At 49.6% G+C, this 57,500-nt stretch overlaps 3 protein-coding genes across 6 annotated transcripts in view; 2 read left to right on the top strand and 1 right to left on the bottom strand.

The window, feature by feature from the left end:
* The window catches only part of efr3bb (EFR3 homolog Bb (S. cerevisiae)), a 24,628-nt gene extending 16,376 nt beyond the window's left edge, over positions 1 to 8,252 (top strand). For all 4 annotated transcript variants that reach the window (XM_076016790.1, XM_076016788.1, XM_076016791.1 and 1 more), the window contains 16 exons: positions 520 to 598; positions 821 to 956; positions 1,079 to 1,240; positions 2,134 to 2,245; positions 2,401 to 2,452; positions 3,287 to 3,459; positions 3,545 to 3,620; positions 3,715 to 3,876; positions 4,253 to 4,384; positions 4,497 to 4,564; positions 4,666 to 4,793; positions 5,202 to 5,293; positions 5,408 to 5,456; positions 5,565 to 5,671; positions 5,758 to 5,807; positions 5,892 to 8,252. In XM_076016790.1, the coding sequence (XP_075872905.1) occupies positions 520 to 598; positions 821 to 956; positions 1,079 to 1,240; positions 2,134 to 2,245; positions 2,401 to 2,452; positions 3,287 to 3,459; positions 3,545 to 3,620; positions 3,715 to 3,876; positions 4,253 to 4,384; positions 4,497 to 4,564; positions 4,666 to 4,793; positions 5,202 to 5,293; positions 5,408 to 5,456; positions 5,565 to 5,671; positions 5,758 to 5,807; positions 5,892 to 5,997 (1,684 nt within the window). In that variant the 3' untranslated portion in view covers positions 5,998 to 8,252. The remainder of the gene's footprint in view (positions 1 to 519; positions 599 to 820; positions 957 to 1,078; positions 1,241 to 2,133; positions 2,246 to 2,400; positions 2,453 to 3,286; positions 3,460 to 3,544; positions 3,621 to 3,714; positions 3,877 to 4,252; positions 4,385 to 4,496; positions 4,565 to 4,665; positions 4,794 to 5,201; positions 5,294 to 5,407; positions 5,457 to 5,564; positions 5,672 to 5,757; positions 5,808 to 5,891) is intronic.
* An 887-nt stretch (positions 8,253 to 9,139) lies between these two features.
* LOC142882243 (pro-opiomelanocortin B-like) lies at positions 9,140 to 11,377 on the bottom strand. The gene is made up of 2 exons (XM_076016852.1): positions 11,215 to 11,377; positions 9,140 to 10,098 (listed from the first exon to the last, which is right to left on the bottom strand). Exons 1-2 carry the CDS (start codon positions 11,332 to 11,334, stop codon positions 9,499 to 9,501), a joined length of 720 nt encoding a protein of 239 aa, XP_075872967.1. The 5' UTR covers positions 11,335 to 11,377; the 3' UTR covers positions 9,140 to 9,498.
* Positions 11,378 to 21,130: 9,753 nt separating this feature from the next.
* On the top strand, positions 21,131 to 56,906 carry LOC142882210 (tyrosine-protein phosphatase non-receptor type 14-like). Its single transcript, XM_076016798.1, has 20 exons — positions 21,131 to 21,572; positions 31,499 to 31,928; positions 34,220 to 34,395; positions 42,394 to 42,491; positions 43,577 to 43,644; positions 44,189 to 44,259; positions 44,570 to 44,657; positions 44,756 to 44,844; positions 44,934 to 45,021; positions 45,172 to 45,254; positions 45,447 to 45,495; positions 46,314 to 46,392; positions 47,388 to 47,842; positions 48,365 to 49,675; positions 51,136 to 51,276; positions 52,990 to 53,208; positions 54,474 to 54,602; positions 54,814 to 55,048; positions 55,410 to 55,573; positions 55,671 to 56,906. Exons 2-20 carry the CDS (start codon positions 31,755 to 31,757, stop codon positions 55,797 to 55,799), a joined length of 3,846 nt encoding a protein of 1,281 aa, XP_075872913.1. The 5' UTR covers positions 21,131 to 21,572; positions 31,499 to 31,754; the 3' UTR covers positions 55,800 to 56,906.
* The last annotated feature ends 594 nt before the right edge of the window (positions 56,907 to 57,500 follow it).

Raw genomic sequence — 57,500 nt, forward strand, 5'->3', positions numbered from 1 at the left:
TCGCCCTCAGCCAGGTGCTCCATTCGCGGCCTGCCCGCTTTCAGTTGCGCCGTCGGTCCCTTGAATTATTCATGTTGGGCTGTAAACACGGCAAATAAAAACTGCATGCATCGATTTCCGCTGCGGAGCTTCCTGCCTCCATCTCAGCCACGTGAGCAGCGAGCAGCGAGCAGGCAGACCGCTGGAGTCTAGACGGCTGTAAATTTAGCTCTCAGCCTCTTCTGTGCCTCTGTGTCCCTGGCTGCGCAGTATAACTCCACCCTAACCGGAATAAAAAAAAAAAAAAAAAAAAGCATCTAAGGACAAGTGCTTTTGTTTTGATTGCTTTTTAAATATTTCATTTTTAATTTTACTATTTATTCTGTCCATATTTTTGTTTTCATCTATAATTCCTGATGCTGCAATGTGCAGTCTCCCCCCCCCCCCCCCACCCCCCAGGGCGCGACTAATAAAGGTTTCTTCCTCTTCTTCTCTTTTTTTCTTCTTCTTCTTCTCTCCTCGTGTCTCCGCCCCCGCCAGGCACTTAGACAACCACTCTCTATGGGAGGGCAAGACCTTTGCTGTGCGCTGCTTCAAAATCATCATGTACTCCATCCAGGTTAGTGCCCACGCGTCCTCGCCGCCTGTTTCTGTAGGTGTGGCTGAGACGTTTTTGTGTCATGCACACACACACACACACACACACACACACACACACACACACACACACACACACAGAAAAGCATGAATGCTTTATGCCTGAGGTCTCCAGTCTTTGTGTTGGTTTGTTTTCAGCTGCCACTCACTCAGCCTTCTTCTTCCCTTTGTTGTGCTCGTCCAGTCGCAGCACTCTCACCTGGTCATCCAGCAGCTCCTCGGCCATCTGGACGCCAATAGCAAGAACACGGCCAAAGTGCGCGCGGGCATCGTGGAGGTGCTGCTGGAGGCGGCGGCCATCGCATCCAGCGGTTCTGTAGGTGAGAGAGCGGGGACGCCAGCCGTCGGCTGCGAAGCCACAGCAGACTGAAGCAATAAATAAATAAATAAATAAATAAATAAATCCATAAACTTGATTTCCTTTGGCTGTGTGTCTCTGCAGGCCCCACCGTGCTGGAGGTGTTCAACACGCTGCTGCGACAGCTCCGTCTCAGCGGCGACTACGAGCTGACTGGCTCGTACGACGGCAGCACCAACATCGGCACCAAGATCATCAAAGCCCACGAGGAGCGGCAGCTGCAGGAGGCCGTCATCAGGACCATCGGTGGGGTTGCCACGTCCTTCTCACACACACACATACACACACACACACAAACACACACACACACACACACGCACACTTTGTCTGTTCTTTTCTTTCCTCTTCTCATTCATATCTAATATATCTAATATATCTAATCCTACCTAATCAATCATATGAATCTAAATCAACACACCACGGTTCCTTTCATATCATGAAACTGAAATGTCCCCCAACACTTCTGCTGCTCAGTCCTGCTGTGGGGGAATCTTTTGTTTTATTTTATGGCCTCTGATGATGAATGCTTCTAAAAGTATCAGCACTTTTTGTTGTGATATTTTGTCAGGAGTTGTATGGATGTCGCAAAAACTTTACAACTTCCCTCTAGATCAGGCCTGGGCAAACTACGGCCAGGGGGCCATATGCGGCCCGTTAAACTTTTTAACCCGGCCCACCGAACTTGAAGAAATTCTATTAATAGTAAGTAGGTCATAAAATAGCTGCATTTCAACCATTTTTTCAGTGTTTTAAGAGTCATTCCATATTAAAGCACTTTTTTTTTCTTCTACGATGTTGGTCACCAAAACCTCCGTACATCTGCTGCTGCTCCGGTCCCCTCTGTCAGATTTTACAACCCATTATGGCCCCACCAGTTGAAAGGTTTGCCCAGGGAAGTTTGAGTGGAGTCGGGTGATTTTTCATGGGTCCTGCAGCCTCAGTTTGATTGCAGTGGATGAAAAGATGCTGCGAAAACTCTTCTTCTCTCATCTTTCACGAGGGTCATATTCCACACGCTTCCAGATGCTTCCAGACGTTTCTCATGGGAAACTGAATTTCTGCATTTTTAACTGTGTCTCTGCTCTCTGTGGGTTTTTTTTTATAGCGCTAACCCCTCGGCTCTTTTTCTTCTCCTTCAGGTTCTTTTGCCAACACTTTGCCAACATACCAGAAGTCGGAGGTCATGCTCTTCATTATGGGCAAGATCCCAGTGCCTGGGGTCCACCCAGCGCTGCCCTCTGCAGGCTCGGGGTAAATGTCTTTCAGATGGCTGTGACTCCCAGCTGCTACTGCAGTGCAACAGGAGCGGTTGACTTATAAATAAGACGGCGGCTGGTGAAAAGTGTTATTTTGTGTGTTTATGGAAATTCTTTCTTTGACTTGTGTCCTCTTGGCTCCGCCCCCAGGCCTGAGGGAACCAGGATGATTCAGGTTATGCTGCTCAAGTCTTTGGTGCAGGTAGGCATTCAGGATTATAAGTAATTTGTTGAGTGGATTAATGCAGACGAGTGTGAGGAAGTGGTTTTGAAAGGAATGTTGACTTTGCTCTCTGGGAGAATGTTGTCATTTCAGATAAGAAAGAAAAGTGTCTGGCAGCACACTGCCAAAGTCTCTGGATTATTTCGTCATTGAATTCCTTTCCAGCTCGACTCATGTTATCTGAGCTGTGCTGGCGAAGGTCTGAGTTTGCTGCATGTTCACGTTAGAGATGAGAAACAGAGACGTTCTACCAGTAAATCCACTAAAACGACCAGTATAAATCACTGGGTTGTAACTTTCATTTATTTATAGCTTCAACGTTCAAAGTGGATAAACACACAGTCGCTCACACATTGTTGTGGGTTGCATTAAATCAGTAAGTGTTAGTTAATCTGTAAGAATTTTCAACCCACCCACCACCGCCTGAAGACTCCTACCAAAGCTTTCAAATTCCTCAGCACTCACTTTGTTCATCAAGTTGTTTTGCTCTCTGGCTCCGTCCTTCACCTCCAACCTTCAGGCAGTTTCTTTTGTTTTATTTATCTTTATTTTGAACATGTAATCAACAATAAAATAGTCAAATTAAATGACAAAAAAACCCAAAGACAAGCAAACAGTGAAAGAAACAAACAGACAAGAGAACAGCACAAGATAAATAGTGTTTCTCATGTTCCATAAATATAATAAATGTAATAAAACCTTTGTATAGATAATAAAATGTAAGTATAAATGCAATGTATGATATAATCTATGCATATGTTTCTTCTCTTTCTGTCTTTCCTTCGTCTGTGACCCCCTGAATGTTCCCTCCAGGTGACGGCAGGTTTCCAGACCACCAACATGCTGACGGCGCTGCCCAGCTCCTTCCTGGAGCCGCTGCTGTCCTTCTCTCTGAACGAGGATCCGGAGGTGCGGCTGCTGGTCCTCCAGATCCTCCTGAGCCTCATCGACCGGCACGACAACGCTGCCAAGTTCTCGAACATAAGGTCAGTTGGGAAACTAAGTATGAATATCACAACCGCATCGACTTTCACGCTTTCACGTCACTCATTCTCTCGTGTCTCCGCGCAGCATCATCTCTGACATCTCCGTGCTGAAGCTCAAAGTGGACAAGTGTTCCAGACAGGACAACCTCTTCATGAAAAAGGTCTGTTCTCGGTACATCCCCTCCGATTGGCTGTCGCAGGTCTACTTTTGTATGGACCACCCCTCACTCCTTCTCCTCCCTCCTCCCACTGCAGCACGGACAGCAGCTCTACAGACACATCTACCTGGGCTGCAAGGACCTGAGCAGCGGGCGGCAGCACTACGAGACCCTCTTCACCCTGCTGGGCCTCCTCAGCGTGGAGCTGGCCAACGAGGAGGTGGTGGTGGACCTCATCCGCCTGGCGCTGGCCTTGCAGGTACGAGGGGAGGGAAGTGGCGTGGCGTTTGTTTGCTGTCAAGGATGGTTGTTATATTTTTCTCTTTGATGACCTCCTTCATCCAAACATAACGCGGCATTTTCACTTGAAGTGAACTGGTCACATGACCCTGTACGTCACGTCCGCTGACGTGTAAATGCAAGAAAAGTGTTTCCATGACACTTTTGCGATATACCTCTATATGGATACGTCTGAAAAACCACCTCATGAGAGCATCAAAACCTTTTAGAGAGGTTTTTACAAGTTTAGCTCTTTCCATGATCAGTCATTGTATTGCCATATTTAGGTTTTGCACAATTCAAGAGGTAATGGGAACGCATCTACTGAGTCTGACCCTCCTCTCTCCTCACTCCAGGACCTGGCTCTGTCCACCGACGAGCCTCTGCCCTCGTTCAACCGCTGTGCCGTTCACGCCCTGGCCGCCGCCTACCTCAACCTCATCTGCCAGCTCACCACCGTTCCCGCCTTCTGCCAGCACATACACGAGGTCTGGCTCCGAGCTTCGCCCCCGTGACTCTGCCTGAATGCTGTCAAACTTCTCAGTGTGGTTTTTATTTTGGTTGTTTTGATGGAACGTCGTTCCCCTCTCTGGCCCCCAGGTAATTGAGGCGAGGCAGAAAGAAAGTCCCTTCCTGCTGCCGGAGGCCGTCTTCGTCAACAGCCCCAAGTACGCAACGTTGATTTCACATGCAGAAAACATGCAAATGCATCATGGGAGTTTCCAGTATGAGCCAATTATTCTTATTTATTTTTTTTGTGTGTGTGCAGGCTGCCCTCGTCTGTGGAAAAGGTGGAAGGAGAAGTTCTGTTTTTGCAGTCAAAGATCACCGAGGTCCTCGGAGGCAGCGGTTACAACACGGAGAGACTTGCCACTCCTTATGTTCCGCAGTACACCGGTAACGACCTGGAACCGCTTTAGGTCACAGACAATGTTTGCGAAATGCAGCCAAGGAAACTCTTGAGCCAAAAAAATTAGACTGTCGATAATTTAGGTCTTGCTGGTTGTCAGTAGTGCAGCCATGCGCAATTAATCTGAAAAAAAAGAACATTTAAAACATCTGCTGAAAACAGCATTTTTGACCCTCAGTTTGCAGCCTTCTGCTTGGTTTTGCCCTTCTTGTGCTTAGACGGATAATAGCTTTAGACATCAGCAAGGCCTAGAGGCTCTGAGAGGAGGAGGGCAGCCAGAAACTCCTGTTAGCTAATTAGTCTCTGGATAATATGAAGCCTCAGCGAGACTTTCCCTCTGACTTGACGGACATTTTTCTGGATAAAAACACAGATTTGGGTTTCCTCTTTTCCAGATGAGGACCGTCTGTCCAAGAGGAAGAGCATCGGGGAAACCATCTCGCTGCAGGTGGAGGTGGAGTCGCGGAACAGTCCAGAGAGGGAGGAGGTAAAGACGGAGCCACGGGGTCAATTTGATCTTCTGCTCGACAACGTTCATTCAACCCATTTTTGTACAGATATTTACATCCCGAGAATTAAGTTTTCCTGTTGTGCTCTTCAGAGGACACCGGCAGAGGAGATCACCTTTGAAACCCTTAAAAATGCCATAGGTACGACAGATTTATTTTTTAAATTATTAATAATATTGTAGCTCAGTCGATATGACGATACAGATGCTTGAGTTTCCTGTGTTCCTCTTGGCTTGTGTCTCCCTCTAGTTGACAGTGTTGGTATGGAGGAGCAGGAGCGGGAACGCAGGAGGCAAGTGGTGGAGAAGTTCCAGAAGGCCCCCTTTGAGGAAATAGCTGCCCACTGCGGTGCCAGGGTACAGCAATCGCATTTCCCTTCAACGGTTGTGTGTTGTTTCCCCAAATGTTTTGTTTTCTGACGATGCTATTTTGTCCCTTTCAGGCCACCCTACTGCAGAGCAAACTCAATCAGATCTTTGAGATCACAATCAGGTTTGTTTTGATCGCACTTCATTGGGAAGCGGCCGCGGTTATGGTTTGTTTAACGACGCTGACAGTGACTCCGCCTCCTTCCAGACCCCCACCGAGCCCGTCTGGAACCATCTCGTCGGGCTACGGCCAGAACCAGAGTCGATCGGTGCCCATCTACGAGATGAAGTTCCCAGATCTTTGCGTCTACTAGAGGAGCCACCGGGACGTCAGACAGCCAGTTAGCTCTGGGTTGGGTGGAGGTGGAGGCCGAGGTGGAGGTGGAGGTTGGGTCGGGGAGGGCAGGAAGTGGATTTTGTTGTGGTTGGGGCTGCAGCTGCGAGCGATCTCAGCTGAGAAAACCAACCCGATCTAACACAAACTACACCTGTGATTGTTTCAAAGCCAGTAAAAGAACAAGAGACTTGAGTTAAGCCCACTTCCGGGTTTCCAGCGGCCAAAACAAGCGGGATAATGACCCAAGAGTTTATTTTACCCCCCAAAATCCTCACCCATGCCTGTAGGTTATTATTCAGTGGCCGAGTGTAAAGTGGGGGAAAGGCCAGGCGAGTGTTGGCTCCAGCTCCTTCCATTAAAAAACAAACTGCACATTTTCACTCACTTCCTTTGGGTGCCATACAATCCCCCAACAATCATTCCATTTTGTGTTCCGTACCCTGTGTGCGTGCTTTTAATTTAAGTCCATTATTCCTGTGGTTGACTGACAAATGAATAGATGTATAAATATATATACATATATATTTGAATTTATTCCTCACCGTCATTCCCTGTAATTAGCTGTTGAACACATCGTCTTCAGTGTTTTTAGTCCTCTTTTTTTTTTTTTTTTAAAGTCGCTTCTTTAGTGTTTGCCAAAAGTGCTTTTTCTTTCACAACGGGCATTTATTTACGTCACTTGGTGTAGATGTTTTTTTTTTTAATTTTTGGTTTTGTTACTTATGGAAGATCATTTTTAACTCACCCCAACCTCCCCACCCCTCCGCTGAGTGAGTGTGCCTTACAGGTGACTCCAGTTGAACCGCGGCCCCTCCAGGCTGCGAGCACACACACACACACACTACACTCCCTACACTAGTCCTTGACTGTGACATTTACCAGATCAAATATTTTATTTTGTCATTTTCTTATAAATGTGTATATATGGTATATAAACTAAGAGATTCTATGAGTCCTCCAGCGGATGCACAGCGGTCGGGGGTGGGGGGGCTGGGGGCGTTTTTCGACGTCTGTATATAAGCTGCGTAGGCCGAGTCTGGACCGCCACTGCACTGATGGACCCCGACGATGAGAGGAACCTGGATGGTGTTCTAGATTGGCTCGTTGAGGGACATTTTAGCTGGATAACAAGCAACGTATAAGGAAAGAAACCTTCAGACGTCCAAAGAGCCCACGTAGAGAAAACAGTTAGCTATTAGCAGTTAGCTCTCACTCTCATCTTCCCGCCACTGGTTCCTTCACCTCTGATGTCACTGCATCATCAGAGTCGACGTCTTGGCAGATTCTACTGGTAGTTTTTTGAGGCCACACCCAAAACACCGCCGTCGGTCTCAATCAGTCCGACTCTCTTGAATTGAAAGCCATTTGCGAGCGTGTGCAACACACACACACACACACACACACACACACACACACACACAGACAGACACACACAGGTATAAAGTATGATGGCAATAATTAGACAAGCCTGCCCGACCATTGGTAGCAGCACATCTCGTTTTCGCTCCGCCTCGTCTCCGTGTCGCTGTGGTGTGATCGGTCGGTCTCGTGAAGTCGCCGTGGGGGGGTGTGTGTGTGTGTGGGGGGGGTGGGGGGGCCTCTTCTTCGTCTTCTTCTTCTTCTTCTTTTTCTTCTTCTTGTGTCTGACTCGGCTGCATCCAGCGTCAAATGTGACGCGGCCGCCTCTTGCGAACGTGACATCAGACAACCTTTTTCCTCGGTGGTCGCGCGTTAACACTTCCTGTCGTCGATGAAATGCTTCTTTTTACAGTGTTGTCGCTCTTTTGCTTGTTGAGTGTGTGAGTGTGTGTGAGTGTACATGTTACGTCCCACGACTGTCTCTTTGTGTGTGTGTGTGTGTGTTTCACTGCAGCCTCTCTTCAGAACTCTACAGACTCTTGGGTTTACAGTCCAGGTCCGGTGTGAAGTCGTTGCAAAACTTTTTTATTTTTCTTTGCGGGGGGGAGGGGTGGTCATAGTTTAAAGCTTGGCTTTTTTACTTTGGTCGTTGCGTGTGCGGTGAGTCGATCGATCGATCGGTGGATTGACCGTCCGTGCCGTAGCTCATGTCTCATCCTGTGAACTTTGCACTTTATAGACGGGAAATCCTAGTGACTAAGGCAGCTTTTTTTTGTGTGTTGACAAAAATGCCTTATGAGTGTCAAACCTGAATTTGCATGCCAGTAGTGATGTTGCTGTGTTGTACAATAAATTGGTCCGTAACCAAAAGAAGCAGGTGTGTTTGCTCCTTCATTTGTGGCGGCTGTAATATTTTAAAATTCTGTATTCAGACAAAAAAACCCTAAAAAACATCCACTTTTATCGGCTCTGATGCTGTTCCTTCAGCCAAGTCTGCGGCTTTGAACCAACAACTTGGAAAACCTGTCCACGTGCCGTTTGACTCAATTACACAGCACATTTCCTTTCGCGCTGAGGCCCGCACAGTAAAGTTCAGGTTCATTCGCCGAGTTCAAACGGTGCATCAGAGCGGGAGGCCGCATGGGAATGAGGTGATGCTGGGAACGTCTCGTCCTGCATGTTTGACAAACTGCTGGGAGCCGTTGGCGGGAGTAGAAGTGGGGGGGCCCCTGTGAAAAGCTCACGTGGGTAGCAGTTACCTGCACAGAAAAGCCTTGTTTATGTCCGAGCGTAAATGGCGCCAGAGTGGTTCCACATGGCAGGAAGGAAACAGTAACTCGGCACATGTTAGAAAACAAGAGTCTCCAGCAGTGACGTCAGAGCCCCAGGAGGGGGGGCCACAAGGCCCAGGCGAAAATTCACTCCAGCTGACTTGAGATCGAACGGCAAGAAGAGTCGAAAATGCAAGGAAAGAAAATCTCACTGGAGTTTTAATATTAGTTTTGATAGTTTTGATATCGCCGTGCTTTAGTTATAATAATAATAATTAGTTATTGCAGTAGTTTAATTAGTTATAATAATAATAATAATAATAATGATAATAATAATAATAATAATAATAATAATAATAATAATAATTATTATTATTATTATTACATAATAAAATATGTAAGCAATCAATATACTGTTGTAAAATTCATCTCCTTGTGGCGGCCTTCGGTACAGCACGTCCGCGTTTGTCAGTTTATGCATGAACATCATCACGTGAAAGTAACTTGAATACTTTATTAATTTATGAAAAGAACAAGACATTAACATATACTTCAATAAACATTTGGTTTTCCTTTTTTTTTTTTAAAGTTTTATTCATAAAACAGATGTGTTGTTTTAAATAATAATAATAATAATAATAATAATAATGATCCCATTATTTTACATGAGATATAGTTGTCATCTGGAAAAGACAAGCAAACAACATGCTAAACATACTAACAAGCTTCTGTTTTTGTGTATTTTTTAAACTAAAGGCCTGTGGATTCTAACATGCAGTGGCTACCAGACTCTCTTAAAGCCCTCTGCCCTCTCCCTCCACCTCCACCTCCCCCTCCACCGCCCTCAGTCAGCCCATTATCCTCTCCGCCTCCTTGCCCATAATGTTCCTGAACAGCTTGGCCAGCTGTCTCAGCGGCAGCCCCTTCATCATGTTGCCGTTGCGCTTGGAGACGGTCGGGCTGCCCCACCGGAAGTGATTCATCCGATAGTTGGCCGCGTCCTTCCGCTCCTGCACGCTCAGCTCCGTGTGCGTCTTGGAGCCGCCCTTCCCTTTCGACGACCCCGGGTTCTGGTTCTGTTGCCCGGTGCTCCTCCTGGCTTTCACCTCGTTGCTGCTGCGCTGGCGGCGAGCCCTCAGCGGCGAGCGGCCCTCGGCCGAGCCGCCCCCCTCCAGGGAGGAGAGCACCTTGACCGGCCGGCGCTTGCGGCCGCTGGGTTTGCCCCAGCGGAAGTGCTCCATGGAGTAGGAGCGGCGCTGGTCCAGGTGGGCCTTCAGCTCCGACTCTGATATCTGGTTCTCGTCGCCCAGCAGGTGGGGCAGCAGAGCGCCCAGTAAGAGGTTGTCGCCGTCGCTGGTGTCATCGACCTTCAGGGCCTCCAGGTCCTCCAGGTCCTTCAGGTCCGGTGATTGGCTCTGCATGGAAGCCTTGCAGAGGCGAATGCAGTCCTGTGAACAGGTTCAAGAGGCATTGGGGGTGAGTCATACTCTGGCTGACTCTTCCTCTGTGCTGCTCGGGTGCAGATTTATTGCAGCCGCCATGGCACTGCCATCGTCTGCTGCGGCAAACGACAAAAGGTCCCGGTGGTAATTATGCAAGACGACGGCTGTATTGTACAGAACTGATTCACCCAAACGGCTCTGACGCAGCCGATTCACAAAAACAACATTTGTGCATCAAAAAAACACAAAAGAAACAAACACAAAGCCTGATAAACTGATAGGATCTGCACGCTGACATCTCACACGTCCGCATTGCGAGCTCCGTTCTAAAGCCCCCTGTCCCATTTTTCGTTTTCAGTTGCATCATGCAACCAATCAGTTTCCTCGTCGCGGTGACAGAAGCCGGAAACGACCGCCAAGGAGAAGAAGAAGAAGAAGCGACGCGAGCGCAGCTGCCGCTTGAAGCGCTCAGCGTTTTCAGAGCGGAATAAAATGTTTCCAGCAAAATCTCCGAGTGGGATTTTGGCGAAACCGCAGCGGTTTGGTCTGACCACGACTGTGTGTGTGTGTGTGTGTGTGTGTGTGTGTGTGTGTGTGTGTGATGTCACGGAAGACTTTCCCCAGGCGACGGAAGGAGGTGCTCCGATTTGTGACGCACCAACGCGGAGGCCCTGGAGCTGTGCAGCTCTCCGGCTCGACCAATCCGATTGGTCGGCCTTGGGTTGCTGCCGTGGGGCCCTGCAAGGCCTCTTTACAGACAGGTTTCCAGTTTGCTAAGCAGACATCATTGTGAAACTAAGTGGGCAGCTGTGTTCCACCTGCCAGGTCAGATCAGGGCGTGTTTGCATCAATTTGTCTGCGTGGCAGAAGCTTAAAAAAAAAAAAAAAAAAACATCAATTCTGGAGGCAAAAATCAAGACCAGACTTGAATTCCACAAAGACGTCCAGGATTTATGTCTTTGATTTAAATGTTTTTTTCCCTCTGTTTTGTTTTTTTTGGGGGGGATCATAAAACCTTTCTAACTGACATCGACCTGCAGACAAGTTGCCCGTCTGTGCTTGTGTTGTTTTTTTCTTTAAGAAAATCTCCAACAAGCGAGGGTGACGGCGGCGACCTCTCACCAGCATCCTCTCCTTGCCGCTCAGGTCGCTGCAGACGGGGCTTTCCCAGCACGCTGAGGCCACGCTGGGGGCGCACACACAGGTCAGCGCCAGGACCAGGAGCCCGGAGAGCCGGACCATCGTCAGCACCTGCTGGGGAGGAAGAATAAACCCAGGGGAGGATGAGACTCTGGGCTGCAGAGGAAAGCAGCGCCGAGGTGGGTCTGGTATCACGTTTAATAAACAACATAATGGAACATAAGCCTACAACATAAAAGTAAAGACAAGAAGTGGCTGTCTGATTTGAACAACACCTCATAAAATGCACCAAAATATATGGCAGGAGAAGAGGGGTGGACTTGTGACGACGCCTACTTGTCGTCACCCTCCTCACTCGCTCTGTCTGCTCTTCGCGGTTCCGCTCAGTTGCGTCTTTTCTCTTCCGCCGCCTTCGGTCGTTTTTAGATATTTTGCGCGGCAGATGGTCCGCGTTATTACGACCAGCACGGTAATCCTTTCAGTTAAAAGTGCACGTGGAAAAAGTTAAGCAATACGTCGGTATCGGAGGTGAGTGGTCATTTGTAATTCCTTTGTAAAGGAATTATTTATGGGAAGACATATAAGCCCTGAACATAATTGTCATCATCTGTGGATGTAAAAGAGAAACAGAACATACACTCGCATTGGAGGGAAGAGGGGGAATGTCATTTGGACTCTAGTATAAACTCTTCAGGCCATTTCTAAAACCCTGGTGAGCTTCTCGCACATCTGATTTGCATTTAGTCAGAGAATGGCAGGCTGCAGCGGCTGGTGCTGCTGCTCGGCATTAGCAGCAACCTGAGGAGGACAAGGTGATGATGATGATGATGATGATGATGATGACAAATGAGCGACTGAGGGATTGAATGCAGGTGGAGATGATGGACTGTTTAGTCTCGGCTCCGTCGGGGGAAAACTTATTGGCTCCGTACATACAAAGGTTGCAGCGTGAACCAGATGACGTTACCTGAGACAACACTTTCAGAGGGGTCTCAGTATGCCAAATTATGCAGATAATAATAATAATAATAATAATAATAATAATAATAATAATAATAATAATAATAATAATGATAGTAATAATTGTAATATTAAGGATGAAATATCTCCCCTGACAATTCACCAGAAATGAAAAAGGCCATACTCTGTGTTGTGGAAAATGCATAGTTATTTCAATTGGCCCTTTGTGATGTCACAAAGGGCCAAACTTCCATCTCACTGAGCCCCCCCCCCACAGGTTTGTGACCACGCCCCCTCAGCCAGGCCATCTTCGGGGTTTTTTCGCCCCCCCCCCCCTGCCAACACGCGCAAGGAAAAACGCAGCAGGAGGGTGTAAACAGAGGGCTAAATATATGCCCCCCCGACCACACACACACGCACACACACGTAACACCCGGGTGTTGCATTGTATTACTCACACAGATTCGAACTGGAACTGTATTTTTTTTTTTTTTTTTTTTTTTGCTTTCACGCAATCACTCTAAACATAGTGTTCAGTGTTTCTTGCAGGACAAAGACACAACCAATGCGTTTTCTTTCTTCACAGCCGTCCAAAGACTGGCAACACAGTGGAGAGGTCAGTCAATTATTGACCCCTCGCAGCCGTGAATACCGCCTGTTTTTTTTCCTCATCAGTTTTCCGCCAACTTAAGGAACTGGAAGGACAAAAGGTGAAGCATTCAGTGGCTCGGTGAATGAGGAGCAGGAGGGTCACATTCAAAGGAAACTCATTTGTGCAGGAAGAATAAAAAAAAAAGAAAGAGAAAAAAATAAGAGTCCTCTGTCAGTGGGTGGAGAACGTTGGAAGGACTCTTGCGACGACGTCACAACTCGGACTTCCCTGGTCGCTTCGTCTCCTCCATTTTGTCACGGAAAACGTTTTTTCCTCAGAGTGACGCCTTTGAACACCCGGAGGAAAGTTCAGGAAGTCCGAGACTCGCCGCTGGTTCGATTCCCCCTGGCACGCGGCTGAATTTGACACGGCCAACACATTGTTGGTAGAATTCATGCCGCAATGTTGTGTGGCTTTTTTTGAATCCTCTGAATCCTCACACCTCACCCTCCTCCGCTGCTGCGAGGAGCGAGTGACTCCTTGGTGGCCCATCGTCTCTCTAACTCGGCCGGAGCGGAGCTCGATCTATGACTCACTCCGCCGAGCACAGATACAAGAGGTTGGGGAGGGGGGGGAAGGGGGGCGGAAGGAGGGGGAAAAAAAAAAAAGAGAAAAAAAGGCTGGAAATCATAATAGATTGGAACCATGTGTCAATTTACACACACGGCCAAGATAGTGGTTTGGTATGTGTAATAGGTTTGTTGTTTGGAGATGGATATGAGCGTCGAAAGCGGTTGCAAAAAAATAAATAAATAAAATAACCCACGGAGATGAAGACTTGCAAGAAATGCAGCAGCGTGAACAAACACAACATAAGGATTAAATACGAATCCACGTGAAAAAAAGAAACATCCGAAAACCAGATGAGGCTGGTTGGCGACGTGCAGCTTTGATAATCCCCAACCAAAAGCAAGAAGCCAGCAGCGTTCAGCACACACACACACACACACGCACACACACGCACACACACACACAGACATAGACAAACACACGCACACAAAAACAAGTTCCCGACTTTTTTTTTTTTGTGAAATACCTTTTTCCCCCAAATAATTTGCTCTGCTTTTCTTCGCTTCCTTCCTCGTGCTCGTCTGCAGATCTTCTCCGAGTGATGACTCTCAGTCAACTGTGATCCCTCTCCTCCTCCTCCTCCTCCTCTTCCTCCTCTCCTCTGCTCTGCTCCTCTGCTCTCCGATCCACTTGTGTGTGTCGGTGAGGGCACTGCTCGCCTCCTTTGCTTCCTCGGAGGAGGAGGACGGCTCCTTTTTATAGCCGGTGCGTAGCCGCCAGCCTGGAGGCCTCGGGGTGTGATTGCGAGCGAGAGGTTCTGCCGCTCTGCTGGCTCTCTCAATGAGGTCCACCCACAACTTCACCTTCTTCTTCTTCTTCTTTTTCTTTCTTCCTTAATGAATGGCCCCGCTTGGCGTCACCGACACCAACAGGTGATTTCCTTCCTCTTCTTCGTCTCTTTTTGTTTGCTCGCAGACAATTAGCCGACGACTTCCTCCTCCCACGCCGCTCTTTGGAATGTCTCGTCGTCCGTGCCGGGAAGTTTTATTGGGAAAACGTTCCAGTGACCGGACGCCAACGCCGACGACTGTTGTTTATTAGTGCACCTCAGTCAACGCCCCCTCAGCCTCTCCAATCCCCAAAAGGTCAGCGGCTGATTGCCGGAGATGGACCCTTTGACAAAAGGGGCCGGAGGGCCCCGGAGCGAAGCGCGCTAATGAATTCTGATGGACGGGATCGATTTTCTGGAGAGCGCAGCGCAGCTCATGCTTTTCAGCGTGGAAACTCCATTAAAGGGAGGCCTGACTCACCGGCCGCACGTCATGCATTCACCTTGGCCACCGTGAATGGAGAGGCGGCGGCACCTGAGGGAGCGGAGGAGGAGAGCCAAGACTGAATGCGCGTCCCTGGAGGTCAGCCGAGTTGAAGCGTCCTGCCTCACCTGGGCGGCAGCTGGATTCCGAGCTGGGGGAATCTGGGCCGCCTCACCTCACACCGGACCGCGGCAGGAGACGTTTTCACTGCCGCTCGTGTTCCTTTGGAGATGAAAGGGGCGTCCGTGACCTCTAGAGAGACATAAAGAAGAGTCGGCCTCCGCTATACGTCTGCGTAAGATGGATTGAATGTTTGCAGAGAAAGCAAACCAAAGGAAGAAATAAAAAAACACACAAGTGCGCCGGAGAATATTCCCAGAGGGCAACATTTTTTCACTTTCACTCCGGGTTCTTTGGGTAGAGATTAGTTAACCCGTGAGAGCCATGAAGGAGAGAACGTGTTGAAAATATGTACAGGATCTGTCGACAGTATTTCTGATCTGATCTTCCGATCTTTCCCTCCCAGTTCGCTCTCATGCAATGAGAAACAAAATCAATCAGTGAGCGGCTTCTTCCCGGAAAAGTCAGGCTGCCTCCCAACCTCGTGTCTGTGGTCCGGTTCCGATTAACGTTGTTCTCGAACTAAACCTAAATTCTGCTGCGGTGAACATTTCAAACATGAATCACCAACCAGTTTTCATCACCACCTCATAAAAACGGTCTTTCCCGGCGGCCTGCAGGAGTTTCGCAGGTCAAAGTGCGGCCTCCTGCCGCACGAAGGCACAGCTGTGGTCCAATTTTGGCTGTGAACACCACTGCACCGCAGTATTTTCCTGGGGGTGAGGTTTTCGATCCAATGTGGTCACTAATGAAGCCAAGATTTAGATTTTTTTTTTTTTTTTGGGGGGGGGGAAATCTCGACAAGAAGCGTATCGTGGCAGTGTGGAATAAAACTGCCTTTTATGGGCTTCCAACGGGCTGATTTTGAGCTCAAATCCTCGAGCCGATCGTGATCCCCGACGATCCGAACACGAGCGTCCTGTCGCAAATGAAACCCGCCTGACTGCAATTAAGATCGGCGCTGCGGTGCATTCAAGGATACCACCACACAATCAACAGGAAATCATACGAAGGGACGTTTGGACAAAGGACCGTCACGATCTTCCAATTCCCACTCAATCATCTGCCCCTTTGTGCTGCACTGGTTTCCTGCTCCTTGACGATCAAGACGTCATCAGGGCCCCCTGGAGGATCATCAGGAGCTCCTGAGGGACCATCAGAGCCTCCTGGGGGAGTTCAGTATCATCACCTGTGAAATCTCAGCGGTCACCGGCGCAAAGTGCGGCAGGTGCGCGGTGTTGTGTTCGGGGCGAATCATTTGCTCTGTGATTCAGAGGGAGCAGTGGAGCGTCGCAGCGGAAAAACAATGGTCATTGTTTTTCCGCTCGGGCCTCGTTGACGTCAGAGGTCAGTGACGGCGATGCCACTGTATCAGGCAATAAGGTGGCCGCTGAGCCAATAAGTGCACTGTGGTTACAATTGCCAAAACATGAAGTGGGACGGTGGAGGAGATGAGGCAAGGAGTTCCAACAACAACAACAAAAAACTAAAACAGAGCCAAAACAGACACCATGTCTTCAAAACCGTCCCAGATGCTGAGAAGCGAGGCGCAGCAGGAGGTCGCGGGGAGGCGTGTGAGCGCACCCAGAGCTGCTCTGGACGATGGATGTCGTCGGACGATCAGGAGGATCAGGAGGATCAGGGGGCTCGGCGGGCGCTGGATTGCTCGAGGGGTCCAGAAAGAGATTTGGAGGGGGGAGGGGGGGGGGGGGAATAAAAAAAAGAAAGACAACAATGTCCCACACAAAGGCAATAAGTCTGGCGAGATCCCGAAAGACACTTATCAGTTTCCCATCAGTGCAATAATCCTTTCCAGTCACACGGCTCTGGCCAGAGGAAACTGCTTGTCCCCGCTGTTATTTTAATTTTGATACCCCGAGGCTCCGGTCGGGAGATTTTTCTTTAGATATTTATTATCATTATTAATATTATTGTCTTTTTAAGCCTGCGCGAGTGTGTGAGAACTCGCGGGCGGTTCAGGAAAACACCGCCTGCTCCTCTTCCTCTTCCTGAGGGCCTCTCGGCTCTTTTTCACGCTTTCATTCTGAATCTGAAGAAGCAAACAGAGATATGCAGGTACGATTTTCTCAGCGAAATTGGGTTTCGCCGTGAAAACACACTTGGGTGGGATGTTCAGTCCCACGCCTGACGTCGTGACCCGATTTTATTTTGAATTTTTTTTTTTTTTTTTGCGCAGCAATTTAACAACGACATCTGGTTCTTCCTCTGATAGCGCAATGTTTCCCTCGGTGGAAACGCTCTTTAACTCCCCGCTGCTTTAATAAGCACAGCAGAGAGGATGGAGTCACTTGAGATGCGGACGCATGATGGATTTGTCCAATAAGGCGGCTCGGAGCGGCGCGGGGGACCACCCAGAGGGCGTCGCTGGCCTGGCGCAGGCAGTGGGAGAGGGGACGTTCCCGACTCCATAAATCACCCGTGGCTCGTGCATGCGGAGCGCGGAGCGCTCGCATCCTTGCGTCCTCGCGATGAGTAAAGGCTGCTGAGACTGATGGGTGCGCGGAGGCTTTGTTGTTTTTGGCCTTTTCTCTGTTTTTCTTGCTTCGAATTTGGGGGGAGGAGGGAAGGGAAAGGTTGTTTTTTTTCCCCCTCGCCTCCCATTTTCTATACCCCTGCTTGCATTCCCAAGTTTTCCCAGCTGAGATAATAAAAAACAAGTCCAATGCACAAATGTTGCAGCTTTATGACAGCTTGATTTAAGGATTCAAGGATTTTTTTTATTTATTTATTTATTTTTTTTAAAGCTTTTTCCAGTTCTTGAGTACTCGCAGGTGAGCTTGTCGGTGCCAGGATGTCCAGGTGGTGTTTTATGTTTCTGTAGCGCTACTTTTAGCCAGGAACAGTATTTCACTTTACATTGAACAGCGGTCATTGCAGCTTTTCGCAGCTCTGAAGCTCCCGCCTCTTTCAGGGAAGGTCCCATTTGGGTGAGAAATGATAGAGGCTGGAGCTTGTCAAGATGGATCTGCGAGAATTCCGGCTTCGGCGTCTCTGCGACTTTACAAAATGAACTTGACTTGAGTAGATTTTTCAGGTATCTGCACTTTCCTTGAGGGTTTATTTTTCTGACAACTTTTTACTTTGACTCCCTAAATTTTTGCGCAGATATCTTTTGTTGCTGTTGCTTGAAGTGGAGCTATTTGTTTTTTCCAGTATAGAGAAAAATAAAAATGGAAAAAATAACATTGGTTATTGTTTTTAAAAGTCTAAACATGCATTTAACAATCAATATCTTGTTTGATTAATTGCAAAAAAAAAAAAAAAAAAAAAAAAATCCATTTTGCTTTTTTACTTAAGCAAATTTCAGTACCTGTATTCTCTTAATTTTACTCGAGTAAAGGACTTTTACTTGAGTATAGAATGTGAGTACTTTTTGCCACCTCTCAGTTACAGGTCGACTCCTTTTCCTGCCGTTCAGATCAGCACACTCGCATGCCTCTTTACTCATTGATTGAATTGTAGTGGCTGCTTGTCTCCTCCTCTCCTGCGTTGAGGGCCCAAATAGACGAGGGTGAACAACAACAGCCCTGCCAACAAACCCATCAGCGAGCTGCTGAAATGACTCGCATGTCAGATGTTGCTTGTCTTTAAAACCTTTCCCATTTTAAACGGGGTGTTTCTGATTCATCACAGTCATCAGCCATCAGCATGAGTCACGGCAAAATGTCACGTCGCGTTTGTAAAATCACAGCAGAACGGCTGCTAATAAGCTCGCTGATCCCCGGAAACTTTTTTCAAACCTGAGTCAATGTTTCCTCCTGTAGAGCGAATCAAACAAACAAACCAAAAAAATCCCTATTTGGAAGACGTGAGGAACTTTTTGTCCTTCCCTGGAGACTCTGGAAAACCAGGGAATTTTATGTCAGATGTGAGATTAATTAAGCATCAGACCCTCACACCGAGGGACTGAGTGGTCGTGTTGAGTCCATGCAGTCGTCTTTGCGTTTGTCAAGTCTTGCTTCATTTTTCCTCTTTCTTTCAAGTTTGTTCTTGAATCCAGGTGAATTTTAGTGGGTGGAAAAATAGTAAAACAGCAACAACAAAAAAGCCCAAACAGTGTGTGTGTGTGTGTGTGTGTGTGTGTGTGTGTGTGTGTGTGTCTGTATGGGTGTTTTAAAAGGCTGTGTTTACTGCAGGCAGCCCACAAGAGGCCTCATGGGGCCTTCAATGAAAGCCAGTGAAGAAGAAGATTGTGCTGCAGCTGAACTGATAAAGCTGTGATACTGGTCTCTGACGACTATTCACCACCTCCAAATATCCCCACATGGCACCATGGGAGACTCTGGACTGGTGCGCAGCAGAGCCAAAAGCTTTTAACGCGGCTCCGACAACCTCATGAACTCGGGAAACACAGTAAGGAATCCCGAGACTGAGGGGAAGGGTGTGAGGCCACAGTGTTGTACAGTCCCACAGCATCTCCAGCAGGACACTCCAGAAGGTACAGTCTCTCCCTCCCTCTCTCCCTCTCTCTCTCTTTGCAGCACCACTGCTCAGAATAGAAGATAGTAACTAAATGACACTGATTCATGAGGTCTCTCGTGAGACCGAGAAAAGTCTTACGCAACTGTTGTATTTAAATCAACAAAAAACAAAGGCTCTTGTTGGAGACGTGTGTGTTTTTTTTTTTTTCAGCACAAAAACTTTAATTACAAGCTGGCAGCTGTCGCTGCTGCTCTGACTGGCTTGTAATTGATGTGGCAAAAACAGAAGGAACAACGCTCTCAAATAAGCAGGAGTTTAACACAAGCCAGTTTCACTTGTTGGTAAGTCAGTCTGCTGCTATATATATAAAAAAGAAAAGTGAGTAGGGAAAAGAAAAATTGTAATTGTAGGTTATTGTTGTTGTTGTTGTTGTTGTTGTTGTTTTTAAATACATTTAAGAATAAAGTAGAGGAAATTTCCAATGGTAAATATGTGAAGTAAAGTATTTGTTTATGTTTATAAAGGTACTGCATTCCTCGTGTTCTTTCTTGTACGATATGAATCACAGTTTCTTTTTTTTTAACGTTCATTTGAATTTGAGTCAAAAGAGACGGTCTGAAGCACAACACTATAAATAACTAACAAAATGAATAAGGTCACTTGCAAAACACCACAAACAGTAGGATGCTTTTACGTAGATATATATATTTTTTTGCTCCACTTTGAACTGAAAAACTTTGCTTCACCACCAGAGGTCGCACTTCGGTGTCAAATAAGTCTGGACTGTGCGGGCTGTGATTTTTTTTCTGTTCAACTTTTTTCCGTAATTGTTGACGCCTTGCTTCACTATTATTACCATACTTTTTGAATAGATACGTAAAAAGAGAAATAAATAAATACATACATATATCGACAGTACAGTTAAATTTTGCATAGTACATGCCAAATTAAACGCCAAATAATTAGCATTTAGACAAACAAACAAACAAACAAATAAAATGAATAATAAAACAGAAATACACACATACACAAGACTCAACAACTCTGTAATGTAGTGGAATAAGCTTTTATATTTACAAGACTTTACGACTCTAACAAATGTGTTTGTGAGTGAAACGGGAATATTAACAAGCTTACAGCGTTTGCATCTGATTAACAGTTATAGTTTGATAAATTATGCTACACATAAAATGTCCCGTTTGACTTTAAACGACACAAATCCTTTGCACATTTGGAATTAAAACTGTTTCACATGCTGAATCAATGAATGAATGGGATAAAAATGACAACATGATTCGATTCAAGTGTGCGCATCCATATGCGGCACAAAAGGACGTGGAAGGTGGTGCGTTCAGGGCCTGAAGCCTACAGGTTGTAAAAATGTAGCTTATGCAAATAGATCGGCCCCGCCGGGACTCTCACCCAGCCGCGGCCAAAAGGCAACAGGGGAGGACATAAATATGTAAGGGGACCTCCTTTGTTCGGCGTTTAGTCACCTCTGGCCCCTGGAAAACCATTAAACGAGGAGGACTTCTCCCAAGAGCGCGGCATTCCTCACATTCCTCCGCGGTGACGTCACAGACGAGGGGCGGGACCTCCACGGGCGTCTGGGCTGACTGCTGCCTTCAGGGTCCCGTCCGCTGCTCTGCTCTTTCACTTCACTGCAGCCCCGAACAGCGTCCTTACCGAATTGTCTTCGCCCTTTCAACACCTTTACATTTCGAAAAACCAACGAAGAAGAAGCCCATACCTTTATTGAAAAAGCAACTGAACCTTTTGCTAGCAGCAGGACCCCACTTGGGCAGCGAGTGTGCCCTCGAAGCTATCCTTTCCAGCATTGTGCGGGTCATGAATGCACCTCGCACCCCCCCCTCTTTCCCGTCCCGAACGCCTCCATTGGACTACAGAGACCCACTACTATAAACATACCAAGAGTCCCTGTGCGAGACGAAGACCACGTCGTTGTACTTCACGGCCAAGTTGGACAACTTTTCCGGGACGGTTCCCCCTCTTTTCCCTCTTATTCGGGTTCGGCTGCTGCTGCTGAAGCGGCTCTGCTCAACTTTTTTTTTTTTTTTTTTTTTTTTTTTTTTGGCGACTGCCCTTTTTTTGGCCGACGAGTAAAAAAAAAAAGAAAAAAAAATCTCTCTATCGAGGTTTTTTTTTTTTTTTTTCATTTTTAAACTTCTCGTTCCTGCCAAACATTTGGAATTTAAACGCATCGGAGATGAGCGCCGCGCGGATGGTCGTCCTGATGCTGTGACGTTCAGGGCCGTCGAGGTTGAACGGCGACTTTCTTCGGTGCGGGGCAGAGAAGCGGAGCATGTAGCGCACGACCAGCGGTGAGTTGAGAGCTCGTGCACCTCCTCGAACGCTGGTTCCTCGAAGGGAAACAAAACTTTCCTTCTCCTCCTCCTCCCCCGCCCCCCCATTTTCATACCACAATCCATTGCGTCTAAACTCGACGCGTATATGCGGCTTTACGGGCCTTATGGAGCAGATTCCAAATGTCCCCCTCACTCCCCCCCCCCCCCCTTCCGTCTCATCGTCCACTGAAGATAAACATGCGGTAAATATGCAGACGTGAGCCCCAAATCCCCTCGAGGGGCCTGTAAGATGCCTGCTGGATGCGATTTCATGTGGATCAACTCATTGATAGGACACATTTCCCGCACTTAAGTCTTCATTTGGGGGGGTTCTGGTTGAAGGGACTGAGTGCTTCAGTGCTTCAGGACAGCCCCCCTCCACCTTTTGCGTTGCACCTTTGCACCGGTTTTGACACCCAGGTGCCTGTATTGGCCCATTGAGTGCAGGGTTTACGTCAGTTGGGGGGTATTTTACACCAGGCAATCGCCTGGCCATTAATCACTGATAAGCAATCTGTGCTTGTGGATGCTTGTAGACCTGCTGTCTCAAACGAAGAAGGTTGGAAGGAAGGGGTTGATAATATTGAACCTGAAAGAGGTGTGTGTGTGTGTGTGTGTGTGTGTGTGTGTGTGTGTGTGTGTGTGTGTGTGTGTGTGTGTGTGTGTGTGTGTGTGTGTGTGTGTGTGTGTAAAAATAGCAACAACAAGAACAAACCACGTCCTTCCTTTTGGATCCATCAAACACTTGCAACTTTTATTTTGCTGCTGAGCTGTTTGTCGTGCTTCTTCTTCTTCTTCTTCTCTCTCTCTCTCTCTCTCTCTCTCTCTCTCTCTCTCTCTCTCTTCAGTCGTCATCTGTCTGTGTGCGCCGCATACATGTTTTGTGTCAGAGCGTGCACAAGATGTGTCCGGACACGCAATTTAGCCTGCAAAGTGTTGCTGCGCAAAAGAAAAGGAGAGAGAAAGAATGAAAGAGAGAAAAGGAAAAAAAAAAGAGGAGAGAGTTCTGTACGGGCAAATATAGCATGGCTGCTGCAGGAGACCTGGGCTACACACACACACACACACACACACACATCTGGCTGCCTTTTATAAGCCCAAAGGCATGCTGCGTAAATTATATGGTGCTGCAGCAAGTGGCTCGAGAGGACGCAGCACTTTAAAATAAAGAAAAAAAACAAACGAAAAAAAACAACAAAAAAAAAAAGAAATCACGCAGCTGGACCATTGGAAGAAGTGAAAGAGCCGCAGCCTCCACCTCAGGCCTGTTTAGACACAACACAGTGGGTAAATATCCAATAACGTTTAGGTTCAAGCGGACGCTGCCGCTCGTGTGTGTGTGTGTGTCTCTCCCGGGCCGTGGCAGCCGCCGGCTCCGCTGGCATGTGGCGCTGGACGTCAGCGGGGCACGGCCGTGGTAGGTGCGGCCCGCCTAATGTGGGCCCTGCTGCGCTCAGACGGCACACTGGCCATTGTTTGTCTTGCCACTGGGCCATTTGTGTCTGAAGGCCGTTTTGATTGCTACGTAGGGGCCCAGCGACGCGCACCTGCAATTTTGGGTCGCGCTGAGAAGAAGACGACAGGCGAGGAGGGACCGCGTTCCTGTGCGTTTCGTTTTTTTTCCTCTGGCTTCCGGAGGAGATGTGTTGCCGATTGGACGTAAGAATTGGCTTTGCTGAGAATTAATATTCTCGGTTTTCACCATGTGTCTCGAGTCGGCCGTGCTTTGCTTCTGCTGCCCGCTCCACTTTCTACTTTTTCATTGACACAGCCCTTTGTGACATCATGAACGGAGCTACCATCTCAAAAAAAAAGCAGAGTGTGTCTGATTTTATGGCTTTGGAACGCATCAATTTATTCAACTAATTGACATCATTTATCAAAAAGCAACAATCCACTCATTTGTTGCTGACCTCAGCAGGCATTACGTGTGCGTCATAAAGCGAAGAAACACATAAATCAGAGCTATAATAAAAATGCCGTAAGATGTGTTTACTGGTATGTGTGTGTGTGCAGGTGTGTGTGTGTGTGTGTGTGTGTGTGTGTGCATTGTGACCTGCAAGGCTGCCAGTGTTGTGTAAGTGCTGCTCCATCTGGCAGACGACGACAACAGAGCCGCGCCGACGTGCCGCTGCCTGCCCAACTCTCCCACAGTCCACACCTCCTCCCAGGCCAGCTGTCAGTCACCACCGTGGCCCCGCCCACACCCCCCCCCCAAAAAAAAAACCCCAAAAAACTCCACTTTGACCCCTGTCCCTTTGATCGCCCCCTCCACCACCCCCCACTACCTCTCCGAAAAAAAAGAAAAAAAAAATACAACGCAACGCAAGTTCCCCCCCGTAAAGTTCGAAGTGTGAGGTGCAATTTTATTTTTAAAGGGGCTTCGGCGGCGGAAGTGTGCGCTTTAATGTGGCTCACATGTGACAGAAGATCAAGCGCCTGAACTTTCCGTTTGAAGTCGCGTCTTCTTCCTGACGGCCACTTTGTTGGTTACAGGAGCCGCTGATACAGTAGCAGAGCGCCATCAAAGAGCTGCTGCATTCAGGGACCCGTAAACCAGGACGCTGCTGCTGCTACTGCTGCTACTGCTGCTACTGCTGCTGCTGCTGTTGTGTTGTTGTTGTTGCTGGCAGTGTGTGTGTGTGTGTGTGTGTGTGTGTGTGTGTGTGTGTGTGTGTGTGTGTGAGCCCCCGCTGGTTCCCAGGAGGGAGGGTGGTGGTGGTGGAAAATGTGAAAAGCGGCGCTGAGGTTTTGCCGGAAAGAGACTCGGCGGCCGACGGTCTGCACTGCCGCCGCTATCAGTCCCCCCCCCCATCCTGCCCCCCTCTCACCGTCCTCCACCCCCTCCCCTTCCCCCCCACCGGTGTCGCCTCTCCAGCAACTGTACCAACATGATAAGAGCATGAGAACCTCGCCTTGTTGTCTCACTCACACGGTCACACACACACACACACACACACCCGGTCACACACACCAACACACCCCCGCACCCCCAAACTCCTTGTTGCTGGGTCGTATCTCCAAACGCTCCGGGCCGCCGCGATTCCCGAAGCGCCGCTGGCACGGCGATGAGCTGGCAGTCGCCGACGTCACCGTCGGTTTTGGAAAGCTGGTCGGCAGCCAGCCTCGGCCTCCTCTTCCTCCTCCTCCTCTTCCTCCTCCTCCTCTTCCTCCTCCTTCGTCCTCGTGCAGCAGCAGCAGCAGAAGTTCTTGAGGAGCCATCAAGTCCTGCAGCTCACTCACAGTCAAGATAGTGTGTGTGTGTGTGTGTGTGTGTGTGTGTGTGTGTGTGTGTGTGTGTGTGTGTGTGTGTGTGTGTGTGTGTGTGGTCGTGTTTTGTTGACAGTTTTCCCCTCTGAGCCGCTCTCTGTCCAGCATTAAAATTCCTTGTTGGACTTGTCAGGACGTGCAGCGAGGAGGCTGATATGATTCCCTGGAGAGCCTGAACTCTTCTTTTTGAAAAAAAAATGCACTTCAAAGGGATGAAACATTGGATTTAATCCAAACGCGTGACAACACTGAACAGATTATTTCGAGCGCCGTCCTTCCTCCTCGCTTCATACAGACAATATTTCAGGTTTCACATCTTTGTAACAGTTTTCCCTTCAGCTCCGCCAGCACGTCCGTCCGTCCGTCCGTCCTCTGTTCAAAGAGAGCTGCCTGCGTGGGGGGCGCTCTATTGGAATATATTCTGCTAATTGTACTGTCATTTAGTTGTTGAGTCGCCTTTTAAAGGGCTCGCAGGAGTGCAACACACTCTTACAACTGTAATCACCGGCCCAGCGTCAGAAGTGTGCAGGCAGTCGCTCGCTCTTGCATCGCCGTGATGTTTCTGCTTCCCATTGACGTTGAACACACTGCAGCTCTGTACCTTATAGAGTGTGTGTGTGTGTGTGTGTGTGTGTGTGTGTGTGTGTGTGTGTGTGTGTGTGTGTGTGTGTGTGTGTGTGTGTGTGTGTGTGTGTGTGTGTGTGTGTGTGTGTGTGTGTGTGTGAGAAAGAGGAGAGCAGGAAAGTGAAAGAGAGCAGATGCGCTTGTTACAAACACGCTGTCTGGCCGGCCGGCCGCCTGGCTGCACCATCTGCCTGCAGCTGCTGACGACTGCGTGTGTGACAGACGCTCTGTGTGTGTGTGTGTGCGTGTGTGTGTGTGTGTGTGTGTGTGCACACGATGGGTGTATGCAGGCATGTTGTGAATTGTATCAATGTTTTAATTGTTCTGATTTGGGACAAATGTGGTCGTGGTGTTTGGGCCCCGCTGTCCCCTCGGCATGCTGGGAAAACAAGGCCTCTGTGTGTGTGTGTGTGTGTGTGTGTGTGTGTGTGTGTGTGTGTGTGTGTGTGTGTGTGTGTGTCCACTGTCACTGCTGCTGATCCAGGGTCAGTGGAGGTGGGTTCGGCAGGGGGCTCCCCTCTAAGACTCTGATGAGACTTTATTGTCTCCACGTGTTCAGACCTTTAAGCTGCGGCCCTCCACACCAAACAAAACAAACCCCTCCGCCCCCCCCCCCCCCAAAAAAAAAAAAAAAAATCCCGTCATGCGACATGAAAGAGGCTCAGAAGACCCGAGGAGATCTTCTCCGCCGGTTCCTCCTGTGTTCTGCTGCAGCCTGGAGGAACATATGGCTGCGGCGGAGATCTATCGCATGACATGAAATGAAACACGCAGCCTGTCGTCGCCTTTTAACGGGAACCCGACACTCCTGCTGGAGCCGCCCGCAAATCTGCCGGAGCTGTTTCATGTCCGTCTGGTCCGAGACTGTTGAAGATAGAAGAAGAAGAATAATGGAAAAGAAAAGCTGCTGAGATTTTTTTTCTGTTTTCTTTTTATGGAGCCAGTCAGCGACGTTTCGGCCGCCTGTCACCGAGTCTTTCAAAGAAGCTTTCACTGTTGTTTGTTGAGCAAAGGCCCGATGCTCGTTGCAGCTCTCACGCTGATTTCTTCTTCTGGTTCTTCACGTTCTCGTTGTTGTTCTTGTTTATGTTCTTCTTCTTCTCCTCATGCTCTTGGTTTTCTTTTGTTCAGGCAGACAATAGCTTAACCAGGTGTTACCTGCTTCTTCTTCTTCTCCTTCTCGTTGTTGTTGTTGTTGTTCTTCTTCTTCTACGGACTTTCAGACCTGTGTTCCAAAATACCGGATGCTGATTGGCTGCGTGGTGGTTGACAGACGTCCTAACTCCATTACAGAAATGTCTGAAAACGTTGAGAGTGGGGAGGCTGTCAAAGTGGACGCGCAAGCTTTCAGAGTTCACGTGAAGGAGGAACTTTTCCAAGCGGATCCGTCGATATCATTCCCGAACTTTGAGCATCAGCGGCGTTTTCTCAACTTCCACGTGACGCAGGGCTCTGATTGGCCAAACTGTGGGGAGAGGAGGAGGAGAAAGATTGGGGGGGGAGGGGGCGGGGCAAAACAAGGAGTCTGATGGAGGAAGAGCAGTTACAAGCTGTGAAGCACTTAACCCGTTTGTTTTGCTCCGCCGCTCGTGTGTGTGTGTGTGTGTGTGTGTGTGTGTGTGTGTGTGTGTGTGTGTGTGTGTGTGTGTGTGTGTGTGTGTGTGTGAGCAACAGGGATGGGATTGATTGAATTACACACTACACTTGCGTCCAAGGCTTTGCCGTTTTGTTCCTTTTTTTTTGGTGCCCATGAAGAGAAGGGATGACACACACACACACACGGCACACACACACACACACACACACACACACACACACACACACACACACACACACCATTTCCAACACTGCATTTGCGTGCAGCCGCTGCGGTGATGACTCGTTGGAGGCGTTTGCCGTGATTCTTCGGCGAGCGGTGCAGCCGTGTTGTGTAAACGCGGCCGTCCTGCCGTCGTGTTTGCCGCTGCGTGTTTGGCTCGGCTTGCGATGTTTAGCTTTTCCTCCTCGTTGCTCGTCTGACAGGTGACCCGACGGCCCCAGAAACTTCCGGTCCCGAGTCCCGACCGAGCTGGGAAACCTGACTCGAAATAGTTTTATTTTGTTTCCATGCTGGTCTGCTGCTGAAACACAAACGTCAGCGTCTGACTTTGTCACAGCCGTCCCAGTCTGATTTGGTGCCCGCCACTTTTTTTTTCTTTCTTTTTTTTTTTATTTTTACGGACAACGTGTCATTTTAAATGTATTACATTTTCCAGACAATTAACTTGGAGGGAAAAACAAAGCAGCCATTGAATTTGAAAACAGCCTGAACCTGAGTGGATATTGTAAAAATTTGCCCAAAAAAATGGTTTAAAAGTGAAACATCCCTTTAAACTGACACTCTGGGGGAAAACACTTTTTCCTTCAACAACGCTGATGTGTCTTTGAACTGTTTGCGACTCGACCTCCATATCGGCGGTGCTGAAAAAAAAAAAAGCATCTGCAAACAAACGCTGGGGCAGGAAAACATACTCGTGGTTTTTGTGGATTTTTCAACACACACTCTGGGGAAGAAAAAAAAAAACAACAACGAAAAAACATCTCTGTTTTTTTCACCTTTCTGATCCGCACCACACCAGCCTCCGGAGGAGGAGAGGAGAAAAAAAGGGAGAAAAAAACTCGACAAAGGAAGAATGGAATGGGGTTTTTTTTAACGTGTATTTTTAGCCAAAAGAGGAAAAAACAACCCTCTTCCCTCAGTTTTTCCCCGCTCGTTTTCTCCACGCCGCAAAATTACAACGTGCAAAAATCATAAACGTGCATGCTCTTTTTGCACGCTGGGAATGAGGGAGAGAGGGAGAGAGAGAGGGAGAAAAAGAAAAAAACCCAGCAGCCACCATCGGCCGGGGGGGGGGGGGGGAGAAACGCAGCAGAGCGAGAGGCCGTGGCTCTCTAGGGTGTGTGTGTGAGTGTGAGTGTGTGAAGGAGTGGGTGTGTGAAGGAGTGAGTTCTGGTCCGCAGCTATTGTCTGTCTGTCCGTCCGTCTGTCTGGATGGAGTCGACCACGCAGTGCCAACCGCGCCACTGATTGCTACTTTTAACTGTGTCTGGTCTGGTCCGCTGGCTAACCTCTGCGAAACCTGCTGTGTGTGTGTGTGCGTGTGTGTGTGCGCACGCTGGCGTGCGCATGCGTGCGTGTACGTGTTTGTGGTGTTCCTTGTTCATGCATGTCTATGTTTGCACACCGCACGGAGAAAGTATGCGTCTTTATTTGTGCCTCTGAGTGTTTTTCTCTCTGCTCCCTCGCTTGCTCTGATCTTTGCTGTTGTTGTTGTTTTACTGCTGTGTGTGTGTGTGTGTGTGTGTGTGTGTGTGTGTGTGTGTGTGTGTGTGTGTGTGTGTGTGTGTGTGTGTGTGTGTGTGTGTGTGAGAGAGAGTTTTAGTTTGTTTCCCATAAGCCTCAGCGACCTGGTTCAGGTCAGGTGACCACTGGTGGTCACCGTGTGACCGCATTATCCCCCTTTTAGATTGTTGAAATGCAATAGTTCACTTTTCTTTTTCTTTTTTTTTTTCTCACAGCAACGCTAGGGCCCTGTGTGATGTCACAAAGGGCACCGAGGCCTTGCCAGCTCATGTCAAAGTCTTCTGGCAAGCAGCTTTCCTCCCCATCAGTGGAAAAAAACTTATGGTGTGGAAGATGCATTGAAACGTTGATGTTACGTAAAATAAGCTTTTTTTTTTTTTTTTTTTTTTTGCTGGAAGGCTGCAAACAGAGGGCTAAGTTTGCTCCGCCGGCCTCCCCCCACCATGTATTCAGGACTGTGGAATGTGTTGTGGCTTCCGAGAAAGGGGGCGGACCTTCCTGCGGGTGAAAAAAAAAAGGGTGGAGCGAGGCTGCCAAACAAACGCTGGTCGCACTTTTCACACCTGCTGCTCACCCACAGGCCCCTCCCCCACTCCCCCACTCCCCCCCCCGCTTTTATGGTGCGTTCAAGTGTCAGGTGTGTGTCTGTGTTTTCCGAGGGTGCTGAGGAATCCTGGCCGCCGTCCAAGACGACGATCAAAAAAAACAAAAAAAAAAAAACAATCCTCCAGACAAGAAGCAACACATCCATCCACACAGCAACATTTTTTCTCCCCCCCTCCCTCCCCCCATCGGCTCATTCGTCACTCGTTTTTTTCTTCTTCTTCGACTTTAAACTCTCTGCAACCCCCCCCCCCCCCCCCTTCCCTCTTTAAATCCTCTCGTGTCGCTCAGCATTCCGGGCCCGTCCTGAGTTTTCCGTCATGCGTCACCGCTCCTCCCGGAGCGCCTGTTGTTTTTCTCCCGGCGACAGAGGTGTGGAAGCTTCCCGGTCGCCTCCGGCCGGCTCGTTCCCGTCTGACGAGGCTGCGAGAGCGGCCGCCACCCTCGGCGTGGTGACTCTGCGAATTCCGCCCGTTTTAATTCCAGCGGCATTCATCAGCCTGGATAAAATGAGAAAAATCACAACTGACTGGGTGATTTAATCGTCCGGGATAAAAAAAAAAAAAAGTGGGCGTGTCTTTCTAGTCTCCACGCTGGTATTAGTGCACAGACGTGTCCCAACTGCTGTGCCCTTCAAGGTATATGTGAAAAAAAAAATAGATGAGTGATGCAGGAATGTTGCTGGGTTTCCTGGAACTGTGTTACATGTCCATCCGGGAAAGAGCTGAAGAAGTTTCTGATAAAAAAAACTGCTGCGAGGGCGATAAAAGGGAACCTCCTCCTCCTCCTCCTCCTCCAGCAGCAGCAGCAGCAGCAGCAGCAGCAGCAGCAGCAGCAGCAGCAGCAGCAGCCTGCATGGTGCCTCCAACTTTTCTTCTTCTGGGTCGTCCTGAAAGCAGGTTGTTGTTTTGTTTTTTTTAAAGAAAACTCTGAAACATTTTATCCGAGAGTTTTCACGACTGATTAAAACGCTTATGTTGGAGGTTGGCAAGATGGATGAGCCAGACTTTTTTTTTTTTTTTTTTTTTACTTAACAAAACAAAACAACTTATAAACTGAAAAAAAAAAAAACACTAAAAAACCCACTTGCGTGTGTTTGTTGTTTTATCATCCTCTCGGCGGCGTGCTAATGTCCTCACTACCAAGTTGTGAGTTTTCAATCAAGGACGTTTTCTCTTCTGTTTGGCATCTAAGCAGCTACTCTGTGGGAGCATGTGTGCCGCTGCTGCACACGTCCTGTGCTGTGCAGTGCGGCTGTCAGCAAGGTGGTGGATGAAAGGGAACAGGAAGTACTCCCTCCAAACCCTCCACGAACACACACACACACACACTCACACACACACACACTCACAGAGCCCTGAAATGAACCTCAGAAGCTCCAATAGTTCCTGGAAGGCAGCTGACGTCTGCGCTCGGCCCGTTTGAAGTCCGTTCATCCAAAGCTTCACTTTTCTGGCCTCCTGGCTTCTCGGCTCTCTTGGAGTGGGTGCAGCCGGGGATGGGGGGTGGTCCAACTGTCTGACTGGGTCAGACTGTAATGGGAGCAGGATGCTTCTCTTATGCATCTAAAAACATGGACAATGCAAAGTCTGACGATCATCTTGGAAACAAAGGGAAGGTCTGTTGAGTGGAGTTACGGCGACGTTTGCTGATTCTCACCTGTTGCCCTTGGGCTGGTAAATATTGACAACAACAATAATAATAATAATAATAATAATAATAATGGTGATGATACATTTTATTTTGATGGTGCCTTCCAGGTCATCCGAGGTCACCGAACAGAGAATAAAACATATTTGAAACAACAAGCAAAAAAAGTTAAAGGTCTGAATTAGAGTGAGTGGGAAGAGATGAACCGTTTAAAAAAAAATGGAAACATCATCATACTGAGATGGTTGAAGATACACACACACACACACACACACTCAAACATACCTAGCAATGTGTGCAGGGTTATTTATCCAGTGAGCGGTGCTTTGATAAGCAGATGAGTGTGAAGAGGTCGCCGTTATTAACTCCTCCTCCTCTTCCTCTTCCTCCTCCCCTTTGCCTCCTGCTGCAGGTCCAGTTGGTCCTCCTCGTCCTCCTCCTGGTCCTCCGGACACCTCTGGGAATGGGCCAGCGCCTGGCCGGGGTGCGTCTCTCCACCCGGCGGTGCGTCTGGCGTCGTGCCAGAGTGCGGAGGTCAGAGGTCAGGTCATAGAGCCCGCCCACAAACGCCCCCACCCCTCCTCTTCTTGTTCCCGAGAGCGACTTTTTGACCGTCTGACCACTCCACGCCGCGACCTCTGACCCCAACCACCACCCACGGACCAGCCATGCCTTTCCGGCTGATGCTGCGGCGCACGCGGCGCTACAACGTGCTGAGCAAGAACTACTTTGTGACGCGGATCCGCCTGCTGGACAGTCATGTGATCGAGTGCACGCTGTCGGTGGAGAGCACGGGCCAGGAGTGCCTGGAGGCGGTGGCGCAGAGGCTGGAGCTGCGGGAGGTGAGCGCGCCATGGAACCTCTCATCCAGCAGATGTACTTAATAATTATAGAGGGAGACGGATGTGCGATTTTGACTTTTTTTTGCCCATGAGCCAATATCGTCTAAACGCTTAATTTCCCATTGTGATGGCAACCGATAGCGATATTTCCCCCAAGACTCATTTCAGGTCACAGGTGTGGTGGAATGAACTCATCATCGACTGTTTTGGACCAGTTGAATTGGATTTTTTTTTTTTTTCAAATTCTGAAGCCGCTGATCAGCCAATCACACGTTTTCTTCTCTTTTCTATCAGTCACTGGTTTCCCTGTGGGTGGATGTGTCACCTGCATCAAGCCTGATTTAAAAGGCGGCGCTGATTCATGTCGCTGTTATGAATGACGTGTGTTTGTGTGTGTTTGTGTGTGTGTGTGTGTGTGTGATCGCCACGTGTCCTCCGAGTGAGTGAGTGTGTGTCTGTGTGTGAGTGTGTGTTTGTGTGTCTCCGCTCTCCCGCTGGGTCCTTGTCCGTCTCTAACGAAGCGTAGCTCGCTCTGTCCTCTCGCCCGCCCCTCCCTCCCTGCAGAAGAAAGAGATACGGCTACCCCGCTTGTGCACACACACACACACACACACACACACACACACACACACACACACACACACACACTGCAACAACACCTCTTGTTTTTCTCTCATTTTCTTTCCTCTTCTTCTCTGCATGTTTGCCTCCACATGGCAAGTGTGTGTGTGTGTGTGTGTGTGTGTGTGTCCTGGTGTTTTGTTTTGTAGGCTTGACTTTGACTTTGACAGACGTGCAGGTCTCAGGAGTGTGTACTCGCACTGCGCTGCGGCATTTGCCAGCCGTCGGCTACGTTCCTGCGACTGTCCGTCCGTCGAAACGACCCATTTTCACCTTTTTAACTGCTGCACCTGAGGCCTTTGTGTTTGTGTGTTTGTGTGTGTGTCTGTGTGTGTGTGTTTGTGTGTGCCGGGGTGGGGGGTGAGGGGGTTTGCCTTTTCGCAGCTGGCAGATTTATGACTTTAATTGCCTCGCAACAACACGACACAGTGCGAAACAGGTGTTGTAACACTTTGTCTCAGCGCTGCGGTTCCGACGCAGTCTGTTGCGTTGCGTTGCGTGGCGTTGCGTTGCGTTGCGTTGCGTTTCCCTGAATTGTGCGCTGCTGCATTTGCACGCGCCAGAAATGAAACAACCACTGCTTTTTTTAACAGTAAATTTTAAAGACCTCGTCAAAACTGTCGTGTTAGCTTGCTTGCTAACGCCACTTCCGCCGCCTTGCATTTATCGAAAGTGTAAATCGCTCATAGTTCCTCAATTATTGTGCCGTTTCAAGTACAAAATGAATACATTTTACTTTACAAACACTTACTTTACTTTACAAATACACTACCAGTCAAAGGTTTGGACTCACCCTTTGAATTGAATGTCTTTTTTTTCCATTGACATTGCAGTTTCTCACTGAAGGCATCAACACTGCGTATGAGCACACATGGAATTATGAAGGAAGCAATAAAAGTGTCAAATAACTCAAATACATTTTATATTGAAGGTCTCCATAATAGCACATTTACAGCTATTGAAGTTATTGAGTGAGTTGTATCTGTCTGCAGTGTAGAAAGAACTGAAGATAAAGAAAATGCCTTGGCATTAGAAGGTGTGTCCAAACGTTTGACTGCTCGTGTACAAATCATCCAGGTGAAGTATTTATTGTGTTTTGAACAGGAGTTCACGATTCGAGCGGCTGGATCAGAGTCAGTGCACTGATTGACGATGACTGATGAGCAGCGTGTTGGCTAAAAAAAACCCCAAAACCTCACCTCATTAGCAATCAGGTTCGATGTTTTTGCTTTGTCGTGACTAATTTCACGACTTGTAACCAGCCGGCGTTGCACGTCGCTAGCATGTCGGCACCTGCACCCCCCCCACCCCCCAGGGCCGCAGGAGCAGGTCGTAAAGCCGTTCAACGCACCAGCGGCGAGGAGGAGGTTGAGCGATCCGATGGTTCCGTCAGGGAACCTCGGGGAGTTTTCCAAAAAGTTTCCCCACTCTGCAGTGTGACTCACGGCTCCTAGACGCTCGTATCGGACGAAAACATCTCTGTTGTCGTTGCGTCACTGTGATTCACTTCCGTTTGCATTTAAGAGGTCGTCTCATGCTTAGGTGAGATACCGTCGCCGCCGTCTCATTGGCTGCTCTCAGTCCGCGCACGTCAAAGGTTTGATCGGATCTGATGGAAAATATGAAATATGTGCCTGTTGACTCCGTGCATGTTCTGCCTGCCCCTCCAGACCCACTACTTTGGCCTGTGGTTCCATGGGAAGACCCAGGCTCCGTCGCAGCGCTGGGTGGAGCTGGAGAAGCCCCTCAAGAAGCAGCTGGACAAGTTTGGCAACGAGCCGCTGCTCTTCTTCGGCGTCATGTTCTACGTGCCCAGCGTGTCGCGGCTGGAGCACGAGGCCACCAGGTAGGACCAGGCCTCCGCTTCTCTTCTCTTCTCTTCCTTCCTGCAAACAAACCAAACTGCCCACGTTTGGGTGACGGCAGTGAGTCAGAACACAGGAGAATTACGCAACTTCGAGTGCAGCAGTGCAGCCTTTTCCAAATAAGTCGCAACGGGGAAACGATATTTATGAACCTGTTGCCTCCAAAGCGATTTACGTTTTGTTTCTTATTGGTGCTCGTGGACGTGCACTGGTTCCCTCAGCATGTTTGACTCTGAAGGTCCAGTCGGGCCTCTTCTTGACTTCTGGAAACTTGAGATGCGACACAACCTGGACTGGACCTGCAGCCAGTCTCCTGACAGTCAGGTTCCCTCGTTGGCTCTCCTGTTAAAACCTAAAACCATGTTCACCATGAGTCACTGTGCATCATGTGACCCTCTGATGGAGGTGTGTAGAGGAGGAGCCTGGAGGAGGAGGAGGAGGTTCTGGTCTCTCATCGGGGCCCTGAACCCTCCAGGCCTCCGTCTTACATATCTGAACCGCTGATCCGTTCGACTTGAGCCCGATCGTATTTATCGACTGCAGATGTGTGTGTTAGTGTTATGTGTGTGTGTAAGCGGGAGTGCGAGCGAGCAGTGTGAGCAGACGGGGATTCGGGGGGGTCGTCCAGGGGTCTGTGTGCAGCCGGGACGTCCTGCCAGCTCGGATTCCTTCACACGGCGGCGGCGGCTCTCGGCCTTCGCACCCGGCCGCCGAATTCACTGGCTGCTGCCTGTGTGGAGAGTTTGACCGTCCGTCGGTCACTAGTGTGTGTGTGTGTGTTTTGTTGTTGTAGTTGTTGTTTTCCGATGTTGCCGTCCGTTCGGAGATGCAGAGATGCATCCAGCTGCTGCTCGGCTGAAGACGACGCTCCAGGAAACCTGGTCAGCTGCTGTGTGTGTGTGTGTGTGTGTGTGTGTGTGTGTGTGTGTGTGTGTGTGTGTGTGTGTGTGTGTGTGTGTGTGTGTGTGTGTGTGTGTGTGTGTGTGTGTGTGTGTGTGTGTGTGTGATGGGGTGGGGGGGTTACGTTGGGGCCTTAGGGGCAATTTAAGGAACAATGGTCGCCTCTTTTCGGCGACCCTCCTCCTCCTCCTCCTCCTCCTCCTTTTTTCTCCAACAATCCTTTCACTCAGCCTCCCCTGGTGCTTTTTTTTTTTTTTTATCAGCTCCAGATCATCGCATCGCTCTCGCCTCGCGTTGAAAAAAAATAAAAAAGAGAAAAAGAAGAAAAAACCCCTTCCTCTCGGCCTCCTCTGTTCTTCTCCTTCTTTCTCCTTTTCTGCTGGGTCTGGAATGTTGGCACAGCCGCCCGGCGTAGGAGGCGGACCACACATTCCTCCCCAGCAGAAGTGCTGCAGCAGGGGAGGGGCGGGGCTCAGCCGAGGGGATGGGGGCTGTCTGAGTTCGCCCAACACACACACACACACACACACACACACACACGGATACGCATGCATACACTCGCACTCCTTGCGCTCCCCCACCTCCTCCTCCTCCCTCCCTCCCTCCCTCCCTCGGAAGCCAGCTGCAGCTCCTGCAGAGGAGTTAGTCACAATAAAAAAACACAACACTGGAAGAAAACACACACACACACACACACACACACACACACACACACACACACACACACACACACACACACAAAACTTAAAGTGGACTTGTCGCGTCAGGCTGAAAACGATCTCCAACTCTTCAGATTTCAGAACTTTTCATTTGCAGATTTTTCAGTCCTCTCAAAAATCGTCCCGTCCGCATCGTTCTGGCTGCTGATTCGTCGAGCTCTGCTGCCGTCGACGTTGTGTTCTCATCTCTTGGGAAAGCCGCCGTCGGTCAGGTCGATTTTCCAAAGCGGCAGAATTCCGACGCATCTGACGCAAGCGCACTGAAAAAAAATGCAGAAGCCGACGTCGTAGACGTCATAAAGCGGCTGCGTGGTTTTGATTTGAACGTGCACCTGGTCTGACTGAGCAGTGGGGGGGGGGTGGGGGGGTGGATGGCGAACGGAAGAGCGTGGATGGACACAGACAGTAAAAGCTCGGCAGCCAGGCTCGACTCCTCGTGTGGTTGGAGCCGCTTCACCGCACGTCTTCTCGCTGGAACTCAGCCGTGTGTTCGGCAGCCACATTAAACCAAAGACTCAAAGAGTGGCAGCGAATGTGAATTTGTGTTGTTGTTGTCGTTGTCGTTGTTCTGTTTTGTTTTCTTGCCGCCGTCGGTGCCTTGATTTACTGTTGGAAAAAAAAACAAAACCCAAAAGCCCTCGAGAAGCCCGAGTTGCTTTTCAAATTGGAGCGAAGCCTCCTGACGTCAGCGTCACTTTGTGTCAAGTCGATGGATCCAAAAGACCTCCGATGAATTTGAGCGTCTGGATTTCTTTCTTTTTTTTTTGTAGCCAGAAAGCAGCGGGACGTCGTTTGACAGTAAGGACGGCTTTATGATGCGACTCGACTCTTTGAAGGCCGACTGGTGTGTAACCTGACTCTCCCCCCCCCCCACCCTCTCTCTCTCTCTCTCCCTCTCTCTCTCTTTTCCTCCTCCTGCCTCCCGCTCTTCCTCCCTCCACGCAGCTGTGAAAATTACCGGCGGCACAGGACCGCTGTGTGTGTGTGTGTGTGTGTGTGTGTGTGTGTGTGTGTGTGTGTGTGTGTGTGTGTGTGTGTGTGTGTGTGTGTGTGTGTGTGTGTGTGTGTGTGTGTGTGTGTGTGTGTGCTTGTTGAACACTTGAGTCAGTGATCCAACAAGGCCAATTAAGCGTTCGTCCAACATTGAAACCACTCGCCGCTCCGCCAAAGCAAGGAAGGAAGTAAGAGAGGAAAATGAAGGAAGGACGGTATGAAGGAAGGAAAGAAGGATAAGGAAGGAAGGAAGTAAGAGAGGAAAATGAAGGAAGGACGGTATGAAGGAAGGAAAGAAGGATAAGGAAGGAAGGAAGTAAGAGAGGAAAATGAAGGAAGGAAAAGGAGGAAGAAGGAAGGAAGGAAAGAAGGAAAAGGAAGGAAGGGAGGATAAGGAAGGAAGGAAGGAAAAAGAAGGAAAGAATTCCTCACAATTCCATGTCAGTGGAAACTTGTTGCACATGAAAGAAAACAGAATGCGACCGCGGGGAATGGTGTGTAACATGTTCCGACCCTTCCCCGTGCGGCGTCGCCCAAAGTGTTCGCACAACCGCCCAGTTTGACTCAAAGCAGCTGTTTGTGTTGTGATTTTTTTTTTTTTTTATCCAAGAATAGCCACGTAGCTCGCTAGGTGGGCTGCCGTGCTAATGCTAGCTCCTCAGCACAGCCCGCCGCTAGCGCGATGGCGGCCGCCCCTCGCGGATACTCGGATATTGTGAGACAAAGACACGCAGCGCGGAGACTTTTTGTTTGTCTTTGTGTTGCTTGGAGTGTCCAGCACAGGGCTTTCATTTCATTTCCAGCGGGTGGAAATTCTTTCCCTGGGTTCAGCCTCCAAAGCGGTTATGCAGATGAGGACGCGTCTCCTCCGACGACTCAGTGGCCGCTTGCACAGTTTGTTTCCCGCTCCCTTCCAAGCCCCTGCTGCAGCTCCTCCCGCTCTTCCTGCTGTCCCGTCTTTGTGCCGGCAGTGTTAAAACAGCGTTTCTGAGCGGGGCCCTTGTCTTCCAATTTCACACACACACACACACACACACACACACACACACACACACACACTAAAAAACGGAAAACTGGCCAGAGGAGGAAGAAGAAGAAGAAAGGCGCAGCAGAGAAAAGCGGTGAAACACTGGAGGATTGTGAGTCAGAGTGGCCCTTTAAGCCGCGCACATATAAATCAGAGCGAGGCCTGACTCACTAAAGAGGCCGTTTGGAGTGTTTTTTTTGCTGCAGGCGACCAACTGTAGCCTCTCTACACACACACACACACACACAACTTGAGAAAAGAATTTGTGTGTGTGTGTGTGTGTGTGTGTGTGTGTGTGTGTGTGTGTGTGTGTGTGTGTGTGTGTGTGTGTGTGTGTGTGTGTGTGTGTGTGTGTGTGTCCACGGCCACGGTGGAAGCCGTCTGCTCCATCTGTGTGAGTGATATGGACGAGCAGCAAAGTGGTCCAGAGAGGGAAAGTGAGGAACCTAAACAGAGGAGATGTTGACCTGAGCGAGGCCAGCTGCCGCTAACAGCCTTGAAATCCTAGCTGCGCTCAGCCAGCTATCGCTAGCGCTAACGCATATACACACACACACACACACACACACACACAGGCTTGTTTCTCTATCTTTGCCAGGACTCTGTGTTCTCCTCCAGCTTCACCTCAAAATCTTGCTGATAAAGTTGCAAAGAGAAGTGAGGACCAGCCGAGCTCGCTGCTGCTTGAAATGTCTTGCCGTCCCCTAAATGCCATACTGACACACACACACACACACACACACACACACACAGTGGAATCCTCCTCTCTGCCACACAAGACGTTTGGAAGCATCCAGGGTTGAAGGTCACCCCAGAGGTGAAGGGAGCCTGCAAGGCACACACACGTATGCGTGCACAAACACACGCACACACATACACGTGCACACGCGCTCATGCATGCACATATGCTGGCAGGCTGGTTGTCGGGTGGGGGGGGGGGCTGTGCGGACATCTGGCAGCAGGTCTGGAGCGGCGCAGGCCTGCACCATGCGTGGGTGCTCATAAAGGCCTCTTTGTGTGTCTGTGTGTGGCTGCAGCGAGTGCCAGCCCGGCGCTCTGCCATGGCGGCGCTCACAAGGAACTCCCTGTGAGCGCCGCACAGCGCAGGCTTCACGCCGGAGCCGACGCACTTTTCACGCGGCGGCGGCGTGATGTCACTCCGACCCTCACCGGCCAGGTGCTGCACTTGTTGCCGCGCCGCTTGACAACTCTGGGCGACGACGCGTCCCCAAGAGCAAAGTGTCTTTCGGGCCGCAGCACCGGAGCCGCCGCAGTGTGGAGCAGCGCTGGAGGATTCCTTCCCCCTCTGGGATTGTTGTTTTTCCTGCACTTCTCACCGGCCTCAGCGAGACTTTTACAGGACAGCTGAGAATGAAAATGTGCGGCGTGATTACGCCAGCTAGTTTTCCCGCAGATAGAAAGTATAAATATTTCTCAAATTTCCACAAAGTACAAATTGCGACTTGCAGGTGTTTCCATTGAGTGGTGCGAAGCCGTAATTATCGTAAAACCTTGTCCCGTTGCGCCATTTTCACTGGTCAGTGAACTGGTCACGTGACCCCGCACGTCACGTCCGCTGACGTGTAAATGCCAGAAAAAGTCTTTCCATGACACTTTTGCGATACACCTCTGTGTTGATGCATCAAAGCCTTTTCCGTTCAGGTGTTTCCGTGTTTCCACTTTTCTTCTTGCCATATCTCGGTTTTGCGGTTTCATCATCCCAGACACGTTTGCAATCTGTTGACGTCAGAGTTTGTTGTCAGTCATCAACCGTGTGAGTCATCGCCGTGCCTGACGATGTGAGGCGTCCTGGGAGCTGAGCTGCGTTCGCCCTCTCGCTCGCCCTTTCACTCGCTCGCAGCTATTTCAACAATTCGCTGCCCGCCTCCCCGCCGCTGACCTCGCGCAACGTATAAACACCATCCCGCCGTAACCGCCGAGCCTCCAGAAGCAGCGCCGAGCGCCGCCGACCTCAGTGTTTACCCAGGTCCCGGACGCAGAGTGCTGGGAAAACACGCCGAGTTTTGCCAAAACAAAAACTCCACAATCGCTCAAAAGCCTTTGTGCCCCCCCAAAACCCCCTCACCCTTCAACTCCCACCCCTCCACCACCCGCGTGGCTCCGCCCCCACCCTCACCCACCGCTCGGCTCGCTCCCGGCGTCCAGACCGCATCTTCTCACCCCCTCCCTCCCTCCCTCCATCCCTCACTCGCTCTCCGAATGCAGCCGCGGCCGTTGGGTTTGGCTAATTAGAGGGTTGCCACGGGAACGGAATGGCAGCTTAGCCAACGGGTGTAATGACAGGGTGAGGGAGGAGGGCGGGGTCAGATTATAGACTCGGGAGTATGCCGAGGGGAGCTAAAAAAAAAAAAAAAAAGAAAAGAAAGAAGAAGAAGAAGAAGGAGAAGGAAGAGTAGATGTGAGGGGAGGGAGAGAGAATGCAAAGGCAAAGATGGACATGAAAGATGTGAGGAGGAGAGGAAGAGGGATTGTGAGACCGAACGAGGGGAGAAAATGTGAAATAAATGAACGAGTGAGTAAATAGAGCAGGATGAGGGAGGAATGGAGGAGAAAGTTGGTTTAGAAAGAGCAGCGGAAGGACGGAGCAGCTTCAGCTCCTTCAGGACTCAGGCAGGGAAGGTGTCCCACCACCAGGGGGTGAGGGTGAAGGGAGGGGGGAGGAGAAGGGGTCTTGGCCTCCATTCATGGAACACAGGAAACGGCGCAGGAGTTTTTAGGGAGCTGCTCCTGGTTACCCTGACACTTCCCTTGTCTGTCCTGCTGTGTGTGGCCGCCGCCGCCACCGCAGTTCTTCATAAGACTCACATGCAGTCGGAGTTGAGGCTAAAAGCGGAGAAATAAAAAGGAAAAAATAAAGAGGGGCTCTGCTAAAGTTGGAAGAAAAAAAAAAAGCTTGGTACATTTCAGCCTGCAGGGGGCGTGAGAGGACGAAAAAGTTTTCAAACGGCTTTTCAGACTCGTCCTGGGAGGTTGACAGGTCAAAGGTCAAGTGTCAGGTCTTTAGGAATATTGTATGTATATGTATTGTAAGAACTAGATACCGGACTGGCTATATGGCCGTGCCGATTTTGTTTCCCCAGTGGCCACTCGAGGTACTGCAGCAAAAAAAAAAAATCCCATGGTCCCAAAAAGCATTTTTCCCATAGACCGCAATATAAAAAAGGCCTTTAAAACGGCTGACAGGACGACTGTGACCTGAAACGCGATTCATAGCAAATCTTTCTATTGTAGATTTTTCACTTCTGGTCTTTTAGTCGTTAGAAGAGGTTTACTGACGACGCTGGAGGAGCAGAGCTTTGGAAACATGGTGAAAGAATTGGCAGCAGCCCTGCAATAAAATCCTCTTGAAAAGAAAAATCTAATTGAAACTCACACACACACACACACACTCCTCCATGTCTGTAGTGTCAGGCCCTGCAGGACTTTGTTACCGTGGTTGTTGCAGGATGGTGAAGGACTGACTCGACGTTCCTCAGGTGTCAGCTGTGACTCACCGGCTTTCAAAAGAAAAGAACTGGAAAAAAAAACAAAAAAACTGCTTTGGTTTACGCTTCCTCTGGCAGGCGTCGCCGGCGCCGCTGTCGGCGCCTCTAAACTGGAGCTGCCCGGACTCATCCTCCACGCTGCCGTCAGCCCACGTCGGCCCCGCGGTCGCTCATCCACCTGTTTTTCCTTTTCCTTTCTTTTGTTTGTCAGTCGGCCGGCGGCAGTTTAAAGGGCCGGAGTTGGTGTAAATGTTTTGCCGCCGTCACGACGCTCGACAACAGCTGCGAGCAGCTGCAGCAGGAGGACGAGCGAGACGCTCACGACCCCCTGCTGGCCGGACTCCTGAACTGCAGCCGCTCGCAGCTCAGTGTTAATCGTCCTTGTCCGCTAGCGCAGCTGGAATTCTCCAGAATTTCTGTGCATGTGTGATACATTCGAAATGTGTTGCACATATTTAGCCCTCTGTTTGCAGCCTCCCACCAAGAGCTCGGCTTCATGCTGAGACTTGTTGCAGCTTTTCGTGCGGCGTCTTGTCGTTTGATCGCCTTCGGTAAAAAAGAAAAGAAAAGAAGAGGCAACGTGTTGATTAGAAGAATAAAATAGGATCTTTATTGTCACTGTACCAGATTGAGCCCTGCCCGGCAGGAGGTTGATGACTGCTACGACCTTGTCTCGACCTTCAACCTGTATCGGCCCTTTTTGCCCTGTAGGTGAAAAAAGGGCCGTTTCTTTCTGTTGCGAATCAGCTCTTGCCACTTCATGTCACGCTGGAGTCACTTCAGTAACCTCCTCCCCTTTCCTCCTCCCCCTCCCCCACCCCCCCACTCCCCCAGGTACCAGTATTACCTGCAGGTGAAGAAGGAGGTGCTGGACGGCCGCCTCCACTGCTTAGTGGAGCAGGGGATCAGACTAGCTGGCCTAGCGGTGCAAGGTAAGCGTGTGTGTGTGTGTGTGTGTGAGTGTGAGGGAGAGAGAGAGAAAGAGAGAGAGAGAGAGAGAGAGAGAGAGAGAGACCCCCCTCCCCCCGCCATTGTGAATAATGTGCTCGCGGGCGCCCAGCAGCGCAGCAGAGTGAACAAAACTCACATTTTCGCAGGTCATCTCGACTTTCGCTTCCTAATATGGCTGCGAGAACCGCCGTCCACTTGAGTTCCTGCGCTATCAGTCCCGACACACACACACACACACACACACACACACACACACACACACACACACACACACACACCACCTCACTCCATCCTCGCTGCTGCTCCTCCGTCGTCCTGTTCCCGGGTGCCGTCTGCGTCTCAGGACTGGGGGGAATGTAAACAGAGCGTCGGCTTATCGCCGCTCCCAGGGTTTCGACTTCGCAGGAAGGAAAAAGTTTTTATCCGCCGGAGGACGAAGATCCTTCCCGCGAAGAGCCGCTCGCTGGAAGGGCGGCAGTGGCGGCGGACTGGGAGTTTTCCAGCCGCCCGTCTGTCCTCTAATGGATGAAAAGAAAATGATTCTCTTAAGTTGATGAAAAAGTACTTAAAAATACAGAAAAACTAAGCAAAAGGTTTACTCCTGCTGCATGGCTAAGTCGGAAAGGCGAACGTTTGCTTTTTTTTGAATGGAGTCGATACATTTTGGTAATAAAATATACACAGTATTTCTTTTCTTTCAAACCTCTGCTTCAGTGTGCGCTGGCAGGAGAGATTCCAGGTGTTTATTGTCTCACTGAAGAGGCTGCAAAAGAAACATTTCTATTCACAGCAACAAAAATTGCTATGATTTTTTTTTAAATGACCAAACTGGAAGCGTTTTGCTTATGTAAAGTGTCAGAAATGTCCCTGATTGTTTGGTAATAATGAAAACAATCCGGTTTGCTTGTGAAATATCGGAAACTTTTGAAGACGATCCTAAAAACTAAAATGACAAAAATCCTCGTCCGTCTGATCTGAACCCTGAACTTCTCGCTGCTCTGTTGCTCCTGACTGACCTGAACCTTCCCATCTGTCTGTCTGTCTGTCTGTCTGTGTGTCTTTCCAGCCGACTTTGGGAACTTCACCCAGTTCATGTCCCAGGACTTCCTCAGGGAGTACGTGCTCTTCCCGGTGGTGAGTTGCTCACTTCTCACACTGTCTCTGTGTTTGTGTGTCTTTGTGTCGCCTCGAGGTGCACATTCCTGCCTCACCTCCACCTGCCACCCCCCCCCCCCCAACCCTCCCTCCACCAAAACAGAGCGACAGCTGCGCGCTCTTGACGCCTCCCTGGTGGACAGGAGTGGCCTTGTTTCCTTGCTCACAGCTAGTTCAAGACCAACTTAGTCTTATTTCCATAGCATTAAAGCAGTCAAATTCCACCCACTGAGTTTAATGGACTGGCATCGCTGCAGTGATATCAAAGCAGAATTATTTAGATCATCTTAAAGGCACACGTCTTTTAACTCAGGTTTACTGTTATCAAAAAAAACCCCAAAAAACTACGGCCTCAGAAAATACATTGCCAGGTTCTCACGCTGTTTCTTCCTTCTTTTATCACAGCTGTTAAATTACCTGCTGCTAATTAAATCACGTCGCGGCATCATTTAGACGTGTGAAGGAAAGCAGGACAGGAGTTCCTGAGCTTGTTGCTCTTCCTCTGATGCTGTTTCTCCCCCAGAACTGGCCGACTGGAGACGAGATGCTGGAGGACTGGACCAAGAGGGTGGCCGAGGAGCACAAGAGCCACTGGTAGTTATTTTGTGTGTGACTCGACACATTTGAAATGTAAAGCAAGTCTGCAGCATTAGCAGCAGAGCAGCTGCTCAATGAGCTCAATACTGCAATGGAAAAAAAAAAAAAAAAAAAGGCACCCCGAGTGAAAACCCTGCATTCCAGGGAATTTGCCAGCCGGGAGACGGTGTGAAAACGGCTGCCCTACTGAAAATTCCTGCGCTCTTCTTAAAAAAAACAAAACCGATTGTGATTTTAGATTTGGCTTCAGATTTGAAATGGGGCGCCGGCAATAACTAGATTTTAAATTTTTTGAAATTCTCTCCAGTGGGATGCAGACGGCTGAGGCGGAGCTGCTCTACATCAAGGAGGTGGAGAAGCTGGACGGCTTCGGCCAGGAAAGTTTTCCTGCCAAGGTGACAGGACACACACACGCACGCACACACACACACACACACACACACACACACTCCACACCGGAGGCTGACCGCCACGTTTCCTCCCTCTTCTACAGGACAACTACACCAACGACATCTTCATCGGCGTGTCCTTCATCGGCGTGTTTGTCAAGCACCGCAACGGCAGATCCATCATGCTGCACAAGTAGGCTGGAAAACATCCCAGGAGGGAGGGAAGTTTTCTTTCTTTTTTCTTTTTGGTGTTGGAAAGTCAAGCTCTGTGTGTGTGTGCAGGTGGAAGGACATTGGCACCATCGCACACAACAAGTCGGCCATCACGGTGGAGATCACCAGCAGAGACGACACCATCGCCTTTCACCTGGTGGGTGGCGCTGTTGAGTCTAAGGGATCGTTACACACATGACAGTCTGGGAGTTTTTCTTTTTTTTTTTTATCCAAAAACACGGAACTGAATTCATTAAAAGAAAAAAAGATCTTGTTTTGAACTTTTCTTGGTTTGTTTTTTCTGCAGGAGGACATGGAAATGGCCAAGTACATCGCTCGTCTGTTCACAGCCAGGCACAAGTTCTACAAGCAGAACAAGATCTGTGCAGAGTGAGTGGGAGGTCTTCACGCCCACTTCTAGCCTCTTATGAAATGTTGCACTGATGCAAGCAGAGGGACGCTTGTTTTTACAATTAGGAAACTTTTTAACTTCTTTTTTAGAGGTCAAGATGTTTTTAATGAGTGATTTTTTTTCCCCATCTCTCCCTCTCTCTCTTTATCTCTCCCTCTCTCCTTCTTCAGGCCCACTCACTCACCTGCACCAATCAGGAGGAACCACCGCATGTCTCTGGTAAGCTTTTGCTTTGCTCAGCGGCACCAACAACAACAACACAGCCTGTTTTATATTCGTCCCGCCGGCCTTCAGGAGCGAGACAGGAAGCCGGGAGGGCCGGCGGGAGGGAGTGGGGTGGCGGGGGTGGGGGGGGGCGGAGTCACGCACCCTCCTCAACCCCTTCCGCCCCTCCCTCTCGTGGCAGCTCCCAGCGGCGCTCTTGCGTATCGTGAGCTCGTGCAGGGGAGTTGCGTTCTGATGCAGCGGTCGCAGCGGTGTGTGTGACTCCCTTCCTGCCGGCCAGACAAACAATGACTCCGGCCAAATGTGGCACAATGGCTTCTCAGTGTTTTTAAAGTATTTTTTTTTAGCAAAAAAAAAAAAAAGATTGCCACGTTTCAGTCAAAGTTCACCTGTATAATAAAAATATTGAAAATTGATGTTTTTCTTCCAAAAACCTACATTGAATTGCAAAAAAAAATTTGTAGTGAGTTGTTTGGCTTTTTTTCCTTTGGTGACATTTTGTAATCCACATAAGCACCATCCTGCAGTTTGACAGAAGGAAAGAATCCCAGTGGTGGTGGAATCACGGCAGATCTTCCCTCATCTGATCAGAATGCAGATGCAGTGATGGCATCGGGTTCAGAATTTCTTCCATGGCTGGAAAACCACAATGACACAGGGATGGGTGGGTGGGTGGGTGGATGAGTGGGTGGTCGATGAATAAAATGAAACGTTTGGTGGTGGATTCCTTTGAGGTCACGTTGCAAATGAGGGGGGAAAAAAAAAAATAAGTGGGAAGCAGCAACATCCTAACTTGTAGCGTCTTCCCTCAGCCAAGGCCTCAGTCCTGCAACTTCCAGTCCATGCATTCCAAGTACGGGGAGCACTACCAGGACACGCAGAGCTCCCAAGGTGAACGCACTCACACACACACACACACACACACACACACACACACACACACACACACACACACTCCGACCGCAGCGTGATCGAAGATCCGAGCTCCTCCACATCCTCCGGAAGCGTTTGGATGCGGCTAATTGAGTCTTTCCCATCACCATGCTGGTGACTCACCGGCCTCACTCCTGTTGCAGCAGCCAATTATAGCCCAACGGTTTTGGTTTGCAGCTGTTTTTCTTTTCTTTTTTTTTCTTTTAATGCCTCCGTCTTTCATTTACCGATCTGAACGCTGGCTCCGCTTTTTTATTTTATTTTTTTTTAACGACGTGCTGTTGAGCTCCAGCGAGCAGGAAAAACGCCGGGGCTCTGCCGCCGGGTGAGAGATCGGAGCCGCAGCTCGACCTCAAGCATCGCGCCTCCACTCGTCACGGGCTGCAGATCGCTTCACACCAGAGGGCGAGAGACAGAGAGAGAGAGAGAGAGTGAGAGAGTGAAGCAGTGCTGACATGCACTCCACCACCGCCGTCCCGACTCCGACTGCTGCTGCTGCTGCTTTAATGAGGAGACGATGAGATTTTCAATCTCCCTGCGGTCGCTTCTGCTCCTGCAGCAAAAAACCCACTGCTGCCAAAAACCAAACAATGATGATCACCCTCTGCACGGCGACGGAGCCGCGAGCGTCAACAGCTGAGAAATTACACCAAAACATGGGTCTCAACAACAACATAATGAAGTGTTGCACTAAAAACATTCATTTTGTCTTCATTGATAGATTGACTCTTATTTTCTTTCATTCAGACAAATAAAGATGTTACCTAAATTAAGTGTTGCATTCAACTCGCAGTGTTGAGAGTTGCCGCAGCCCTTGGTGATGTCACAAAGCCCGTAACAGAGTGTTTAGCTGCAGGATTTCCTCCTGCAAAGTCATGGAATTGGCCCGTTCCATTTTCTTGTCGTTGCCCCTCCTCATCTCCTCCTCCGTCTCCTCCCTCTGGACCCTCCAGACAGCATCTTCCACGAGGAGACCTACTACAAGTCGGAGACCAGCCTGGACTTCCCCTACCGCAACGGCACGGTGCCCAACGGCAGCATGTACAGCAGCCCCAGCCTGAGCTCCCTCAACCACTCGCAGAACTTCGTGCCGGCGTCGCCCATGTCCTCCAACCTCAGCATCCCCGGCAGCGAGCTCATGCGGCCCGACTACATCCCCAGCCACCGCCACAGCGCCATCATCGCGCCGTCCTACCGGCCCACGCCCGAGTACGACGCCGTCATGCGGCAGAAGCGCCGCATGCTGCCCGCCCACCACGACCTGCACAGCCAGTCGCTGCGCAGCCTCAACATCAGCAACGCCTGCGCCTACCGCCAGCCCGAGGCGCTGGTGTACAGCCAGCCGGAGATGAGCGACCGCCGCCACTACCACGGCCTGGGGCCCAGTCCCGGGCCGTACACCCCGCAGGTAGCAGCCGCACTGCTTTGGAAGTCTTCATTTCACTTTTGGAGTTGGCAATTTTTATTATATAAGTCTGATTTTGTCTGTGAAGGTTCTCGGTCATCCAGGTCATCCATAGTGAAGAGGCGACAAACTTTATCCTGAATGAGATTATTTTGCAGGTGTATCAGCTTCCACATTAACGCTAAAACCTGAAGGCGTGGCCTTGTTGAACAAGTCGAGGCTGGATGACAAGAGAAAATACCCAGAGATGGCGACTAGCTTCTCGCTGAATATGGTGCAACCCTCTAATAGTGAAAATTAATTGAATTTAATATAATTTAATTTAGCACACTGTCTTGTTGAATTAATGAATTGAAATGTTGCACAATCTCTGAAAAAAAAAAATCCCATCATGCACCGGGACATTAAACCAGTTTCTGCAGCCACGGCAGTTTTCTGATTTCTGTGTGCGTGCAAACCATCTCAACATTTTGCAAATCATTTCTCATCTCCTAATTCATTTATTTTTTTCTGTCTCCGGTGCAGATCAGCTACAGCAAGCCAGTGTCCCACGGCCCCCATCAGGGGGGGCCGGCCAGCAGCCAAGGCCCCTGCCACTCGCCCTGCGAGAACGGCGGGGGCGGAGTCGTAGGAGTGGGCGGCGGCGGCGGCGAGGTGGGCGGCTCCATCTCGCACACCGTCAGCACGCCCGAGCTGGCCAACACCAAGCAGCTGCCGGGCAGCTACGCCGCCGCCGCCGCCAACATGCTGCGCAACCACATGTCGCGGCCGCCGCCGCCGTACCCCTGCAGCGCCTTCCGGCCGGCCACCAGCACGCCCGACCTGGCCAGCCACCGCCACCGCTGCATGGGCGGCAGCAGCCCCGAGCTGGTCACCCGCATGGTGCAGCTGTCGGTCAAGACCTTCCAGCCCGACAGCTCGGCCGTGGTGCACCAGTCGCTGCAGGAGGTCAGCGAGCCGCTCACCACCAGCACGGCGGCCGCCAAGCAGCGCTGCACGCTGGGCAAGAGGCACAGCATGGAGGTGGTGAGCAGCATGAGGATGGAGGGGCTGGTGATGAAGGGCCTCAACGCTCCTCTGCACCGCAGGAACACCCTCAGGGAGCATGTGATGCCGCCGCAGACTCCGCCCCTGCCCCAGCCTCAGCCGCCGCCCCCTCCGCCTCAGCCGCCGCCACCCCCTCAGCAGCAGCAGCAGCAGCAGCAGCAGGAGGGGGCGCTGCAGCCCCTGCAGATGGCGGCTCAGAAAGCCCCCGAGGCCGCCGCTGCCGTGGCTCCGCCCGGCCAGGTGGCCTACCAGCATCAGAAGACCCTCTCCAACGCCACCATGCTGATCCACAGCAGCGAGAGCGAGGAGGAGGATGAAGAGGAGGAGGAGGAGAGGCCCGAGCTGGACGTGCAGATCCCGGGTCTGAACGAGGACGTGAGCATCAGCGCCCAGCTGCAGGCCGCGCTGGCCAAGCTGCCCAACAAGCCCCCGCCGGAGTACCCCGGCCCCCCGCCCAGGGCCCCCGGTGGCGGCGGCGCCCAGGTCCGCGGCCACGCCCACCATCACGGCCACGCCCATCATCACAACCACGCCCCGGGGCCTCCAAGCAGCCAGGGGGCGCCGGTGGACCCCGGCCAAGGCGCCGGTGGTGGCAGCGGGACCCTGACCAGAGGGGTGGGCGGCGAGCAGCAGGCCGGGGTGAACGGGGCGGTGCTGGGCCCGTCCATCTCAGAACCGGACCTGACCAGCGTGAAGGAGAGAGTGAGGAAGGAGCCGGTGAAGGAGAGGCCGGTGTCGGAGATGTTCTCGCTGGAGGACAGCATCGTGGAGCGGGAAATCGCACAGAGGGTAAAGACCTCTTCTTCTTTCTTCTACTGGGGGCTTTGTCTCATGGATGCATTATAAGAAGTGGATACTGGGTTGCCAATATGGCGGCAATCTCCCAGTGGCCATTTGAGGTACTGCAGCAAAAAAAAAAATCGGGTCCATTAATGCGGAAGTCATAAACTTTTTCCCTGTATGCACTTGGTGAGCAACTACATTGAAAATGAATGGGAGCCATCTTGCAACTCTTGGGTGCCTGGGTTTGTGTCATTGTGGAGCTGCTAGAGAAGAAGAATTGATATGACAGATGGTGACGGATTTTCATCATCCGCAAACAGCCGTTGGGTTTTCAATCTGGAGTCTCTCCAGTAAGCTTTCACACACTGCGTTGAACGACTGAAGTCGTTGATCGCCGTCTTTATAAAAAGGACATTCGACTCGAACAAAACGTGAACATCGCGTCTCGGAGTGGTGGGATTTAGAAAGCGGAGCCTCCGAATCTAACCAGGTCCTGAACGCAACTGATAATCAGACCTAATCTCACACAATTCAAAGTATTTGAGGCTTGTTGTGGCTGTTGTTTTGCCGGCTGGTTTGGCTGCTCCTAATTAGCTGTAATCCGGGGCACCACCCTAAAACCCCTGATAAATCCCTCAGATTATTCCAGGAGTTGTGTGTGTTTCTGTTGCAGGTTCACATCAAACACGTCATGAGAGGAGAAAGTTTGAGAAAAGAGTAAATTACACGCAAATCCAATGTCTTTCCTCTTTAGTATTTCAACCATAAAAGATGCGAGTCATGTGAGTCACACAAGCGACACAAGTGTGTCACTGTTGTCGTTGTTTTTTGTGTCTTAATCCCAAACCTTGACGGTGGTGGCGCTGCCTCCCCCTCAAGCTGTTGTTTTGACCGTCCCGCTCCTGCTGTTGGGGGAGGGGGGATGAAGAGGGAGGGAGGGTGGGGTGGGGTAGGGTTGCCCTGCTAGTTTAATAGCATCAGAGATTAGCGGCGCTAATCTGCGGAGGAAGGCGCGACTGTGCAAAGTGGGTCAAAGTTTGGTGCGGTGCCGCCGCCGCCCTCGTCGTCTGGTTCAGTGGAGGGAACGTGCGCTCGGGGGGTGAAAGGGAAGCCTTCGTGGAGGTAGGTGGGCCATCAAAGACGGGTTGAGAAGAGAAGAGAGCAACTCTGACGAGAAAGCGGTTGAGCAGCGAGTGGGATGGATCAGAAAGCGGCCGGTCTCCTCTTAATAGGCTTTGGATCGGAGCCTCGTTAGTGCCACCTTTGGACCCACCACCAGGGGATTGGTACAGGTCTGCCCTACAAACAGGACACACACACACACACACACACACACACACACACACTCTGCCACCACCCACTCCTACATGTGTATGGCCGCTGTTTGGAGGGTCACCCCCTCCCACCGGTCCAGTCTCCAGGTGCCGCCCGTGAACATGACGCCGGGGTTCTTTTCTCTCTTGAAGACTCTGGAGAGGCAGAAGATGTCGGTGGACTCCATGAAGAGGCCGCTCATGATGGCCGCACTCAACGGCCTCTACGTGGCCCGGATGCCCGTGCCGGAGAGTCCGGCCGAGGACGGAGCCAAGGCCTCCACCGACGAGATGGTAAGAGGGCCCCTCTTGAATATTTTCTGACGTCAATTTCTTCAACCGTCTCAACTATCAGCATCTCATTCTCATTCGATCATCTAATTTCTAAGCATTTTTTTTTCCCTTTTCAGAATCAGATTTACTGTCGTTGTCACAGAAACAATGAGATGACGTTTAGAGCATCGTCGCTGCATAGTTTAAACGTAGAGTGCCACAGGTGCATTTGGCGAGTTTTATGTGTCTTGTTTTGTGTGACTTCTCTATAATCAATCAATCAATCAACTTTTATTTGTACGGCGCTGAATCACATCCAAAAACGCCTCAAAGCGCTTTGTACAATCGGAGAAAACAACAATGACAACAATGTTATCACAGTATGCTGTCAACCTGCTAAAAACTGCACTTCTAGTGATCCAGCCCTTTGTGATGTCACCTAGGGGACTGATACCACACATCCTCTAGGCCAGGGTGTGGATGAAGTATAACAAAGAATCAAAGCAGGGAGTTAAAAATAGAGCAATTTTTTTTTATTAATTTTGCTGGAGGCAGTGAACAGAGGGCTAAACATGCAGTGACACGCATTCTGTTAGACGCCTTTATTTGATAATTGACTTTAATTTGTATACGCCGATTCACTGGAAAATTAATAAATGGCAGACGTGACAATGATCGATGGGAGCTTTGCTGTGGCTGATGGTGGTGTCGGAGTGCGGAGGTGTGAACTGGGCCCTCGGCCCCAGCTAGCGGGGCGACGAGGCCCTAAGTGGGCTGTGGAACGCGTGGCATGGCGGTGCTTAGCGCCTCTGGGCCCATCGGCATGTGAGGAATGTGACCCCAGAGAGGGCGAGAGAGCGAGCGAGCGGGCGAGCGAGAGAGTGAGAGAGTGAGCCGCGCGGTGAGAGAGAGAGAGCGATGCTGCCCTCTCAAACATGAGCGTCCTAATGAGCAGCAGCAGCAGCAGCAGCAGCAGCAGCAGAAACCCACACCAGTGCGTCGGTGTGTCGCGCACACATCCCAGTTCTTCCGTCCGGGAGTTGTGACGATGGTACAGAAACACAGACGTGTTATTGTAATGAGGCGTCTGGATTCCTTCTGCAGCCTGGCGGAATGTAAATGAATAAAGAAGAAAAAAAAAAAAAAAAAAGCCATCGGGTAGCGACCGAGAGCGACACCTCTGAGTTGCTGCGTTTCCATGACCCCTAGGATTGTGCAAAAACCTAAATATCGCAATAAGAAACTGGAAAGACGTAAACTTCGTCAAACCTCTCAAATATGGCTGAAAGGCTTTGATGTCCTCATAAGGTGGCTTTTCAGACAATATAGAGAGAGGTACAGTATATCGCGAAAGTCAGTGTCATGGAAACACTTTTTTTCCGCATTTACACATCAGTGGAACGTGATGTACGTGGGTCCACGTGACCGGTTCACGCCAAGTGAAAATGGAACGAAACAAGTAATCAACGCGAAAAAAAATATTACAACCATTTTTCACAGCAAACAAACGTAAACCAAAAAAAAAAGCAAACGTAATAAAACTCGTCCAATCTCACGGGACGAGATTTTCCGAGACTTCCGGCTTCACACCATTCAATGGAAACGCCTGCAAGTCGCAATTGTACTTTGTGGAAACTTAAGACTGATATTGCTTTTTTTTTTATTTTGTGCAAACCTATCATGGCAACGCAGCTACTGATGCGTCGCTACCCCAACCACCGTGTTTCTCTGCAGTGCAAGAGCCTGGAGCTGAAGCTGGAGGAGGAGCGGGTCTTCACCGAGTACGAGCAGGTTCCCAAGAAGAGGCCCGACGGCCTCGTCACCACGGCCGCCCTGCCCGAGAACACGGAGCGCAACCGCTTCCGCGACGTGGTTCCCTACGAGGAGAACCGGGTGGAGCTGGTGCCCAACAAGGAGAACAACACGGGCTACATCAACGCCTCGCACATCAAGGTTAGGCGGAAAAGCTCTATCTCAGGCATCCGTCTGGTACGGAGAGCCCAGAGAAAGCACTTCTTCGTGTTTTGCCTCCCTTGTCTGTCGCATTTAAGCAGCGCGTTGCTGCCATTTGTTGCTGTCAAGATGGATGAGTGAGATTCCCCGAGTCGTCCCGTGGCGGCAGATACTTAAGTTATTTTCCTCAGCCGAAGGATCTTTGAGGTCTCGGATGTCTCTGCAGCAGCAGCCGTGCTCAACATGCAAAACGCATCAGAAGAAAATGCTAATGGGGGGGGGGAAGAAATGCAGCCGCACTGAGCTGTGTGCCGGGTCTTTTCTTGTGGCCGAGGGGAGGATGAAGGGCCGCGGTCGGGAGCTGTTTGGGGCCTTTAAGCTCAGCGGAGCTCGCGGAATTCCCAAAGAATGCGTTCCAAACTCCAAACCTCTCTTAAGTCTCACCTCACCCCCCAGCCCTCCCCCTCCCCCACACCTCCACCCACCCCCACCCCCACCCCCACCCTCACCCAGCTGCTCCCACCATCAAAGCCCCTCTGTTCGTGCTGCGTGGCTGCAGAACAAGAGCTTGGACATGAGTTTGCATTTTTTTTGTTGTGCCTGTTTGTCGCCGCCTACCACGGTGTAACCCTCTCGCTCGCCGCGTTTCCACCGCCCCGAGAATTGCACAAAACCTAAATATGGCAATAAATAACTGGCCATGGAAAGAGCTAAACTTGGAAAAACCTCTGAAACAACAATTTTTTTTGTGCCTCCATCCTCCTTCAGAGTGGGGTCGAGATTTGACGGGAATGGCGGCTTCTGCGCTCCGCACCATTCAGTGGAAACGCCTGCAAATTGCAAATTTTCGAAATATCGCTTTTATTTTGCTGGTGACGCTGTCATCAAATGCTGCTGCTGCAGAGGAACAAAGGGCCCCGTTTGTCCCCCCCCTCCTCCTCCCGCCCCCGCCTCCCTCCCACCTCTTCGTCACGAGGTGTCCCGAGGTATTAGCCCGGGACACACTTGTTATGTAACGCCACTTAAGGAACCAAGTGGCTGCAGCAGCGCGTTCACGCTGGGAAGGAAGCCGTTCGGGGCTGCGGACGCCGTCCGACTATAAATGAAGTGGAGGATTTGTTGCGGACGAGCGGCCAAGTTCAGGCTGCAGGAACGACTATGCTGCCCCCCAGTGGTGGATAAGATGACAGCCGGCTTTGTTGATTAGCCGCCGTGTGCTTATTCTGGTGTTGTTGTAATTTTCGTGTGTGTGTGTGTGTCTCCAGGTGATGATCCGAGGTGAGGAGTGGCACTATATCGCCACCCAGGGGCCACTGGCCAACACCTGCGCCGACTTCTGGCAGATGGTGTGGGAGCAGGGGGTCAACGTCATCGCCATGGTTACCGCCGAGGAGGTTTGTACCAACACACACACACACACACACACACACACACACACACACACACACACAGATGCTTTCAGCTGTGTACAGCTGCCGTGTTATTGTGTTTTTTCCCCTCCTCACTTTTCTGTTTTTTTTCTCCTTCCTGCCTGCCTTCCTTCCTGCCTTCCTTCCTTCCTTCCTTCCTTCCTTCCCTCCTTCCCGGAAAAACAAACCACCACAGGAGGGCGGCCGCTCCAAGAGCCACCGCTACTGGCCCAAGTTGGGCTCCAAGCACAACTCGGCCACCCACGGCAAGTTCAAGGTGACCACCAAGTTCCGCACCGACTCGGGCTGCTACGCCACCACGGGGTTAAAGGTCAAGCACCTGCTGTCCGGCCAGGAGCGCACCGTCTGGCACCTGCAGTACACCGACTGGCCCGAGCAGGGCTGCCCCGAATATGTCCAGGGATTCCTCTGTGAGTGGCTTCTTTTGAACAAGTATTTCATCCCCTCATCTATTAATAAGAAAAACGATTGTTCTCTGTGGCGACTGCAGCTGTGTGAGTCTTGATCAGGTCTCAATTATACATTTGTGATATACTGCACCATTTTTAGGGAGCTGTAGCTGCTACAACAAGTAGGTCTGCCAGGGGTCAGGACAAATCCAGCTTTACTCCCTCTAGTGGTCAAAGAAAACATGTGCAGGGACCTAAAGATTTAGTGAGATATTAACTGGTGTTAAAACTGAACTGAAAAAATCTCTCAATTAATTCTGACAAAAATAAAAACATAAATCAAGATTAAATCTCTCTCTCTCTCTCTCTCTCTCTCGCTCAGCCTACCTGGAGGAGATCCAGTCCGTGCGGAGACACACCAACTCCATGCTGGACACCTCCAAGAGTCTCAACCCGCCTGTGGTGGTTCACTGCAGCGCCGGCGTGGGCCGCACCGGCGTGGTCATCCTCACCGAGCTGATGATCAGCTGCCTGGAGCAGAACAAGGTGGGTGGACGGCCGGCCAATCAGAGTCGGCCCGGCGCGAGTGTCACTTCCTGTCATTTACCACACCGCCCGTCTCCCCCCTCCCCTCCGCACGCAGCCAGTGGAGGTGCCCGCCATGCTGTCGGAGCTGAGGCGGCAGAGGATGCTGATGGTTCAGACCATCTCCCAGTACAAGTTTGTCTACCAGGTCCTCATCCAGTTCCTCAAGAACTCCCGCCTCATCTGAGCCCGGCTGGTTTCACCGTGCCGACGCGGCAGTTAGCAGGAATTTTGGCAGCATTTTTAAGGTTTCTGTAACTACACTAACTAACTGTAGGAAGTGTAACACAGCCAGGCTGCTGGTTTTTTTGACTTAACTCCTCCTTTAACTCCTCTAACGTCAGGTGACCTGGCTTGCTTTATTAACTCCCAGGTGTGAAAGTGTTTGTCTGTCCGCGCCTGCGGTTCTACATTTCACAGTATGGCCGTCATTGAAGTGAACAAATAATTGCTGGTAAAATTGAAAAAAAAAAGAAAAGAAAAAAAAAAAAGGCACTATGCTGCGCGAGCACTGGGTGGCAGCAGTAGTATTACAACTTTCCAACACTCTGAGAGAGTTTGCCAAACAAAAGTATTCTTCATATCACAGGTTTTTTCTTTTTGTTTTTTTTAAGAAATATGCTTTTTTTTAAGAAAAAGCAAAAAAAAAAAAGGAAAAATGTTTGCTGACTCTGCAAATATTTACAGCATAATATTAAAATATTATTTAAATATGTAATGTTTGACTTCAGCAGCGTTGAGCTCGACATTCCAGCTCTCAGCATTTCACATTTCAGTCGGTTCCCGCTGTGTGAAAAAAAAAAAAAAAAAGCGTTGTCTTTACGATGACTGTCGAAATGTTTGCATCCAAATTTTTCATTCCAAGTTGCATCATTTTGTACATAAGTAGCTAAAAGGAGCTAAATACAAAAGTATTCTCGTTGTACTGAAAACAACACAAGCGGCTGAAAGCGTAGCCTAAATTTCAATTTTAAAGAAAACCCTAGGCGAGTTTTCTGCATTCACATCAAAGTCCTAAAAACGTTGGGTCACTGCTTCTTTTGGGTGTGGCCAACACTGACCTCTAGAGGTGAAGGCACTTTGTACATAGCTCCTTTAAATTGTGCTCCTCCTCGTGTTACCTGTGCGCCACGTCACATTTCAAGTCCATGGCCAGATGCTTGACTCGCGAATTTCAGATAATGCGGTCCTGAAGCACCAGCAACAGCGCCTCCCAGTGCCTTATCCAGAAGTTGCCTGGCCGTCGCCCCCCCCCCCATTTTACCCCTTGCAGTTGTTTTTTTTTTTAGTTTTTTTTTTTAAATCTAACGTTTGCCTCCAAAGAATTTAACGTCTAAACGGACTGTTAGCAGTTTGCATCATCAGCGGCGGCTTGTTTTATTTTATTTTATTTTATTTTATTGGAAATTGCTAATTGTATTGATATTTAAAAGAACAGGAAAATATTTGAATGATCAGATCTGTTAAGAAGAATCATTGATATCCTTTTGTATTTTTTTTTCTCCTCCTCCTCCTCTGGATCATAATACAAACCAGCCATGTCCAAAACTGTGTATATAAGAGGCATGTGTGAAAAGATTTCTACATTTTTTATATGTATATATATATATATATATAAATATGTATGTATATATATACACACATATATATGTATATATATATATATATATATATATATATATATATATATATATATATATATATATATATATACATGTATATATATATATATATGTATATATATATATATATATATATATATATGTATATGTATATATATATATATGTATATGTATATATATATATATATACATGTGTATATATGTATATATATATACATATATATGTATATGTATATATATATATATATACATGTGTATATATATAT

The sequence above is a fragment of the Nelusetta ayraudi genome, unplaced genomic scaffold (assembly GCF_046127955.1).
Source record: "Nelusetta ayraudi isolate G7.1 ecotype Tasmania unplaced genomic scaffold, CSIRO-AGI_Nayr_v1 ptg000238l, whole genome shotgun sequence".
Classification (NCBI taxonomy): domain Eukaryota; kingdom Metazoa; phylum Chordata; class Actinopteri; order Tetraodontiformes; family Monacanthidae; genus Nelusetta; species Nelusetta ayraudi.

Bases quoted from the DNA above. Each gene is read 5' to 3' on its own strand.
- LOC142882243 (XM_076016852.1), bottom strand. From the start codon at position 11,334: ATGGTCCGGCTCTCCGGGCTCCTGGTCCTGGCGCTGACCTGTGTGTGC. The intron at 10,099-11,214 runs GTGAGAGGTCGC...ACCTGTTCACAG, and splicing joins GCGGCAAGGAGAGGATGCTG to GACTGCATTCGCCTCTGCAA.
- LOC142882210 (XM_076016798.1), top strand. From the start codon at position 31,755: ATGCCTTTCCGGCTGATGCTGCGGCGCACGCGGCGCTACAACGTGCTG. The intron at 44,260-44,569 runs GTAGTTATTTTG...AATTCTCTCCAG, and splicing joins GAGGAGCACAAGAGCCACTG to TGGGATGCAGACGGCTGAGG. The intron at 53,209-54,473 runs GTTAGGCGGAAA...GTGTGTCTCCAG, and splicing joins TCAACGCCTCGCACATCAAG to GTGATGATCCGAGGTGAGGA.